This window comes from Trachypithecus francoisi, unplaced genomic scaffold (genome assembly GCF_009764315.1).
Source record: "Trachypithecus francoisi isolate TF-2019V2 unplaced genomic scaffold, Tfra_2.0 Lachesis_group6, whole genome shotgun sequence".
Taxonomy (NCBI): Eukaryota; Metazoa; Chordata; class Mammalia; order Primates; family Cercopithecidae; genus Trachypithecus; species Trachypithecus francoisi.
The window spans coordinates 107,788,640-107,860,728 of NW_022681471.1; positions in this window are offsets into that span (position 1 = coordinate 107,788,640).

The window sequence follows — 72,089 nt, forward strand, 5'->3', positions numbered from 1 at the left end:
ACTGATTTTATGAGAAATCTCATTATTCTTTGTTCATCTGTACATAATGGGTCTTTTTTCCCTTGCTGCTTTCAAAATTTTATCTCCATTTCATGTTTTGAAAAATTTGATTATGATGTAGCTTAGTGTTTCTATATTTCTTGTCCCTCTTGTCTCTTATTGAGATTCTTGGGTCTGTGGTTTATAGTTTTTCTTTTAAAACAAATTGGAGAAAATTTTGCCATTACTTTAAAAAATGTTTTTCCAACCCCTTCTCCTATGCTTTGGGAACTCTAATTAGACATATATCTGGCTACTTGCAGTTTTCTATAGCTCACTAATGCTTTGTTTACTTTTTTTTCAGTGTTTCTCCTCTCTGTGTTTAACTTTGGATAGTTTCTTTTGCTGTTTTCAGGATCACAAATCTTTTCTTTGGCAGTAAGTGCATAAATGCTGTTAATTCCATTCAGTGTATTTTTTATCTCAGAATTTTTTAAATCTCTATTTGTTCAATTTTGATCTTTAGAAAATATATTTCATTGCTCTCCTTTATAGGTTAATGCTTTCTCTCTTTTCTTAAATGTATGGAATATGGTTAATCTAACCATTTTAATGTCCTTGTCTACTAATTTCATCATCTGTGTCATTTCTGCTTTTGTTTCTATTAATTGATTTTTTTTCTCAGTATGAGCCAAGTTATTCCGATTCTTTGCATGTCTAGTAATTTTTTATGGGATGCCAGATGTTATGATTACCTTCTTGTGAACTGGATAGTTTTGTATTCTTAGAAATATTTTTAAGGTTTGTATTTTTCCTGGAACACAGGTAAATTGTTTCAAGAGAGTATCATTCTTCTAAGGTTTGTTTTTTACCTTTGTTAGAACCAGAACAATGTTGAGTCTGGGACTAATTTTTTCCCATTACTTAATTACTAGGGTATCTTGAGTCTTCTACCTAATGTGCTGCGAATAGTAAGTTTTTCCACCCCAGTGGTGGGCACATGAACTATTTCAGGCCCTGTGTGAGCTCTGGGGATTGTTTCACCTATTCGCTTCTTATATGGTTCTTTCCCTGGCCTTGGGTAGTTCCTCATATACATGTGCTCACCAGTTCTTAAAAGGAGACTGGAGGGATGTACTTTTTAGATCTCTGGAGATCTCTCTTTTCCAGTGCTTTTCTCTCTATTGCTCTACCCTGCAAATTCTAGCTATCTTGACCTCTTCTGATTTTTTATTCTGTCTCTTCAACTCCGGGAGAAAACAAGCTGTGTTTGAGTTCTCCCTCCCTGCACTGTGTCCATGAAGTTCTCTCCAGGCGGTGTGCTTGGACTACCTCATTTATTTCTCTTCTCCCAGAGATCACTTTGCTGTGCTTCCTGTTTTACAATGTCTGAAAGCTGTTGTTCCATATATTTTTGAGATGGGAGCGTTCCCTCACCCCCCGCAGGATTTGTGACAGGGGTGTGGCTTGTTTGCTTGGCAGCCTTATGGGAGGGAGGGCACGCAGATGGACAGGTGCAGGAGCCAGGGTGAGCGCTTTTGGGCTCTAGCCCAACGGTAGTGTCTAGGGGTGTGTTACAGTTAATGCTGTTTTAGCAGTTGCTGTTCCCAGATGGCTAAGTGTTAACCATCTCAGTGGAGAATCAGAATGATAGCCTTTTACACCCTGTCCTCTTGGTACCTGGGTCCTTGTCCAATGTCCAGGAAGAATCAGGTCACACAGACTTGGAGGATGGTGAATGAGGGGATTTTGTTGAGCTATGGAGGTGGCTCTCAGCAAAATGGATGGAGAGCTTGAAAGGGGATGGAGTGGGAAGACGATCTTCCCCTGGAGTTCAGCCATCCCGTGGCCGATCTCCTCTCTGACTATCCCCAGCCGACCTCCTCTCAATGTTCAGATGCTCCTTCTCTCTCCTCTGCCGTGCTGCTCTGCCACTCTTCTTGCTCTTCTGCTTGTGAAGCTTGGGGTTTATATGGGCACAGGATGGGGGATGCGACCAAAAGGCAAAATTTGGGTGTGAAAAGAGGAATGCTTGTCCTCATTTAAGGCCGTGGGTCCAGGCTTGAGGGTGGAGCCTTCACCAGGGACCCTGCCCTCCTGCCTCCTGTCTTTATCATTTTGTCCAATACTTTAGTTATTTAGAAGCATAAAGTGGCTTTGAGTACTCCATTTTAGCCATAAACAAAAGCTTCACTGTGATTATCATATTAAAAAAAAGTTTGAAAAATATCAACACGAAATATACTTAAAAAAAATCTATCCCATTTAAAAAATAATCAAGCATGACTTCTAGAAAAGAACAATAATATAATCAAACTTAAGGATGTCATGAATGAGTTTAACAGCAGACATGACTTAAGAGAAAATTAGTAAATTGTAGCTAATTCAGAATACATTATATAGATGCAAGATATCTTTGCAGTATAAATTTCCTAATATGAAAGAGAGGGTAAGGGGCATGCAAGGCTGTGTTTGAAGGTATAATGTATATGTAATCACAATGTCAAGAAGAGAAAAGGAAGAGAATGTGGCAGGAGCAATATTTGAAGATATAAAGACTGAAGAATTTTCAGAACCAAGTAAAGACATAATTCGACAGACTTGAGAAGATTGATGAATTCCTCATAGGATAAATACTAGAATCTGTAATTAGACACATCAGAGTGGAAATGCAGAACACTAAAGACAAAGGAAAAATATTAAGAGCAACATAGCAAAAGACCGTCAAAGACATGACAAAATGAATTCTGTAGAGAAAACACAGAAGAAAGAGATAGTGGAACGAGATTTTCAGTGTGTTAAAATAAAATAACTTTTAACCTAAAATTGTATCAAGGGAAAATAACTTTAAAGAATGTGGTCAAAATAAAGACATTTCAGACCTAAGCAATGAAACAAACAAACAAATATGGGACAGTTTACCAATAGTAGCTCCTAATTTCTTTGAAAAGCTTTAAGAAAGTTACTTCAGAGAGAAAGTATGTAATCTCAGACAGAAGGTCTGAGATACAAAAATAAGGACAAGGCCGGGCGCGGTGGCTCAAGCCTGTAATCCCAGCACTTTGGGAGGCCGAGACGGGTGGATCACGAGGTCAGGAGATCGAGACCATCCTGGCTAACACGGTGAAACCCCGTCTCTACTAAAAATTACAAAAAACTAGCCGGGCGAGGTGGCGGGCACCTGTAATCCCAGCTACTCGGGAGGCTGAGGCGGGAGAATGGCGTGAACCCGGGAGGCGGAGCTTGCAGTGAGCTGAGAGCCGGCCACTGCAGTCCAGCCTGGGCGACAGAGCAAGACTCCGTCTCAAAAAAAAAAACAAAACAAAACAAAACAAAAAAAAAAAAACAAAAATAAGGACAATTGTAAAAGTGGTAAATCTAAATGAACAGTGACTAAATACAAAGTTATAGTAATTATGTCTGTGTCTCATATTATTAAAAATTAGAATTAAAATATAGGTAAACAATAATGTATTTAGGAAGGGTGTTAATTTTAAGCTGAGTTATAGTATTTAAATTTTCCAGAAGGAATTTAGAAGTATCAAATTCATAGTTTGATAAATTTGGCATATTATTGTATTTCCCAGAGTAACAAAGAATAGAAACAACTCTGTAATTTTCAAGTGAGTGAATGAAAAAATAAGGAAAGATAAAGATGTTAATACACACCCCTCCAAAAAGAAGAAAGGAGAGAAACAAAAATTAAAATAGGTGGGAAAATTATAAAGTCCAAAAATATAGATGTATATTGAATCATATCTATCAAAATTTACATTAAGTTAGATATATTAACTACTCTGCTTAACAGGCAAAGGTCATCAGACTGAAAAACAACTAAATTCAATTATATGCTGTTTTTCATAAATTCATATAAAACATAAGGTTAAAGGAAATCTGAAAATAAAATAAGAAATAAACTAGCCTGCAAATACCTAATTCAAGAAAACCCATCTACATGTATTAATATTACATAAAATAGGCTGTTTTTAAAAAAGAAAAGACATTTTTCACTAATAGTATCATATCATTATAATAAACCATGTTTTCATGAGGAAGGTATAAAAATAAATTCATATGCACTAAATAATATAGATTCAAAACAAATAACACAAAAATCAATGGCAATAGAATAAGCAAATATATGATCATGGTGAAAAATTGCATATAAACACCAAGAATGTGGAAGATTTAGCTGTGATTAGCAAACTTTGCCTAATGTGTATATATGTATACAACTTGTACCCAGTATCTGCAGAGTACTCATTTTTATCAAACGCAAATAGAACATTTCTTAAAAATTCACTGCGTATTGTGTCAACTTTAAAAATAAGCTTCAAAGTTTTGATACTAGAATTTAGATAATATATTGAAGGAAAGAATATAAACAGTTTAAATAAAGGTGAGGTGAAACTAATGTATACTTAGACGAAAAGGTATTGTTTTAAATTTATGTATTATAAAAGAAGAATATTAATGAACTAAACATACATCCCAAGAAGTTAGAAATAGCATGGCAAAATAAACTCAAAGAAAGCATAAAAATAGAAAATGATGGAACAGGAAACACACATAGAACATGGTATCAATGAGTTAGAAATCAGTTCTTAAGTTGAGAAACCTCTGGGAAGTTTGACCAAGGAAACAAGATATAAGGCAAAAATAACCAATATCTACCTAATCAGATTATATCTATCCCTGAAGGTAGAGGCGAGATATTAAAAATAGGTAAGAAAATAACTACTTTTTAAAGATTAAAAAAATCTTTAAAGAATTTTAAAGATTTTAAAATCTTTAAAGAATTTTAAAAAGATATTTATTATTTATTATTTATTTTTGAGACAGACTCTCACTCTGTCGCCCACGCTGGAGTGCAGTGGTGCGATCTCAGCTCACTGCAAGCTCCACCTCCTGGGTTCAAGCCATTCTCCTGCCTCAGCCTCCCAAGTAGCTGGGATTACAGGCATCTGCCACCATGCCCAGCTAATTTTTGTATTTTTGGTAGAGACAGGGTTTCACCATGTTGGCCAGGATGGTCTTGATCTCTTGACCTCGTGATCCGCCCGCCTCGGCCTCCCCAAGTGCTGAGATTACAGGCGTGCACCACTGCACCCGGCCGAGAAAGAAATATTTTTGAGAGATCATTTTGATAACGAATATTTGGAAAATTCGCTTTTACTAGTGATTTTTTTGTTCCAAATAATGTCACCTATGAAAACTCTCACATATTCCTGCTTAAAAAATTTTCAGCAAAACTTTGGGTAATACTTAGTAGATAAAAATAATGTTATGGCTCATAAGTGAAAATATTTTGATTTCATGAGCACAGTCAGTGATCTCATGTAGGTTTCATTAATTTTGTGAAATAAAGTTTTCTACTCACTAGATGGCAGTGGCATCTCCTCCCACCCCACCCCTTGTTATACCAAAATATCTGGATGTCAAAAATCTCTCCAGATATTGCCAGATACCCGCTGGTGGACAAAATCAATCCTGGCTGAGAACCACTGAGCTACAGCAATGTTGATATCAGCCTTGCTTCTAACCACTAAAAAATTAGAAATAATATAAACATTCCCAAATAGGAGTATATTTTAAAAGTCTTACAAATTCATATGATGGAATACTATTCAATTTTTTAAAAATAAAATTATGAAATAATATTCAGTGATAAAGGAGACCTTTCCCATACATCATTAAGATAAATTGTTACATTACAAAACATTTTTTATCATGTTTATTTATGAACTGTAAAAAACAAAGGATAATGTTAACAGCGGTGGTTCTCTCCTTAGGTGATAAAGTTAAAACGTTTTTATGCTTTGTTTATCTATATTTTAAAACAGGGCAATATCAGTGCATTATTTTTATAAGAATACAAAATTATTTTGTTCTTGCCTTTAAAAAAAAAAATGAAAAGAAACTCCTGAAATATATGACCAGAGAAGAAGCTACTTTGAGACAAGATCTCAACTTGTAGATCCAATTATGTCATGTTGCCAAGATAGCTGCCCACATTGTCTAATCATAAATTAATGTTAATTGGAGATGATACTATAGAAGATATGGGATGAATTTTTAATGAACCACATCAGATCATGCAAGTTGCCTGTCTCCCTGCCTTCCTACATACATTCTATCCTTCCTTCATTCTTCCTTTTCTCTAAGAACAAAGTCTTTAATATGTCCCTGTTTCCTTTTAATTTTCTTCTCATTCTTTTCAAAGGGTATAAAGCACAAAAGAGTCTTATTCATTTAGGTTTTTTCCTCCCAACAGCCAGAAGTTAAAAGGTTAGATAGAACATTGGAAACCTTAAAAATGATCAGTGGGTTTATTTTGCCTTAATCCTGGAGTCTTGTGAAGATAATATACCAATACCTAGAACAAGACCACGGTCTAACTTGGGATGTGAAACACACGTGTAATATCGAAGGTAATGTCATATATGTCACGCTTGCTTCCTTGTTTGAAGTTTTATTTTTTCCCCTGCTTTTTGGTCAGTTTGTAAAAATTCATTCATATATTTCCTTTTCTAAAGTTTCCAGCCAGACCATAACAGCAGACTCTATTATTCAACCTTGATTTTATTTAGCAATGAATAAATAAAATGTGTACAATCGCTGCTAACTGCATTCTAAGAGCCCTGGTGGCTATGACTATTTAATCATCCTAATTTCTCAGGTGATCATCTCCTTAGCCTTTATTTGCCATAACTTCCTCAAAGTTTGCTTGAATAGCACCAGTTCCAGCAACCTCTCAAGATGACCATGGGCTATGTAATTACAAATTGAAAAATTGGGCCTGTTAGCATGAAGTAAAAAGCAACAGTTCTCTCACCTGTATCTCTAAAGGACACACAAATCTTTAAATATTGTGTGGAAGGCCCGCCGTATAAATGCAATATATGCTGCTGCTAAAATCATAGCTACCCCTAAAGACATTGAAATCAAACTGAACTAACATCTGATTTTCCATAAATCAAAATCTTAGATGCTGTGTTTAAAAGACCATTTGCCATTTCAAAGGGAGAATTTTAATGAAGGAAATAGAGTAATTAAAAAAATTACAGGCTTCATTTGGAAACATTCCCCTGATAACTTCCCTGTATATTTATTTGCATGACATATCTTTTCAGCCCAGAAGACGCTAACTTATTTTGGATAACTTGTAAATCTCTCTCCTTTGGAGCACTGACAAGATGCCTCTCTTTATATTTAGTAGAAGACTATAGATCTTGGGCTGAAGTAAGGTGGACTTAGCTTACCTTCATCAGCAACTTGCAAACTTTCTTCATTGCTGAAATATCACTAGTGTCCACAGTAATAAGCTTTCTCAGTCTTCTAATAGAAGACTTAACAAAGTAAAAAATGTGAAAACAAAAACCAAAACAATAAAACTTTTGCCCATGGTAGAATCAGGCTATGTGGTTTGTTATTAAAATTTATGGAAATAGACTCGACTCTGTTCTCTAACTGCCAACTTTTAAAAATATGGCATACCTCTAAATGCCTATTAAAAAGTTAAAAATGAATTGCTTAAATATTTTTCTACATTTCACCTTTACCTCTGAGAAACTGCCAGAAAAATCTGTAGAACTGTAGTTTCCTTGGTTGTTAATGAGCTTCGGAACTTGGACACTCTCCTTATTATAGTGCATTTTGATAGTGCCTTTAATGGTGATGACAAGTTAAAGAAGAGATGGGTAGGGAGGATAAGAAGGCCCCAACTTGACAGTGTTATTCAAGGCAGAGAAATCTAATGAGTGACAATAGGAAGGCACAGGGGCACATTCTTGCCCTAGTATAAAACCACTTCACAAACACATTTGAAGCGTGTCCAACTTAGCACTCCATTTTTCTCCTCTTTGAGTCATTTCATTTTCATTGTAAAACAGAGATGGGGAACTGAAGACAAAGGAAAATGAACAGCAGGAAATAGCATCAAAGGTTTCAGTATGTTTGTACATTGCTCTCTTTGAACCCCCTCCTAACAACTGGGTAGTTTGTTAAACTATGATCTCCAAAATTAATTGTGTACACAACACCTGGGGATCTTATTAAAATGCATGTTTTAATTCTGTAAGTCTGGATTGAGGCCTGAGATTCTGCATTCCTAATAAGCTCCCAAGTGCTACTGTTGCTGCTGCTGGCCTGGGGACAATCAGTCAAATAGCAAAGCTGTAAAATACTTTTAACACATGAGAGTCTGAATCCTATCTAATGTTAAACAATCCAAGTAAACTCATCTCCCTCAGGTTGAAAATATAAGAACAAAACTCATAGGCAGAATAAATGTCAAATCAAGGCACAGTTAACAGGTATACTCTCACCTTTTATTCACAACTAGTTTAGTCTGAATAAAAATTTCAGGAGCTAAAGAGCATTATCCCCATCAAGCAGGTGAGGAACTGAGGAATAGAAGTGTTAAGGAACCTGCCCAAACTACATGCCTGGAAAGCGATGGAGCAACATTTCTCACAGAGGTTTCATGTCTTTTCATCCAAGTACTTTGTATAGTATTTTATATGAGTAAAAGGGCTTTCATATGCATGAACACGTTTGATCTTCACAATATATGCCCTGTGAGAAAAGTACGGTAGAACTTATTATTCTTATTTTGTAGATGAGGAAAGTAAGGCTGGAAAGATGAAATGGCTCAGGCAAAGTCCTACAGTTAATTAGCAACAGAGCCAGAGCTGTCATTGAGCCCTTCCGACTCCCAGTCCTCTTCTCTCTTTTATTTTTATTCTCCTACTCAACAGTGATAAATTTGTAAACTAGAATGAAAACAACAACCAGTATTATGCTTCAGAAACTTCCAACAGGGAAAAATCAGCATTATTTACAAACTAAACCTATTAAAATAACTTTTAAACGTGAAACACTGGTGTTCAGCTTTTATTTCAGGTTCAGATTTCTCAAAACTTAAATTTTTAGTGATTCCAAACTCTACTGTGATATGCCAGGTCAAGGGGAGTCTCGAGGGAGCATGGATCATACTATGTTAATGTTAACAGTTTGGATAATTACCTTATTTTCATTCTCATACTTTAAATTATGAACTGTTTTTCTTAATTTTAAAGGTTTATCTTGGGTGGCTGGAAGTAAAACCCATTTCTGGTGAATCTGCTTCATTTCTCTTCATTCTTCTTCATTGCAAGAATAATATCCACCTTACTCTAAAGGTCATTTTAATTCCTGTATCTTCAATCCTTCTACTGACTCTCTTCCATCTATTTAAAAATAAGCTTCTTTCTGCTTTTCACCCACATGTTGCTACACATACTTCTCTGTTTTTTTTCCTTTTCCTACAGAGATAACATGTTTAAAGTCCTGTCTAGAGCCGGGTGTAGTGTCTCACCCCTGTAATCCCAGTTACTTGGGAGGCTGAGGTGGGAGGATTGCTTGAACCCGGAGATCAAAGATACAGCGAGCCGTGATCACACTACTACTCTCCAGTTTGAATAACAGAGTGAGATTCCGTCTCTAAAAATCTTTTTTTTTTAATTTCAAAAAGGCCTGTCCATATGCACTATCTCTCCTTCTCCATTGAAGCTACTATCCCTAAACTCATCAATTATCTACATATTGGTTAACGCCATCTTCATGGGCTCATGTGACTTCTCAACAGCATTGAATGTGTTTACTTTTCCTTTGTGAAATGCTCTTCTCCCCCAGCTCCTGAAGCTAAAGTCTTCACCAAGTTTACAACTGCCATGTTTGTGTTTTTCTCATCTTCCGTTGTAGATTCTTCTTCCTATATTCAGTTCTCATTAATTCAGCAGGTACTTATTGAGTCATACTCTGTTTTTTTGTATTATGCTGGGTGCTGGGTATAAAAATGTGATTGAAAGATATGTTGTATCTATCCTCCTGGATCTTTTATGCTAATAGGAAGCAGGCCGTATGAGTCAGGAAGTCAGGAAAGTTTTCCCCGAGGGAATGATAATGTAGATGAAATTTGAAGGGTGAATAATAACTGATGAGGTGAATGGAGAAGGAACGAACATTCTATGCACAAGGAATGCATACACAAAGGCCTTGGGTCATGAGAGATAAGATTGGGTACAAGATTAGGTTGGAGATAAAGAGGTTGGTAGAGACATGTTAATGATTTTGTTTTCTCCTATAGGATGTATTGAAATGTTTTATGTGATGGAGAGACATGATCATATCTGAATTTCTGAAATATCCAAAAGGATCACTTTGGCTATAATATAGTAAAGAATTTGAGATTATAATAGCAGATCAGGGCTGATCACTCAGAGTCAGTGGCACTGGCTCAGCCTATAGATGCTGATGTTTCGTGTAGGCTGATAGCAGCACAGATTGAGAGAACAAAGAATTGGATTATATATGACGAATGAAGAAGAGGAAGACTTCAAAGATGGCTCATGGATACATTTTTCTTGAGTTATTTGTGTGGGAATGGATTGGGAGACTCTAGACAGTTTAGGAGACTAATGGGAGTACAGGGAAATTGACACTTTCTATTATAATGAAAGGCAGAATGAGCAGTTGAGAATGCAGGTAAGTTTGTAGATCTGGAAGCAGGAAGGTGAATGTGTTCCCTTTTGGTAATTTCTATGTTTACTGCAAAAAAGAATGTAAATTTAAGTCCTGAAATTGAAGTAGAGCATGGTGAGATGGCAAGTTTAACAAGTTTAGTGAAAGAAATTGAAATGACAGCTGAAAATAAAATTAGGCAAACTTAGAAAAATTACTGACCAATGGGATTTTGATGCCAAAGATGAAAGTAAATTCTTCACCAATGAAAAGACTTCTTGCACTGTGCAGAAAACCATCACTCTTTCCATTCTTTTGAAAATTTTAGGTAGATTTTGGGAGAAATATTAGCGGTAAAGGGAAATACGATTTTTTTTTTCTTTCTCTGCTATACTGAGGTTGGCAGGAAGTGTAGCACACACATGCTAAACATTGAAAAAATTATGCTGATTCAGTCCTGTGGGACCACACAAAAGGAAGTTACAAAGTATTTGTTCAAAATGAATTTTCCTAGGAGGGCAGTTGAGCATTGATTGAAGTAAATAGATGAAATCTGGCAGAAATTTATAAAAACTTTCTTAATAATAAAGGATACAGTTTGGAGGTGAGGGTGAATTCTGGGAACACTTTTCACTACTGAGTTTAGTAGCAATCAAAATGTTTGGAGTCAAATCTTAGAAGTCACCTGGTGATGGTAACATCAGAAATACGACTGGTGTGACCACAAAAGTTATTGGGTGCAGGTGTGGGAATATTTGCTATAGAAAGTTAGAGGCTTTCATAACATCATCACACAGAGAGAAGAATCTATACAAGGTCGACATTCTTCACAACTCTGATTTTTTTTCTACTTCTCTCTGGCTGCCAAATCATTGAATGGATTGTATAAATATCCATCATATTCCCTTCTTCCAATGTACCTGTGTTCTAATTGCACCTAGAGCATTTAATGGCCTCGAAGGGTCAAAGAGGTGATGCAGGAAGAATCTTTCCACCAGGCCAGGAAGAGCCAACTGGAACTACACTATGAGTGATTAGTAAAAGTCAAACACTGAACTGATGGCAAGGAATTACCTACAAGAGAATATAAGAACAGATGAAATGGAAGAGCATAATTTTGAAAGCATTGATTACAACAAAAAGAAGTAAATATTAGGTAACCTATGATATATGTTCACAATACTTTAAGAAAATATGACCATAAGAAGTAAGAGATATGGTATAAAATATGGTAAGAAAGAAAGGAAGGAAAGAAAGTGGGAATTAAAAGAATGTTAGCTACAAAGCTTTATAAATGAATAAAAATTATTTAGTATATTAAAAGCCTATATTGGAAACAGTAATGAGGAATTACCCTGCAAAATCACTAAGATGGAGGAAAACTTGAGGGTTTTTTTTCCATTAGGTTGAGAGGAAGTATTAAGAGATAAAAATGATAAGAAATCATAAAGGTGGAGGCCAGATAGCAGAGATCCATCAGTGAAGATAATCATACATTTGAAGATCAGATCAAAAGAAATGGAATAGAAATAGTAAAAAAGGATGCAGTGAGAGAAAAAATTTCCTAGGAAATCAAATACTTGGAATTTAGATAAGTGTTTGGGATAAAATATATGATTTTCTTACCTTGAAAAAGAAATCAAAATAATATTGACTGCATTAAGTTTTGATTATGAATGTACTGATGTTTGGATTTAGATTATTATGTTTTGATTTAGAATGTACTGCAATGTGTGAACTGGAATCAAAGGAAACTTATTGGTTAGTGACACCTTATAACAAAATAGCTTTATCTCTATGTATAAACTTTGATTCCCTATGTAAGCTAGAATAGGGTCAATGGTGATTGTGATCTCATTTATCACAGCACACTTTATGAAAAAAATGAGATAATAAGACAAAAACTCTCCTTCTTCTGATTGTGAAATTCTTTGTACTACTGTAGGTCAGTTCATATATTTTTCACTGAGGCTTTGATTTAGGATTTCACACCCATGTCATTCTTATTAAATACAAGCAACTGAGAAATTGGCAGCAGCAAATAAAGCATGGCTTGAGATGCATAGCTAACATATTACACATCCCTTTTATGCTATCTGTATCTCAAAAAGCATCAGATGTTGAAAATATTCTACTCAGGGACAAGGTTAGAGAAGATAGGTAATTGGGGTCACTTTCTTCTTTGTTTTCTATCCCTAACAAAAATCAGTTACAGGAACTTGTATAAGTCATTTCTATGTCAAAGAAGCCATTTAGATAAGCTGATCCTTAAAACTTCTTTTAACTTTGACAACTTGGAAACCAAACAATGGATTTAACATCAGTGACTAAATATTAAGATGGACCCAGGGCTGGCAGTTAGATTTTCCATTTATTTTGTAAGTTTTTCTTGCTTATAGTAAAATTTTTTCCTAGTCTGGGATCCAAACATTTCATTTGTCCAACTCGTAACAAATTAAATTGATATTTGGACATTGGGAATAGCAGAATAATCTGACATGTAGCTCTTAAATATTGAAAGAGTGAGGCTGAAGGGGTAGCAAGTATATATATATATATATATATATATACTTACACATATATACTAAATATATATTATATATTTATAATTATAGATATATAATTATATATCTATATAGATATAAAATTATAAATATATATACACTAAATATATATATATATATATATTCAGTGGAGAAGTTCTGCAAATTCATAGATACTCTTTAAAAAAGCACTATAGAAATGCAATACACTCCTTCCACACTGAAAGAAAAGCACCCTTTTCCAGTAATGGCCTAACTTAAAATATACTTTTCATTGTTAAATGTAACTTTCAGGACTATCCACATATCAGAAAGAATCAACACTTTCTCAAGGTAAAATGCAATGTATAATAAACTTTCACATTAGTAAATATCTTTTCTCTCCTGCCCCTACTGAAATGTCAAGGATGATTTTGCTGAAGTTTTCACAATCCAGATGTCCTTGAAAACCATGTCTGTGTCTGATAGCAGAGAGCCAGCCAATGCAAAGTGAACAATGACTGAAGTTCATAACATTATTGAAAACATCCCAGTTTCGACAAGGTTTTCCTCAATCAAGTCATGTTTCTCCAGTAATTCTTTGATTCACGAGAGGAAATGGGATCCTCTTAGATGTTTAGGTCATGGGTAAGGATGTTCTGTTCCTCAAGCTTAAGCTAGCCTTCTGTTTAATTAGGCCAAGCCTCCCAGGTAATCTCTATTAGAAGCACATTGTGAACTTTCAAAATGGCATTGCAAGTTTTTGATGGCAAAAGTATCATGATAAGAAGTAGATATTATTTTAAAATATAGTTATTTTTATATAAAATAAAATGCAACATTATCTTTTAGAATAGGAAATTGGATAATTTTTAAGTATTAAAATGAGACAAAGAGAGGACTTCAAAAGATTTAGATAGTAAATGCCAAAAGTTGGTTAAAATATTTTAAATAATTTACTGCAATTTTCTTCCATATATCCACATATCAAAAATATGAATACATCTATACAATAGAACCAGTATGTTCACCTATGCTTTTACTTCTATTATACTTTCTACTGTTGTTCTCTGTGTATACGTCTTATGTGTGAGTGTGTGTGTGCATGTATATCTCTATAATCATTTCATGGGTATAGCATTCTATGACATTCTATTTTTTCCCCTTTAAAAAACATATTTCTCCCTTTGTGTCTGTATATTGGTCTCTTTTTTCTAGAGTTTCCCCTTCTCTTTCCCTACCTCCCATTCCTATCTTTCTTCCTTATTTGGCCATAATTTACATCAGAAGCTGGCAAACTATGGCCTATGGGCCAAATCTAGCCCACTTCCTGTTTACGTAAATAGGTTTTTATTGGAACACAACTATTCCCTATTTGCTTATCTATTGTCTATGTCTGCTTTTGCACCTCAAATACAAAATGAGTAGTTGTAAAAGACACTGTATAATATGGTTTATAAAGCCTGAAGTATTTACTACCTAGTCCTTTACACAAGTTTAATGACCCCTAATGTGAGTGATCAATACATTGAATATGTTTCAAATACTTTTGTTGTTCAATTCAGAAGCATTTCCCCAAGGCATGTTGAGTAGAACACTTGTTTCATGGGGACATTTCATGAAACAATTTCTCTGTGGGATAAGTTTGGGAAATTGTGCAACCTACAGTTCTGCCCACCTCCAAGTTTTAAAATAAACATTAGCATTTGAGGAGTTCCGATAAATTCTGTAAACTGAGTAAGCTCAGTGGTTGTGAAAGTGGTTAATCATATCCCCTCCTTCCACCTTTTAAGTACTAACATTGTTTCCTAAATGTGGTGTTTCAAAAAAATTCTTTAGAAAATACTAGAATAGTAATTTATTCTTTAATGAATGATTAGATTGCCTTATTTATTGTTCTGAAATAATTATCCTTCAAATTTTTTTTCTGTGGATCTGGAGACACCACTGAAAAAAGCCATCCTGTCCTTGTTTCAGATGCACAAATGGGGAAGGAATAAATAAGGAGGCGAGGAGCAACAGAAAGGATATTAAATGCCTTCCAAAATGGTGAAACTCCATGTATTGACTTCAATGTATCAGTGGGTGTGACCCAGATTCAGGAGTGAAGAGGCACTGTTACTTAATCTTTAGAAATAGTATCAGATACTTCCTCCAGGTGCATGTAAATATGCTCATGTAATGGTAAGATTAAATTTATTCCTTGTCACTGGGACTTGCTCTTAGAAAATGTAAAGTTCTGTGCTTGCAAAAGTGTTGGCAAAAGTGGTGGAAAAGCTGCAAAATAAACTGTAAAAAACGTTCAAGAAACAGATTCATTTTTTTCAAAGATGAGAAAATAGTGATTTACTGGGGGGCTTTCAGAACAGGAATTATTGGTGGGCACTGATGGATCACTACTGAGGCTAATAAAAGATAAATTTTCTTCACTTATTCTCTCTTAGACACTGGTATACAACCACAGAGATGACCTCATTCCCCCCCTTACTCCTTGATTAAGAGGCAGAAACACATGACATTAACATGAGATCATGCACTGTGTAGAAGCATGCACAGGTGCTTTGGAAGCTCTGATGAGAAGATACCTGACTACTGGATTATTGGGATTGCAATGAAGGGTTGTGGGCAGTAGGAAAGTTTCCAAAAAGAAGCTGCTTGCCAGTATTTTTCTAAAAGGAAGACCTGGTTCTGTATGTTGAAAAAGATTGCCTTAAGCTTATAAAAGTGATTTTTAAGTTCCTTGTAAGATGTAACTAAGAGTTGTGCTCATTGTTATGAGAAACTTATTCCACCAATGAAATTGCAAGCTGTAGGAGAGGTGGAATCTTTGTTGTTGTTGCCACTGCCACTTTCCTTACATTCTTCATTGTACCTAGCAGCCTAACGGTACCACTGTTGTTAGAATAAAATAAGAAGAGATCCTGCCTTGGTTCCAGTACTTTTGAGAGACTGCTTTGGTCTTCTACCAACTGGAGTGAGAGATCTACTTGGAACTCAGGGCCTTCCCAAATTATTCTGACCTCATTTGAGTGTCCAAGGCATTTATGTGCCTCTTTTTCAGTTTGAAAGTGATCATTGCTGGCATGTGCACCGCTGGTTCTGAGAATTTGCTAAGTGGTGGTTGTTGGCAGGGGAGTGGGTGGATGGAGTATAATGTTTGGACATGTGGGCTGAGTGTTCACATGCCTAATGTATGTAGCCCCTGGTGGAAAAGAAACAAGGTGAGGAGAAAAGAAGTGGGGCAGGCTTGAGACTAGCTCTTTCTTTACTGCTCAAGGTAGGAAGATGGACATACATTATTTCTCTGCCAGCTTGATTTATAGCTTTCTCTGAGTACCACAAATTTTAGGTGTGGCTTGGCCTAGCAGAATGCCTCATTAAAATAGGGAGTTAAAACAAAAATAAACATGTGACTTGACTTACATTTTGAAAACTATCATGTGCTAAAAGTTTTATAATTATAATATTCATAACATAGTTTGGATATTTGTCCCCCACCCCATCTTATGTTGAAATGTAATCCTCAGTGCTGGATGTAGGGCCTGGTGAGAGGTATTTGGGTCATGGAGGTGGATCCCTCATGGTTTGGTGCTGTCTTCACAATAGTGAGTTCTTGCAAAATCTGGTCTTTGAAAAGTGTGTGGCACTTCTGCCTGCATTCTCTCTCTGTCTTGCTCCTACTTTCGCCACGTGATGTGCCTGTTCCCTGTTTGCCTTCTGCCGTGATTGGAAGCTTCCTGAGGTCTCCCCAGAAGCAGATGCCGGTGCTGTGCTTCCTGTACAGCCGGTGAAACTAAACCATGAACCAATTAAACCTCTTTTCTTATAAATTACCCAGTCTCAGGTATTTCTTTATAGCAATGCAAGAATGGCCTAATACCATTTATTATATAATTTTATATATAACTAAATAATTTTTTAATGGATGCAAATGATACTTGTTAATATGTTTATTATATAATTCATTGATTATGCAAATATGTATTAATATGTAATAAATACATAGTATGTTCTAAATCTAAATAACTCGGTACAATAATTATCAGAATTGAGTTTTCACTGAAATCAGTGAGGGTTCTTTATTTAAAATGGTATCAAAAATACCTCAAGAATCTTGGCACATAGCTCAGTTGCCTAAATCATTACTAAGAGATTGTTACTTCTGTTGTATGGCACCTGGCATTCGTTGAACTATTCTCCCATTTATGTATTACATCTGTTGGCATTGAAACCACATGGTGACATCAGTTGCTTTTCTGACTCAGGAGTCAGATTTTGTTTTTCTCCTAGGGAGTGATAAAGGGTGTTTGAAGGCTCTTCCTAGCAAAATATATATCAATCTAAACATACCCCATGGTAGAATCCAAGTTCTCAAGTCCAGCCAATATTCCCCAAGTATGCACCCCATACCTGAGGTTCTTCTTATCAGATGTCAGTATAAGGATTTTCCCACATGTCTACCACAGCTGCAGGGCAATCACGATAATTTTGTTGGTAAGTTGAAATGTATGCATGTGATCACCTATAACCATAAGTGGATTATCTATAAGCTACTTATTTTTAAGACAGGAAAGAAATGTATTCTTTATATTTTAAAAAACTTTTGTCTTTTAATCAAGTGTTCAAATCTCTGACAGATGAAAAATAATTGTGGATCTTCATAGGAAATACAATGATATCATATTGACAGTGAAATAACAATTACATCAAAATTATTCTTAAACTCCCAAACAATAACTGTTCTACTTTCACCAGATGTAGTTAAGATTCAAAATGGCATTATCTGGAGAATGATTCATAGGAAGGAAAACTTTACAGTTACAAATATGAGTATTTAAAGGAAAAGTTAAAACGATTTTTCTGTAATTACCTATCGGAACTGAAACTACCTTAATTTTTTTTCTTTTTTATTGTGGTAAAATATACGTAGTATGAATTTACCATCTTAACCATTTTTACATGTACAGTTAAGTAACATTTAAGTATAATCACATTGTTGTGCAACCGTAACCACTATCCATCTCCAGAACCTTTTCAACTTCCCAAACTGAAACTCTGTACGCATGAACAATTGCCCATTTGCTTCCTCCTCCAATCCCTGACAACCACCTTTCTGCTTTCTACTTCTATGAATTTGACTACTCTAGGTGGCTGATATATGCGGGACATATGCTACTTTTGACAATGTCTTACCTTTGGTAAATTAACTCTTCTAGAGTGCATAAGCCTTTTCTCCTGAAGTTTTTTTTTTTTTTGAGACGGAGTCTTGCTCTGTCACCCGGGCTGGAGTGCAGTGGCCGGATCTCAGCTCACTGCAAGCTCCGCCTCCTGGGTTTATGCCATTCTCCTGCCTCAGCCTCCGGAGTAGCTGGGACTACAGGCGCCCGCCACCTCGCCCGGCTAGTTTTTTGTATTTTTAGTAGAGACGAGGTTTCACCGTGTTAGCCAGGATGGTCTCGATCTCCTGACCTCGTGATCCGCCCATCTCGGCCTCCCAAAGTGCTGGGATTACAGGCTTGAGCCACCGCGCCCGCCTCTCCTGAAGTTTTTATGACTGTTGCAACACCGTGCACACACAGACTTTCAAAGTTTCATAAGTTAGTTATCCAGACTCTGCCTCAAAGTGGAACTTTGGTACTTAAGCAAGCTTGCAAAAAGGAACATTTATAGAGAAAGCAATCTTCTTTTACGTTAATTTTCTGTGTGGTAATGTTACCCAGGTGGCTCAAAAGAGTTAATGCACCTCCCTAAGTGTCCAACTTACTACCAGTGAGTAACTGAGGAATTGGGGAGTCAAGAGCTCCGTATCAGTTAAGTCAGCACTTCTGCAGCAAATCATACATCCTTGCTTATGTAAGTCCTACAATGTCAATGAATCTGGTTAGAGGATTTACAGCTTAGAGGATAAACGGACTGACTTACAACTTAGATATGTGGTTTTTAAGCTTTCTGTTTAATAGGCTGAGTTATTTAGTCCTGAAAAAACAGCTGCATTAGATAACATGTGCACATCCTGTCTGGAATAGTGTGCAAATTATGGCTCTTGTCTTATTACTGTACATAACAGCTATAATCTCAACTGCTGTTTCTGTAGCATTAGCAGTACAAAAGAAAAGTAAAGAACACATCTCCTGGGTTGTTCAAAGTAGGGTAATTGTCCAGCCTTTCTACTAATTTCCATGGAAAGCTTGTTAAACATTTAAATAAGAATATCCCCACAAAGGAGCTCTGAAAATATAGAAAACTAATAAATAATAAAATAAATTAACTGATTTTTAAAAACTAATAAAAAAACAGTTCCTCATGGGAAAAGGAGGAGTGAGACCTAACTGAACATGGGACAAAGGTGGAAGTGATATATTTTGCAATATCTTTTAAAATAATTTTATTTTTGAACTTTGTAAGTATATTATACATCCAAAAACTAAATTCAAAAATTAAATAAGGAAAAGAAGTCAATCCTATAGAAAATTGAGCAAAAGTCTTAAATAGACAAAAAATATATTTAAATGGCTGATAAAGACATGAAAAGGTGCTCAACTTTGTCACTAAGGAAATAAAAATTAAAACCACAATAAGGTGTGACATCTCAACTATAATGGTTAAAGTGCAAAATAAAATAACGTGTTGGTGAGGGTGTAGAGCAACTGGAATTCCCATACATTGTGGGTGGGAATGTGAAATGGTTCAAGCATTTTAGAATACTGCTTGGCAGGGTCTCTAAAAGTGAGTATATGCATAGCTGGTGACCCAGCAATTTCCATTCTAGGTACATACCCAAAAGAAATGCTGCAGATGTGCACAAAAAACACGTACTAGAATGTTCACAGAATCTCATTTTTAATTGCTCCAAAGTAGAAACCACACGAGTGTCCATCTAGAGTTGAATAGATAAATAAATTGTAGAACATTCATACAACGGATACCTGACATTAATAAGAATGAACAATCTTTGGCCGGGCGTGGTGGCTCACGCCTGTAATCCCAGCACTTTGAAGGGCCGAGACGGGCAGATCACAAGGTCGGAAGATCGAGACCATCCTGGCTAACACGGTGAAACCCTGTCTCTACCAAAAATACAAAAAATTAGCCAGGCGTTGTGGCGGGCGCCCGTATCCCCAACTACTTGGGAGGTTGGGGCAGGAGAATGGCATGAACCCGGGAGGCGGAGGTTGCAGTGAGCCGAGATCGTGCCATTGCACTCCAGCCTGGGTGACAGAGCAAGACTCTGCCTCAAAAACAAAAAACAAAGAGCGAACAATCTTTAACTATATATAGTAAAAGGCATTGGATAAGTCACAAAGTAATGTACATATAGAGTATACATGTTTGATTCTATTTATGTAAAGTAAAGTGACGGAAAAACAAAACCTTGGCCTATACTGTCAGAAGTAAGTTTGGTGCTTCCCACCTTGGGGGGAATGATCCAGGTGGTGGTTCCGTGGCTTCATTAAGGTTATGAAGATACATTGTGTTTTGGTATGTACAATGTCCTGCACATGAATTACTCTTAAAAAATACAACAGCACCTTAGAACTTTGTGATCCAGGATCTAGGGGGTTACTTCAGATCCAGCAGAGTGAATGTTTCAATCCATGGTTTTCCAAAGCAGAAGAACATACAGTTACAGGATGTGACAAATATTACTTTCTGTTTGGAGCATCAGCTATAATTCAAGATCCAGCCAGAGCTCAATGAACTGTGAGCAAGATTTCACAGGATGGTGGCAGAGTTGCTTCCGGAAACCCATAAGCATAAATCCACAGGTTTATTACTCAATAAGTGCCTACGTCATCGCACACTGAAATGATCCCCGTTAGGCTGGTTTTGAAAAGCAAACTTTAAAACGGAAAAGGAGAGGTTTGAAACTCAGCTTGCCAGAATTGAGTCGTTGACCATTAAAAGGTCAGAATGTTGAAGATGACAGTGCTAGTAAAGTGAAAATGCCCACTGAGAAAGAAACTTAAGCCCAACCTTGATGAGACTTCCACTAGTACCAGGGCCACCTGAAGATGTCAGAATTATTGGCAGGGACACTGCAGTTCATGAACTAGATCCCTGAGAGCTTTTCTCACACCTTGGCATGCCCAGGGTGAAATAGTGGCCTGTCTGTTCCATATGTATTATGCTCAGCCATCCACACCAAAAGCAAAAGAGAGGCTGTCAGGTTCACCTGGAAGACAGAGCATATGTTGTACTCATTTTCGTTGTTTCCAACACTGTGTTTCCCAATGAATAAGCAGTTGGGGCAGAAATGTTGACAAAAATATGATTAAGTGGTCAGAGATTTGCCAAGATTGGCAAAACAATACCATACAGTGTCCAACATGGTAGTCACTAGTCATGTGTGCCTATTTAAATGTAAATTAAAGAAGAAATTTTTTCGATTCTCATTAACACTAGCCACATATCAGTTACCATATTGGATAGCTCAGATTATAAAATATTTTCATTCTGTAGAAATTCCTATTAGACAATACTGCCTTAGGCCGGGAGTCAAAAAACTAAGTCCCATGGGCTAAATTCATTCTACCACCTGTTTCTATAAATAAAGTTTTATTGCAACTCAACTCATTCATTTAGGTATTGTCTCTGGCTGTTTTTGCACTACAATGGCAGAGATGAGTACTAGCAACAGAGACTCACTGGTTGCAAAGCCTAATGTATTTAGAATCCGGCCCTTTACAGAAAATGTTTGCTGACTTCTGCTTCAGACTTTTTTTGATCATCTCAGTTTAGAAATTTTTCCATGGAGATTCCCAAAAACTTCATGGAGGCATTTAATTCCTTAATGCAAGAGACTACACAGACCATTCCTTCAGGCTCTAAAATAGTAACTAAAAATGTGAATTAAGAGGCTTGCGGTTCTTAGACTGACTCCCTGGGGGAAGGAATCCAGTTCCATCATTTAAGCATTTACTTGGTGCTTAAGATTATACTCGGTACTGGTAGAAGAAGGAATAACACAAAACTTGTACTGAATGGGCTTAAGTAGGAAGACAGAGCAAATTATTTGCCTGCTGTTTTCAGCCATATGTTAATCAGAATGCTTAGAGCCTGGCTCCTCTAAAAGCATATGCATTTATCAATTTTTTACCCAGAGATGGAGCCTTTCTGCATGCATGATGCTGAGGTGGACATGGTGCCTCTTCTCCCCAAGCTGAGGCATGTCTGAAAGTGATGGGAATCTTACTTTAGTTTCCCCAGAAAGCAGACACCAAGATAAGGATTTAAGTGCAAATAGTTGATTTGAGAGGTAATAGTTGATTTGAATCATCAGAACAGGAGTGGGAAAATGAGACAGGGAAGGGAAGGAAGCCACGTCGGATTGCATTAATGAGCCTATTATTGCTGTGCACAACTGTGGCTGAATCAAATTGGGAATCTCTGAGATACCGTAGAGAGCACATCTCTGAGTTTTTCCACTCTTGGGCAAGCAAGGGTGTTAACCCACCAACTTCTGCCTCCAATGGTAGAGTGCTGCTCCTAGAGACATGGATTTCACACCCCACCCACAGCCCCGTCACACTCCCACACACCAGCACCTCAAGCCTGCCCTGCACATGTGTTGAGCATGTTCCTTCTGTTAGAGAAAGCTTTCAGATAGAGAGTGCACATAAGGGCAGCAAGGGGGCCGGGCGCGGTGGCTCAAGCCTGTAATCCCAGCACTTTGGGAGGCCGAGACGGGCGGATCACGAGGTCAGGAGATCGAGACCATCCTGGCTAATACGGTGAAACCCTGTCTCTACTAAAAAATACAAAAAACTAGCCGGGCGAGATGGCGGGCGCCTGTAGTCCCAGCTACTCGGGAGGCTGAGACAGGAGAATGGCGTGAACCCGGGAGGCGGAGCTTGCAGTGAGCTGAGAGCGGCCACTGCACTCCAGCCTGGGCGGCAGAGCAAGACTCCGTCTCAAAAAAAAAAAAAAAGGGCAGCAAGGGAAGCCTCTGAGGTGTTCCATCTGTGTTGAAGTGAATCAGTGTCTCCCAGGAGGTGGCATGAGGCCACACTGACCCCTTCAGTCCCCGAAGGTCCTGTCAATTTCCTGTTAGGTAGTTGTCTGACCCTCTGACCGTGATAGCAGCAGAGGAAAAAGTGGCTCCAAACTCTCTGCTGACCTTATCTACTTTGTTCATCACTGTGTGTCAGCAGAATGCCAGGGATATAATAGGTGCTTAACATGTATTTGCTAAATCAATGAGTGATTGATCATTTTTGATGTTGACTTTCTCAAAATCACTGAATTTATTTGTTCAGAAAATATTTTTAAAGGGATATAAATACAGTAGATTAAATTTTACTCATAACTAGGGTATACAAGATATATCACATTACTTCACTTTTCAAGGTTTAAATTCAATTTGATTCTCAGCTCTCATCATGCTGACCTGTTCATGGTCCAAGCCTGCATATTCCCTTGAAGGGGTCCCGCAGACCCAGTAATTTTGCTGGGTATTTAATACTGCAATTTCTCACATCCAGCCTCTCTGAGTTGCAAAATTCTGCTTGTCTCCTCTGAGGTCTGGTTGAGGTATAAATATGTGATAGGCAGGTCTTATAGCTTATAGAACACAGAACCCCAAATCATTGATACAGTCCAGAGTAATACTATTTTCCCAAGGTCAGCCACTTGCCCTTCATCCCCTCTCTCCATCTGCACCCTTAGAAAACCCAAGCATATTTCCATCATGAATTTTGGCCAGAAAAGGGGATTGTCTTGAAAGAATACAAATGGCCCCAAGGCAAGGTCTGATTATGTTTTTGGAATGGAGAAAGAAAACATGCAAAAAGAACAACACATAGTAGTATCTCAACAAATCACCCTTGTGGTAGGTTGTGCTTTCAAGCAGCACACCCTGCAATGGAAGTTAGAGTACAAGGTATTTATTAAGGATTACCCTATGAAAGGAAGGAGGAAGAAGCATGATTGAGCGGAGGGAGAAACTGAACTGACATGCAGGTCCCACGAAGCTTCTGCCAATCTGGCAAGGAACTCTGTAAGGACTACTGTGTATCAGAGTTGAGGCAGAAATGGCTGAGCATTTACACCCCTGCCTGACTCAGTCACTGGGCACAGGCTGATCTGAGAAGAGAACGGTCTTCTGATAAGGCAGCTCTCAGCAGTTGAGGCTGACCTTGAAGGAGCTGCCAGATGGAGGATGTCTGCTGACCACACTGCTCACAGCTAGGGAGCAAGCCCTTCCTAAGAGGGAGATCTGGGTGGCATAGTTCCATGTCTACCACAGTCCTGCTGCAGAATGATGAACAGTTCTGTTCCCCAAATATATAACAAGTTAATAATATCTTGGGAGCACATAGTGCTTCATATTTTAAAGAAGATTTTTCACATAACAATATCCCAATTTGCATGTAAGGCAAGTGTTATCACCAGTTTACAGATAACGGTGAAAAATCCAGAAATGGTCACTGGCTTGTGATCAGGTGGCAGGAATGGGTCTTGAAGTTAGCACTAGTCCCATGGGCTAAATCCTGTTCACCACTGTTTTTTAGAAATAAAGTTTTATTAGAACTCAGTTCATTTATGTACTATCTCCAGCTGCTTTCTTGCTACAATGCCAGAATCGGGTAGTTGCAAAGGAGATTGTCTAATTCACAATGCCTAAAATGCTTGATAACTGGCCCTTTACAAGCCGCTGTTCCATCCTTTCTCATGTCCCATAAGTCTCTTAATTAGCTGTGAAAAATGAATAAGAAGAGATCTCAGACTCAAACGTCCATAGGCACCAGCAGGTAAGGAATATGAGTGAAGCCACCAGTGTAAGTAGACAAGCCTAAATTGTATAAATGGCTGGGACTGTGATCAACTGGAGCTCATTCCACCCAGATCTCCAGGTCTGATCATGCTAAGTTTTCCTCTTTTGCAAGACTTGCTACATTTTTAAAACAAACTGTGTTTTTAATATGAAATATAACAGACTTAAGAGTTGACTAGAAACTAAAAGCAACAACCTATAAGGGCCAAAAATAATGTATCTGCAAGGTGTTTTTTGTTTGTTTGTTTGTTTGTTTTGAGACGGCGTCTCACTCTGTCACCAGGCCGGAGTGTAGTGGCACGAACTCGGATCACTGCAACCTCCGCCTCCCAGGTTCAAGCAATTCTCCTGCCTCAGCCTCCCGCGTAGCTGGGACTACAGGTATGTGCCACCACACCCAGCTATTTTTTTGTGTATTTTTAGTAGAGACAGGGTTTCACCATGTTGGCCAGGATGGTCTCAATCTCTTGACCTCATGATCTGCCCACCTCAGCCTCTCAAAGTGCTGGGATTACAGACGTGAGCCACCACGCCCAGCCTTGCAAGGCACTTTTCTAACCTCTCTACTATGGAGGTTCTGAGGAGAAGGTGGACATAACCAGTTGTATAGTAAGAAAATTTGGAAAAAACAAAAAAAAAAACAAAAACAACAACAACAACAACAAAATAGCCCTGAGAGTTGGGATGCTCCCCACCGAACATAAAAAACACACAAGGAATATAAACAATACATATGCACACACAGAGTATATAAACAATGATCAAATAGGGCCACAGAGGCAAGGATGCTCTGCAAAAGGAAAGTGACTAAACCACCTCTTCTTCTGACTAATACGCTCTTCTTCCCTGTGATATCATCAATGTCACAGGATCCTTAGGGTATCGCTTCACCAATCAGAAACTTCTGTGTCTGGTGGTGCCTTCTGCCTCAGTATTGCTCACACTCGCTTCTGCCCACTCAGCCCAGCAGGCTATGCTCAGCTTGTGCTACTGGTTGTGTCCCACACCTGCCGAGTGTAAGCCAGGTGCGGAGTGGCAAGAGAGTGTGAGTGAATGAGTGCAGGATCCAGTCAATGCTCACAGCCAGGCATGCTGGCTGCTGAGGTAGGGTGGGCAGCTCCATGTGCCGGCACAGGCACTGCCTCTGTGTGAGGCTGTGGCTGGACCAGGTATACTGCATTCGGCTTCCACTATGGGCACCCATGTCTGGATGAGGGGAATGCAGTGGCATCCAGAAACTTGGAGACACCAGGAACTGCAGAACCCCAAAGAGGGTGTCACAGTCATGACTTGAGGAGCCCTCAGGTCTGGGGTCCCCTAAAAGCTGCAGCTCTTCTCTCCTTCTTGTCATCTGCAATGTGGCAAGTGGGAGGGCCTGTTTCAGCCCTGTTTGTGTTGCAGCTCTTTTACTTCCATCATTTGGCAGGTCCTGAGTTCTTGTCCTGCATCCAGGTAGAATGAGGAGCTGTTGTGGGAAATCAGGGACCCCGAACGGAGGGACTGGCTGAAGCCATGGCAGAAGAACATAAATTGTGAAGATTTCATGGACATTTATCAGTTCTCAAAAGTAATACTTTTATAATTTCTTATGCCTGTCTTTACTGCAATCTCTGAACATAAATTGTGACGATTTCACGGACGTTTATCACTTCCCAATTAATACTCTTATAATTTCTTATGCCTGTCTTTAATCTCTTAATCACGTTATCTTTGAAAGCTGAGGATGTATGTCACCTCAGGACCCTGTGATGATTGTGTTAACTGTACAAATTGTTTGTAAAACGTGTGTTTGAACAATATGAAATCTGATTGTAAAACATGATTGTTTGAACAATATGAAATCAGTGCACCCTGAAAAAGAACAGAATAACAGCAATTTTCAGGGAAAAAGGGAAGTTAACCATAAGGTCTGACTGCCTGTGGGGTTGGGCAGAATAGAGCCATATTTTTCTTCTCATAGAAAGCCTATAGATGGATGTGGAAGTAGGAGAAATATTGCTGAATTCTTTTCCCAGCATGGAGTAACCCTGGGGAAGGAATGCATTCCTGGGGGTAGGTCTGTGGATGGCCGCTCTGGGAGTGTCTGTCTTATGCGGTTGAGATAGGACTGAAATACAGCCTGGTCTCCTGCAGTGCCCTCAGGCTTACTAGGATTGGGAAATTCCAGCCTGGTAAATTCTAGTCAGACCAGTTCTATGCTCTTGAACCCTGTTTCCTGTTAAGATGCTGATCAAGACAATGCGTGCACAGTGGGACACAGACCCTCATCAGTAATTCCAATTTTTGCCTCTGCCTTGTGATCTTTTATTGCCCTTTGAAGCATGTGCTTTTTGTGACTTACTCCCTGTTCATACACCCCCTCCCCTTCTAAAATCCCTAATAAAAACTTGCTGGTTTTGTGGCTCAGAAGGGCATCATGGAACCTGTCAATAAGTGATGCCACCCCGGCAGCCCAGCTGTAAAATTCTTCTGTTTGTACTCTTTCTCTTTATTTTATTTTATTTTATTTTATTTTATTTTATTTTTTTTTTTGAGACGGAGTCTCGCTCTTCTGCCCAGGCTGGAGTGCTGTGGCCGGATCTCAGCTCACTGCAAGCTCCGCCTCCCGGGTTCACGCCATTCTCCTGCCTCAGCCTCCCGAGTAGCTGGGACTACAGGCGCCCGCCACCTCGCCCGGCTAATTTTTTTTGTATTTTTTAGTAGAGACGGGGTTTCACCGTGTTAGCCAGGATGGTCTTGATCTCCTGACCTCGTGATCCGCCCGTCTCGGCCTCCCAAAGTGCTGGGATTACAGGCTTGAGCCACCGCGCCCGGCCTCTTTCTCTTTATTTCTCAGACTGGCCGACACTTAGGGAAAATAGAAAAGAACCTACATTGAAATATTGGGGGCTGGTTCCCCCGGTAGGAGCACAGGCAATGGGAGGGTGAGCAAGGCAGAGAGGACCTTCATCAAGCAGCAAAGCAGTTCTCAGGAGACCTGAAGTGGGTAGCTTTTTTCTACAGGCAGGTTGTCCCAATGAGTGTCCAGCTCTCGGTGGAAAGGAGATCTGCAATGGGTAGCTCCCTTCTGCAGGCAGGTTGTCCCAACATCTGTGCAGCCCTCAGTGGAGAGGAGACTTGGGAGTGAGTAGCTCCTATCTGCAGGCAGGTCATCCCATCATCTGCCCAAGTTTGGCTGAATCCAGGGTTTTCATGGGCTTCAGAGGGGAGGAAGTGCATGCTGATTGGTCCATGGCCGGTCATGGGTGTGCCTGGAGAAAACATCATAATTTCTCACTCTGGTCCATGAAACTGGCAGCCTCGTCCCCAGGCTGCAGGCCATCGCTTGCTTGAAGGTGAGGTTTCACTGGAGACCCACACCTTTCCACCCAGAGGCCTGTCTGCCTCCTGCTGCCATCAACCTGCCATCCACGGCACTGCACCCACAGCACTGCACCCAAGATGTTCCTGCTGAGGGGCACCTGCAGGCCTGCACTGAGTTGCCCTCACGTTTGCCTTGGCCTCCCTCCTGTGCTCCTAGGTGCCTAAAGTCTGGAGGGAGCTGAGGTGGCAGAGGGTTGGCATGTCAGTGCTGCCCTGAGTGCACACACACCTGGCTAGGTCTTGACAGCGTCTGAGCTCAGCCTCACCTTTTCTCCTAAATCAGAGTGGGTGCCGGGAGTGGGGAGAGGCCATGCAGCAGGAGCAAGCAATTCTGAGCCTACAGGGCAGGACGGTTTCCTGGGTCCCCGAGAGCACAGGGATGCCCGGGTCCACGAGACTGGGCAGCTGCAGCTGCACCCAGGAGGGCAGGGCTTCTGCCCCTCCAACTTACAATGGGGCAGGGCTCCTGCCTGTTCCTGGCTCCTGCCAGCTCCATGGAGTGCAGAGCCCCAGCCACGCCTCCCCCAAAGCAGCAAGCATCACGGCAGTGACCACTCCAGATGGGCTGCCGCTGCCATCAATGACAATTCTAATATTGCTTTAATTCTCCTGCCCTTTGGATAAAATGTATCAAGATACCTAATTACCAAGTGGCCCTTGCTTCTTGACAGCATCCAATCCAGAAATGCCCCCCTACCTTTTTAAACCTTTCTTAAATCATTCAGCACAAACCCGAATACTGATGGTTCCTCTGATACATTGTTCTGAACAACAGCAAGTTAAATCCACATTGACTACAGTTGTGTCGCAGGTGGTCTGTGACTGGTGAGTTTTTACAAAAGATAAGGAAAGTCTTTAAGAAGTTAGTATCTGAGGTTGGCTTTGAAAAATGGGTTATTTAACCAGGGGGGATATATGGAGAGAATGAGTTGGAGCAGAGCATAAGCACAAAGAAGCCACAGATAACAGGATTTGTTAGGGGACAGTGAGCCCCACAGTTTGCCAAGAACTCAGGCTACATGTAGGGAAAGTAATAAAGTAGGAAAGGTATGTGGGTGAGGGTCATATTGCAAAAGGCTTTCTCTAGCAGGTAAAGGATATTGATAAGCCATGGGGGGCACCTGAAAGTTTTTGAAAGGAGAAGTAGAATGTTCAGAGCTATGCATTAGGCCATTAGTATTTCTTTGAATATCCCTGTGGGCAAATTCACAGTGAAGTACTTTCTGGAGATTGAAAAATCATTTGGCCCTCTGGGAAGCAACAGCAAGAGGGTGGACTTGACTTCACTAAAAAAACTTTCACCAAAATCCAGCTGCTACAAGTAATTGAATATTTCCTCTTTTGATTTGTGTTGTTTTGGTGAGCCCCAGAATAGCAGTTTAAAGTGTTTAATTGGTTTTCCTCTGTTCAATTTTATTAAGCTGTCCTGGGCTCTTGTGTCGGCAAACTTAGCACTTTTTTTTTTTTTTTTAAGCTGAGCTTGCTTTCTCTAGAAGGTTTTCCTCCAGTTTATTCAGCTTAACTTCTCATATCTAATGCTGAACACTCACCAGCTGCTGGGCATGCAGGAAAAAAGAAAAAAGGTCTCAGTAATGTTATCTGAGGTTATTTTTTTTTTTAATTTTGCCTCAGAATATGTGCAGCTCAAAGAAAAACAGTGTGAACAAGTTTTCTTCTGCTGTTGGACAATATGCCCGGTAATTAACTTGTTGTGAATGCCTGAGGATATCATTGTTTTTCACAGCATGAAATGATAGAAAAAAACCCACCAGGTAGGGTCTCCAGAGATCTAGCCAATGTCACTGCTCTGCCATTGACCAGCTATGTGACCATGCGTGTGATGATCATAATGATTGACATATCAGCATATATTCCCTCTCAATGATTACTCCAAATCAAATGTGTCCAACTCTTACTGCACACTAGAAATACCTTTGTCTCTTGCTAATGCTTCACCTACCTTTAATGATACCAGGGTGGAGAGCCTCTGGTTTAAATTGATCATTGTTATGACTGTTTAGTTAATCACCACATTGTTCGTGATTGGTCAATGAAGCTCAATAGCAAATTATAGCTAATTCTTATTGAGTGCTCACTGTATCAGTTAGCCTTAATTAATATTTGGTACATAACAAACCACCCCCAAAACTGAGTGACTTTATTTCACTATTCTGTGGGTTGACTGTGAGGCTCTACAGGTCTGGGCTGACTCGGCTAATCTGGACTGAACTTGCTCAGGTATCTGTGGTCAGCTGAAGGGATGACTGGTGACTGGTTGGTCCAGGATGGCTTCATTCATATGTCTGGTTGTTGGACACAGCAACAGAAGCAGTTGTCTTTCCTCTCCAGAAGGCTGCCCTGGGCTGCTTCATAAGACGGTGTTCAGAGTAGCAAGAAAAGGTAAGCCCCATAAGCAAGTGTTTTGCATATCTCTGCTTATGTCATGCCTACTATCCTTTCATTGGCTAAAGCAAGTTACATGGCTGAGCCCAAAGTCAGTGTGGAAGGGGCCAAGGATGTGAATACATGGAGACTTGAATAAATACTACAACAATCTACTATATACACTACATGCCAACTAATGCTCTAAGTTCTATACAAATAATAACTTATGTAATAACTCAATGAGGTAGAATAAAATGTACTTATTCCACCTTACAGTTGAGGGAAATTCGGCACAAAAAGGTTAAGTAACTTGCCCAAGAAAGGCTACACAGCTGCTAAATAGCAGCATCGTTACTCTAATCCAATCAGTCTGGTTCTAAATTTCATGCTCAGAATCACAACATACATAGCTGAAGGGTGTTAGGAAAACCTCCTCACTCTTACGTAGAAGACACAGGAAGAGACAGTCCTGCTCTTTCTCTGGACATTATTGTGTGTGGAAGTGAGACCTGGTGCTGAGGCAGTCGTCTTGTCAATACACAGTAGAGTCCAGGGCCAAGAGAACTGTCAACAGCCAGAGTTCTGATACCCTGTGATGAAGTCCACCCTGTTTCTGGTTGTGTGAGATAATAAAACTCCTTATTGTATACATCAGGGTGAGTCACAACTTTTGATTACTGATTGTGGTAGAGGGTCTACACAGCAGTAAAAAGATGAAATGTTGGGAAATGTTTAACTTTGCTTTTGTATTAGTTTTCTGTTGCTGCTGTAACAAATTACCACAAACTTACCAGTTTACAACAACACACATTTATCATCTTCCAGTTCTCTGGGCTAGATGTTCAACATGGATCTCACTGGGCTAAGATCAAGATGTAAGTAAGAACTTCACTCCTCTCTGGAGCCCTGAGGGGAAAATCTGTGTTCTTCCTTTTTCCACCTTCTAGAGACCATCAACATTCTTTGTCTTGGGGTTCCCTTCCTCCATCTTCAAAGTCAGCAAAGGCAGGTTGAGTCATTCTCACATCTGACTTTCTGATCCTTCTGTCATTGCATCTCTCTCTGACCACAGCCCATGAAAGTTCTCTGCTTTTAGGGACTCATTTGATCAGATTGGGTCCACCAGATACTGGAATAATCTCTATCTTAAGGTCTCTGACAAACCCTTGATCAGATACTTAAAGTCCCTTTTGCCACGTAAGGTAAGCTATCACAGTTTCTGAGAATTAGAGCATGGATATTTTGGGAGACCCATTATTCTGCCTACTACAGTTTTCTTGGAAATTGTATTTACTGAGCAATGCATATATATACTGACATTTTTTTTTTTTTTTTTTGAGGCGGAGTCTCGCTCTGTCGCCCGGACTGGAGTGCAGTGGCCGGATCTCAGCTCACTGCAAGCTCCGCCTCCCGGTTCACGCCATTCTCCTGCCTCAGCCTCCGAGTAGCTGGGACTACAGGCGCCCGCCACCTCGCCCGGCTAGTTTTTGTATTTTTAGTAGAGACGGGGTTCACTGTGTTAGCCAGGATGGTCTCGATCTCCTGACCTCGTGATCCGCCCGTCTCGGCCTCCCAAAGTGCTGGGATTACAGGCTTGAGCCACCGCGCCCGGCCTATACTGACATTTTTAATCTTAAAAATATATTTTAAAAGTTCTAATCATGAAGCTAACAGACATTAAATGCAGAAAATCTTGAATGTACTAGAAAGCACAAAGGAAATTGTAAAATTATCCATAACCTTCTATCCAGAACTAAGCACAATAGCACTTTGGCATATATCCTTTAGCCTCTGTTCATATATTTTTTGACAAATGGATGCATCTACACTATCTTCTCTTTACACTTAACACTAAATTATGAACATGTAAAAATTGTCTTAATTTTAATGGCTACATAGTGTTCCAGCATGTAGACAGAACTGACATGATTTACTTAAGGAATCCTTTATTGCTAGACGTTTTTAGTGCTGCTGAACTTTTGCCCTTATCAATAACAAACATTCTTGCACATACATTTGTACACAAATAGTTGAGCACATTCTTCAAGACTAGAATAAGTAGTGATAACATCTTGGTTTTAGAGTCTGAGTTTCTGGAAATGGAATTTTACCAGTTTTAAAGGTCCTTACTGTAGTGATTCTCAAAGTAGGGTACTAGAATCACCTGGAATTCTTCTGAAAATGTGGGTTCCTGAGCATGACCTATGTATACTTAGACTCTCTGTGATGAGAATTGAGGTTCTGCATTTTTAAACAACCTCCCCATGATTGTTATGTATACTCAGCAATATCTGATTCCACTTCCAACCTTTCCTTTTCCTGAAATCTATCGACACCTACATGCAATGACACTTATTTAAACGTCATATCCCCTACAATAACTTGCAAAGCAATCTGGGAAAAAATGTGTGTGGTATGAAGGATATGAGAGCCATTTTCTCTGTCCTGTTCTCAAAATTTGTCCAGTTTGTTGCTTAGAGGCTAATTTTTCATAGCTTGCTACCCTCAATCAGAGAGCTTTGCTTTCTTACTTAAGAATCTCTAACAAATGAAAAAGCACATGTTAAAATCAGGTTTTTCTATACACAGATAGTTCATTCTGAAGGATGATTAGAAGGGAGATGAACTTTATTGTGTATTTGTTATATACTATATCCTTCCTAAGTACATTATGTGTGTGTTTTTTTTTTTTAATTTTCACAATGACCCAAAAGAAGTAGCTATTCTTCCCAATCTGCAGATGAAGAGATAAACACATAAGGGGTTAAGTAATGTTCCCAAGGTCTCACAATTCATAAACAGTGGAATACTGAAGTGAAATTAATGGCACCAGATAGGAACAAGTTTAAAGCATGGAGTCTGTACCACATCTTGTGTTTCTATTCAGGCGTTAAACTTGTTCCTATCTGGTGCCATTAATTTCACTTCAGTATAATCAATATTAAAATAGTAAGAGCTACTGCTTTATGGCATGCACTCTCAGTGCTAATCATTATGTCCACTAACATTTTATTTGATCCTCACAGAAAGGCCTGGAGGTATTGTTTTTATAGTATCATTTAGGAAACCAAACTCAAAGGAGTTAACTACTTTTTCTGAGGTGGCACAGCTAGTGAATGGGAAAGCTAGAATTCAGCACACATCTCTCTTACGCTAAACCCCAAGATATTAACCACTGTTTTATTCTAATATTAGATAATAAATCATTAAACTAAAACATCTTTGGGACACATGGTGTGTTAGGCAATCATCAGTAAATATTCTTGTTCCATTTAATAGCATAGAAAGAATTAGCAAAAATGGCAGACAGGATTGGTCACAGAAGGGAAAAAAAAACTACAGGGGAGGATGTGAGTTGAACTTTGCATGGAAATATTCCTGATACTGACCCCCAAGCAGACGGTCCTTACTCTGAAGATGCTGCTGAACTCTGGTTCCTCGGTTCAGAATAACAAGCGCTTTAAAACTGTACTCTGAAGCCAGTTTCCATCCTCACACTGAGGTTTCTAACATCTCAGTCCAATCCCTGGAAATCCAGCTCTCTCAGGAAAACATGCCCTGTGAATTAGCCCTGAATGTGTCATGGAGAGTCTTATGTGAATAATCAAAGCCCTTCAAGTGGAGGTACAGCCAGAGATGAAGAAGCCACATCCTTGAAATCTGCCATTTATCATGGGAAAAATGGTTCCCAGCCACAGTTAAAAGGCCTTTACTGTCCTTCTCAAAGCAAATGAAAATTCAAAAATCAGTCAGGATATTTAAAAAGTACTTTATATGCTATATACAAAATGGAGTATTAGGAGACTCTACTGATTCATGTTTTTTGTGCTAAATCATCTAAAGTAAAGGTAAAACAAGAGCTCGCTGTGAGGAAAATTGAAGAAATGTGTTGTAAAAAAAAGAGCACTTAAAAAAAGTTATTATTATGTTAGAATGGAATGGAATGGAGATAAGGGGCTACAGCGTGCCATAAATTAGTAATTATCACAATGAAAATGTTTGGAGTCGCCATTTTTTTGTTTGTTTGTTTGTTTTTTTGGTAATAATAGTGCTATTTATTTTAATAAATTTTATCTCATTATTGGATGGAATTTTCTTTTTTTTATTATACTTCAAGTTCTAGGGTACATGTGCACAACGTGCAGGTTTGTTACATATGTATACATGTGCCATGTTGGTGTCCTGCACCCATTAACTCGTCATTTACATTAGGTATATGTCCTAATGCTATCCCTCCCCACCCTGGAGTCCCCACGTTAGTAAAGACTAAGAACTCAGATTTCAGAGCAGAAGCAGAACTCTGGGGCCACCTAGAGGTACTTCTTTTTTTTTTTTTTTTTTTTTTTTTTTTTTTTTTATTATACTTTAAGTTCTAGGGTACATGTGCATGATGTTTATATCATGTATAACTCCCCAATGCAATCCCTCCCTCCTCCCCCCTCCCCATGATAGGCCCCAGTGTGTGATGTTCCCCTTCCCGAGTCCAAGTGATCTCATTGTTCAGTTCCCACCTATGAGTGAGAACATGCGGTGTTTGGTTTTCTCTTCTTGTGATAGTTTGCTAAGAATGATGGTTTCCAGCTGCATCCATGTCCCTACAAAGGACGCAAACTCATCCATAGAGGTACTTCTTAAAAAATCACATGGCTTTCAGTTGAGTGTTTTGTTTATTGTACTTCACAGCTTTTGGAGCAATATGTAACGAGTTGGATGAAGCTACTTAAATCAAAGGTTGCGTAGAAACCCCGGTTCTCCTATAGGTAAAACTTTCCTTACTATTAAAGTAGTATAGTTTGGAGTGTTGAAAGGGTTTTCACAAAAGTTTTAAGGAAAAGGTTAGTGGCTACTTGTGGTTTTACGGTCTTAGACTAGACTAACTCTGAGAGACCAAAAGCTTCCAAGTAAGTAAAAATGGGATTCTATGATCTTGAACAAAACTGAAACATTCAGAAATGTCTCTGGAAATAACTCTTCCTGTTTTGTCAAGAGGTAGAATATTCTACAGATTGGTGTTAAGCCAAAATTTTCCAACATGGATGTTGTATTGAGTAAGGAAATTAGGCCTGAATGATTTCACTGACCATTTGCTACTACAAAACAAAGTTCATGAGAATTACTGGAAAGAATAGCATTCTTTTGATGAAAATTTGGTGATTTGAGGTCTGCTTTTGAAATTTTAATAATCCATCCAAAGTAAAATATACATTCTTATCATCCTTGAGGTAGATACTATTATTGATGGGAGAGTAATTTGATGGGAAGAAAATTGGCTTCTAGGGACAGTTTTACAATTATGTATCTTTAGAGTTGTTACTTGGTGTGTCAGTTCACCTGAGTTGGAACTGCATTTCCAATATTTCCTCTCCCTTGTGGCTAGGGTTGGCCGCAAGAGAAACTTACATTAGATTTATCAGGTGTAAGTGAGCAGCCTTTATGACCTAATGGCCAGCGCAGGGCTTCAAGCACTGCTGTTGCTCACGCATATCGTTGCCTATCTGCTGGCTCACTTTGTTGGTTCCAGCATCCACCAGGCCTTAACTTGCTCAGCTTCCACCAGGTCTTGCTCTTCAGCTTCTCCAAGACTTGAGCCAAGCATGTGTGTAATTCTATGGCAAAGGATACTGTCTGCCTTTTCAGGTTATTTATATTATTACAGTTGGAGTTAGTGGGAGACAGTTTGCCCTGGTGGGTTCCAGTTGTTTGCGAAAGTTCTAGTTTGTACTCTCCCACTCTTTCATCTCAGGTCCAGCTTTGCTTCCTGACTGCTGGTTCTCCTGACCCACAGTGACTCTGGACTCACCACCAGAAGTGAAAGCAATAGCTTTGCATAGACTTGTTCACCAGCTCCATCAATTGCCCAAGGTCTAATACATAGAAGAAATCCATTATTTCATGTTCTGCTTCTTTGATCAAACCCTAACTGATAAATTTGATGTTATAGGGCTTCAATTCTAGAAACTCTTGAATCTACAAAATGGAACAAAGATACCAAAAGACATCTTAGTTTCCTTCCTCTATTAATTACCAAAATTTTATCTCTTGTTAAGAGTTCCTATAATCGTTTTGACAAAAGTAAAAATATTTCAAAACACTATTAATATATGTTGTATTCATAATCATTATTATTATACACTGAAAATAATTATTCATTAAATAAATGATTACTTTTCTTCTTATCATGATAATAGCTAACATTTATTGAGTACTTACCATATGGCAGGCACTGTACTTTATTTACATGGGTTAATATCACTTAATCCTAACAATAACCATGCAAGGGAGATAATGCTCCATTTCATAGATGAGAAGCAAGGCTTAGAAGGAAGAAGTCAGACATTCAGGAAATGATAGAGCTTAGATTTAAATTCAAGAAACATGAAGCAGAGCCCATGCTCTCATGCTATTTACAGAGAGTAACATTCCTGAAATTATAGTTCCTGTCTTTGAGAAGCTTACTTTGTAATAGGAAACACAGGAAAGTAAATTCTTATGATTCAATAATATAATTCTATCATATTTGAGTACACATCAAGACATACAAATCAGACATTGAGGCTTAGAGGAGTTAATGTTGGAGTTGAGCTATGAATGACAAAGTTGGATTTACTTAGGAAAAAGTATTCTAGGTAGATAAACTGCATGGGAAAAGGCATAGATATAAGAAGTAGCTTGTCACATACAGGGATATTCTGAAATAATGGCCAGAGACAAACATGTGAGGGTGAAGGGAGATCAGGGGAGAGGCAAGGCCAAAGAGGGAAGAAGGGGCCCCATTTTTGTGTGCTGATCTAAGAATTTTAAATGTTGTCATAATTCTATGTGGCGTCATTAAATAATTTTTCTGAGTCAAGGTGGCATAGATTTGCATTTTAGAAGCCTCAAGACTGTGGCAGCAGCATAGGGGATGTTTTGGAGTTGGAGGAGACTGGATACAGGGAGAAGAGCAAACTTGGGTAAGGCATGAGGAAATGGGGATGTGGACTGTTTCAAATCGAGGTAGTATTGACCTGGGAATTGTGTCTTGTCCCTTCTTGACATCTTGACTTTGGTCCAGGCCAGTCTGCAACTGATGGCTGAACCTTCCTTGCCGTTCTGAAACCCATAACTGGAAGTTGGTAAGCATCCCTTGAGATACCTCAAAAAACTTTGCTGTTGTCAAAATTGGTATGAGAGTGTTATGGTTTGAATGTGTCCCCTCCAAAATTTAGGTGTTGAAACTTAATGGCCAATGTGATAGTAGTAAGAATTGGGGCCTTAGGAGATGATTAGTCCATGAGGGCTCTTCCCTTTATGAGTGGGTTAAAGGTCTTACGAAAAGAGGTTTCAACCAGCATTCAGCCCTCACTTGCTCTTCCACCTTCCACTTTGTACCATGTAAATGTCAGAGGTGTGTGAACCAGAGCAACTCCGTCTTAAATAGTAGCTGGGTAAAATGAGGCTGAAACCTACTGGGCTGTATTCCCAGATGGATAAGGCATTCTAAGTTACAGGATGAGATATGAGGTCAGCACAAAATGCAGGTCATAAAGACCTTGCTGATAAAACAGGCTGCAGTGAAGGGGCCGGCCAAAACCCACCAAAACCAAAATGGCGATAAGAGCGACCTCTGGTCGTCCTCACTGCTACACTCCCACAAGCGCCATGACAGTTTACAAATGCCATGGCAACATCAGGAAGTTTCCTTATATAGTCTAAAAATGAGAGACATGAATAGTCCACCCCCTGTTTAGCATATCATCAAGAAATAACCATAAAAATGGACAACCTGTCTAATTGGGGCTACTCTGTCTATGGAGTAGCCATTCTTTTATTCCTTTACTTTCTTAATAAACTTGCTTTCACTTTGCACTGCACACTTGCTCTGAATTCTTTCTTGCATGAGATCCAAGAACCCTCTCTTGGGGTCTGGATCAGGACCCCTTTCCTGTAACATAAGGACAGCATTCCTCCCCTCCAGAGAACACAGCAACAAGCAGCCATCTTGGAAGCAGAGACAGCAGCCTTCACCAGACAACCAAACCTGCCAGTGCCTTCATCTTGGACTTCCTAACGGTAAGAAATAAAACTCTGTTCTTTATCAATTACTCAGTGTCAGGTATTTTGTTATAGCAGCACAAATGAACTAAGACAGAAAGACAATAGCCTTGAACTTGGAGAACTGTTCGGTGCACTGGCAAGTGAGCATGAGCATGTTAATTTCAAGCTTTCTTATAGGACGTTAAGTATCTTAACTATCAGAGAATTGGTCCTTAGAATGAGAAGGCCAAGTGGTGTGGCAGAATAGTATTGTGCGCAGGCAGACATGGCTCTGATTCCTGAATCCACCATTCACTAGAGGGTAACACTGGTACAAGATGTTTAACCTCAATGCACCTCAACTTTCTGATCTGTGGAGAGCTTAATAAATCATACCTAAGTAATTACTGAAAGGATTAAATGAGCTGCCACATATAAAATATTGAGCTTGGTACCTCACACATAATAGGTGATCAATAAATGTTAGACTCTTTTCACCTTTCCCTCTTTGTTTCCTCACGTCTACGACCCTATCTGTATGTGGTAAATGGTACTATATGTGAATATCATGCAAACACATGCTGGAAGAAACCTAACCTTAATAGGTATCAAATGTGTAATAATGGTGGTATGTATTTCACATTTGTTGTTCCGATTTTTAGAAGAATTTGTGGCCGTTCTGATTTTCATGACAAGTAAGAATATAAATCCCATATCACCTGAATAAAATCCCACATGATTAGGATTAGTCACATAAATACTCAAACAGAAGCCAGAGAATCAGGATGCTGGGTTTTAAATAGGAATGATGTTTGAACTTGAAGGTTAAAATTTCAGGATAATATGCTGAAACATTCAGTCTATATTTCAATGATAGGAATAATATTTAATCTTCTTTTCTTTTATATATTCTTATAATTTTAAAATTAGGCACTGGTTTTTCCAGGTTAGATTAAAAATATTCAGCTCACTCTGTCCTTGATGTAACAAATCTGAAATCCTTCTGGCCATGTTGGTGGTCTCCAAGCTCCTCAGGACTAAAATTGACAGCTGAACTCTGCTCAAGGGAGCAATGGGGAGATTAATGCTACTTTGCATTTTTCCCAATCACAGCATTTCTATTAGACTCATAATAATTGACCCTTACGTGTGGATTCTCCACTTGGGAATCACTACAGAATTAGTACCTCATAAAATGACACCTGCTCAATTGTCCCTTCACAACAAGTGCAATAAAAATTGCCCAAATTCATAAATGTTATAAAAAACGCTGCCATAATGATGATAATGCAGCTTCTTAGGTCTGTGATATTTTATCTGTTTCTCTGTGAGGATTTGCTTTTCATCTTTCTTTCTTTTCCTTAACTGAAAATGTTTCAAAAGTTTGATGTAAAGCCATAAAACGAAGCCATTTGGTGCTAAGTCAGTCTTCTTTCTTAGCCCACTATACAGCGACGAGGCATTTTAATTAGTGCAAATCTCTTTTGTCCATGATTAATTTTAATGAGTGTTTCTGGCGGTGCTGTTCTATATGGCTTTAAACTTGCATATATTTATCCTAAGTTTTGCTTTCATCCCTAACTGCTCTTTGGTTGACTTTCAAATGAGAACAGGAGTGTCTTGGGGCCATTTTGCTAAGTTACTCAATGAGTTTGGGTTGCTGAGGAAAAGCACTGTGGCAGAGGGAGTTGTTTATGCTCAAAATATAATTAATCACACAGCAAGTCCCAGATAACAGTGGTATCATTGGTTTATCTTTTTCAGATTGGTGTTTTCACTTCACTCCATAATTTTTCTTCTAATTATAGCAAGATGGAGACAGGTAAAAAAAAATGTGCACCAAAAGACACAGACAAAAATGTTCATAGCAACCCTGTTAGTAATAGCCCTAAACTGAAAAGCACCCAATTGCTTATCAACAATAGAGTAGATAAATATATGATGGTATATTCATACAACGGAATACTATAAAGCAGTGAGAACAAGCAATTTGTAACTACTCACATGTGCAAAGGCAAATATCTCAAACAAAATGAGTAAATGAAGCTCGACACAGAAGAATACACATTGAATATGTATGTTTTTATTGCTACAAAGTTCAAATACAGAGAAACTAGTAAATGGTGTTAGATGTCAGGATAATGGTTATACCAGGAAGAGGGGTTGTGACTACAAGAGGTACAAGTGAGGTTTCTAGGTAAGTTTGTATCTTGATATGAGTGTTGGTTACATAAATATGTTCACTTTATGAAAATTCACTGAGGCATACACTTATGATCTGTGCATTTCTCTAAGTTTATATAATATAAACAAATATATTTTCAACAAAACTTTTAAAGTTGGCAGTGCAAGAGCTGTTTATTCATTGGTTCTGTTGTTTCTTGTTCATGCTGTATATGAAAAAACATGAGGAATTTCCAGCTGTGAATAATGACTGATAAATATGGAAGCAGTTTTGGCTTACATTTAGGTACCAGAAAGCGCCATCAGCAAGAGTATTAAAGTGAGTTTATTCATACAAATGAAAATACCATTGGCGCAATAAGCTAACAATTATATTTGAATTGCCAAGTCTATACGACCCAAATTAGGTGCCTCCTATTGCTCTATGGCACAAATAACCATGTTAGGAAGAAATTAACTGTTGTCAGTTGGGCAGGGGCCTTTGAAAATATTCCTTCAAAGAGTGGTCTGCCATCTGGATAGGAGGTTTACAGCCTCAGCGCTGTGTGAATGTCTATTGAAAGGACACATAAATAGGAGACAATGAGGAAGAATAAATATGAGCATTCTTTACTTACCTAGCCAGAGTGCGAACCTCTCCAGCAAGTCTGGACACTGGAACCTACCTCAGCCCCTCAGGTAAAAGTCCTAATGAAGATAAGTCCTGAACATAATGCTCACAGCTAGGAGAGGAGTAATGTTTGCTGCCCAAAGGATATTCAGTTCTATATAAACTAGGATAATAATCAGCCCATTTTTAGATAACTCGTTAGAAGATTTTTCTCTATATGGATTTTAAAATAAAACACTCTAAACAGTGCCTCTTGATTTAAGAATTGAATTGGAATTGTGTAATTCACTTGAAAGGCAGATTTGTGCCTGTAACTCTGAGGAGAAAAAAAAAAAAAAGAAATTATGATCTTGATCTTACCAAACAAGGTGTCTGTTAATTATTTATGCACATTTTTTCCTTACAGAATCTGGTGGTGAAGTGAGGCTCTGAATAAAACACAGTGCTCTGAAAGTAAGGCTCTTAATCGGCATCCACACTTTTTACTTGTAGTGAACTGGCATTGCCTTCATTCTTCCTGATGCAGGAAAGGTCTTTGCAATATCTGACATTGCTTAAGTTTATCACAGCCCCTTGTTGATGCTATTGGAACAGATTCCGAAGTGGTCATTCCCTGGATGATATTTCTCAGTAAATTTCTTCAGTTGCCTCTGTAATTTGAGCTTCCAGATAGCTGAACATGTGGAGATTCGTGGAGGGTGGTGCACCTGGAGAGGGCATGGAAGCTCCGCACCCCTTCCCATGTGCCTTACCCGATGCATCCCTTCGTATGTACTTTTTGTACTATCTTTTACAATAATTAAAGCAAGTATTTCTCCGAGTTCTGTGAGCTGCTCCAATTTATAGCTGGTAAGTTAGAAGCACAGGTAAAATAACCTGGGGCTTGCAGTTGGCATCAGAAGTTGGGGGAGGGGGTCATCTTGTGGGACTGAGCCCTTAACCTGTGGAATCTGATGCTATCTCAAGTGTAGATTGTGTCAGAATTGAATTGAATTAGAGTACACCGGCTGGCGTCCACTGCAGAATTAATTGCTGGCTTGATGTGTGGGGGAAAACCCCCACACATGAACCAGATGTGTTGTGACAGTATAATAGGAAAAACGGAGTTTGTTTATTCCTCTATATTCACAGAATGTCTGTCTGCTTCACTAGACTGTGTGAGATCCTTATAGGCAGGGACTAAGTTTAATTCATGTGGTATGTCCATATCCTAGCATGCTGATAAATAAGGAATAGATATTTAATACAAAAATAGTGAATGAATATGTGGTTTTCATGCATTAGTTTATGGCAAATCTCTTCATTTACCCAAAGTAAATGGAGAGAATCATCCAAAGGAATTCTAATTCCTAAAGTGTTTCTTTGGATCATACTAAAATGTAGGTATAGATGACTGAAATAACTAAGTGGATTTTTTTTTTAGAAGATTGGCCACTAAACTCTGCCACTTTTCTCATTGTTCAAGAATGGTACTCTATGCCAAATGAGTATGAACCATCCATTTGGGAATAGGGTATCATCATCTTGTAATAGTAAGATCCCAATAAGAAATAAGAACATATGCAAGATGTTATTTGGTCCATTGCTTCTTTCATTTTCTTCATTTAAGCTGGGCTTTTCTAGGCACCATAGACTTGATCACTGGCAGATTTCTACTAATGACTGAGTTCTGCATTAAGCAAGTTCCAGAAAACAAAAAATTTACCCAAACAGAAAGACATCTCTAAGAATAACTTGAAAATAGAAGAACCACCAGAAACACTTTTTGTTAATTTTCCTTCAAATAACAAACTTACGAAAATGGTACTTTCTTGTAAACCAATAATTTTTTAAACTATTGCAATGGAACCATATATTTCTATACCTAACTTCATTGATTAAAAGGTTGTATTTAAGATAAATGTGGTATTTATGTTTCCATGAAATTCTGCAGTTTAACGTGAGTCATTTTTGTTTCTTTGGTCTCTTGTAGTCAAATATATGAATAATATAAGACATAGTTAACCACTTCGATTGCCTTTTGAAGGTCTTCTCTTCCTGTCTGCATTGTTGGTTTATTTCAGATTTCGTGTTTGGCTTTCCAAAGCAACTGAACAGATAAGAAGATATCAAGTGATGAATTCATATTACTTGGAGAAAAAGATATAGAGAAAGAATCCAGCAGTGAATGTTACAAACACTTTTTTTAAAAAAGGAAGATGAATTGGGAAGAAAAGAGGAATCAAGATTTAGAGGGAATGCAATAGGTTTGAATCCAAGAAGCATAAATTAGGTAATGTTTTTCAAACTGACAGAACAATGTTTTTTAAACTTTGGGGGCTGGTGGATCCTCTTGAGAATCTGATAAAACTGGAGACACTCATGATACAAAGTTAGGAAAAGCAGTACACACACACATAATCTCACATTCCCAATGACACCTACTCACGTACCTGTGATTAAGAAACACTGCTCCACTATCTCAATTTTACTGAAAGAATTGAGGAATTGGATGCGGTCTGAAGAAATTAACGGTCCCAATATTGCACCTAGTGAAGTGATTGTGCCCCTCTTGAGTGGTGAAAAGAGATGGGCAAGGAAGGGCAAACAGTGTCTATAATCCTTCCACCCACATTTTCTGTCATCCTGTAGACTTTTTAAAGGAATAGTAACTTCTGAGGTGTCAAACTTCTTGAAAGTACATGATTTCAGTTATATCATCTGTAACACTTCTGCTTGTAGGAAAACAGAGATCTTGCTGTATACGCCTAGTGTTCATGAGTGAACAACCTTGAGTAAGGAGACCAATCACATCATCACTCCCTTCAAAACATTAGTCTTTCAAAGGGAAGCATGCCTGCTTCGGGGTACTGTGTTAGTCTGTCTTGCATTGCTATAAAGGAACACCTAAGGCTAGGTAATTTATAAAGGAAGAGATTTTTTAATGGTCGCATTGTATTCCAAGATGTATATGTACCACATTTTCTGTATCCAGTCTACTATTTATGGGTATTTAGGTTGATTCCATGACTTTGCTATTGTGACTAGTGCTGCAGTGAACATATGCATGCATGTGTCTTTATGATAGAACGATTTATACTCCTTTGGGTATATACCAAGTAACAAGATTGCTGGGTCAAATGGTATTTCTGATTTTAGGTCTTTGAGGAATTGCCATGAAATAATCTGTACAAAAAAAAACCCCATGACACAGGTTTACATGTATAACAAACCTGCACATGTACCCCTGAACCTAAAATAAAAGTTAAATTAAAAATAAAGAAAAAAGGCTTTATTTGGCTCATAGTTCTGCATAGCAACACCATCTGCTTGGCTTCTGGTGAGCTCTCAGGAAGCTTTTACTTAGGATGGAAGGTGAAAGGGGAGCAGGAGTGTCACATGGCAAGAGAGGGAGCAAGAGTGATGAAGCAAAAGAAAGCGGGGAGGTCCCAGACTCCTTTTAACAATCGTATTTCTTGGTAACTCACTACCATGGGGAGAGCACCAAGCCATTCATGAGGGATTCCCCTTCATGACCTAAACATCTTCCACCACACTCCACCTCCGATATTGGGGATCACATACCAACATGAGATTTGGAGGGGCCAAACATTCGAACTATATCAGGCACTTTCTCTGGCTGCTAACATTCTTCAAAAAACCAACCGTGGTTGATGGGTGAATCATGTAGTGTACTTCAGAAAAGCTAGTCTATGAGGATCATGGAAACCAGTACCAATACATTAGAATTCCATTTACTTCATCAAACATCAGCAATTTTGTCTCATCTCTTAGCTTAACTCAATAGGATTGTCCTTCATTTTCTAAATGGGATTGTATCATTGCTTTGGAGGAGTGTTGTCATGAAGTTAGCTAAGAAGAATTTTACAGTTGGTGTTTTGTCTCCAGATAAACAGGTCCACCTTCTGAAATGTCATATCTAATTGCTTTAGATTTTTTTCCTTCATTTCTCTTGCTGCTTCACAAACATTTTTGTAGTTCTAAGAAAAATTGATTATAATAGGCCTCTAATGTTTTTTGTTTTTGCTTTCACTAGGGAAAAGTTGATTAAAGATTTCAAGAAGCAGGTTCAACATTGATCTTGAAACTTTAATATAGTTATTTGTATTGATCAAAAAAGTAAATGCAAAGCATTTCCAGGAACCACGAAATACTATTTCCACAGGAATTTTTTTTGCAGAGACATGGAGGTCTAAGTATATAGCATATATGCATGATAATAATTACTAGGGATGCTTAATTTTAGGGTATAATGCTTTCATTATAACAGTCAACCATTCAGTCATCATCCTTTAACTTCAATGTATTAATTAGATTGAGTAATGGATGATATGTAATGAGGAACAGTTTGACTACAGTTAGTGAGCAACCCAGAATAAAATTACTACTGTATAACTAGATAGAAATCTGGCAAATAAAAGTAGTCATGTTTGATTCTTTTCTTTAAAAATTATCCAGTCTTTAGGGCAATTTGCAGTTAATGTTCAGTTAGAGAATTCAAGGATTATATCAGTCTCCAGCACACTCTGGTCAGTTTAAGCGACAAAAAGAACTGCACGGCACAATGTTTATATCTTTTGGGCTCTGATCTGTAAATTGATGATGCAGGAAGTCATTTCATCTTATTTCCTTTGCAATGGACTGCCAGATCACAATTTCAAGAAATATTTTTCTTGCTAGTGGAAAAAATAGAAGGGCTTTTTGCTCTGACTGTAGTTTGGTTTTGTTCCGTTATAAGCTGCATTCTGCTGCTGTTCACTTGCTATTAGTGTATGATGGGTACTATTACATAGTTGCTATGTGTGTGCACATTTTCGGCAAGGAAAAATTCATAGATAGCAATCTGACAATGAAGCTTTATTAGAATTGTTAGAACAAGCATTCTGAGTAGTCTGGTACCCTTTTTCTGTTTGGGAATGTCTGCAGGATGGGAGATGAAGAAAGAACAAATGTGTTCTGAAAGGTATTAGTATAAGCCTCATTATGTCATGTATTGTATTAAAAATATATATGATACAGATTATACAAAGACTTTATCTGCAAGATATATGGGGTACAGGCGTAAAACGTATTACAAAGGAATGTTTATTTAGTGTCGTGACTGCTCAGCACTTTCATAAATGCCATTCGACTCAATCCTCATGTTAACTCTAAGAGATAAATATTAACCTAATTTGTAAATGTTTTGTGACAATAAAATAAAATAGAGGTAAGTTACTATGACCTAATTCTATATCTCTTTGAATTTTCTCAAACTGAGCACACCTGGGAAACTAGCAGCCAAACCAAGAAATAGAATTTGAACAGCACCGCAGAAGTTGTCCCTCTGCTTCCTTTCCTTCACAAACTTTCCCCCTTCAAGGGAACCAATACCCTTACTTCTAATAGTACATATTAGTTTTTTGTTTGTTTGTTTGTTTGTTTGCTTTGAGATGGAGTTTAGCTTTTGTTGCCCAGGCTGGACTGCAATGGCGCAATCTCGGCTCACCGCAACCTCTACCTCCCAGGTTCAAGTGATTCTCCTGCCTTAGCCTCCCAGGTAGCTGGGATTACAGGCATGCGCCACCACACCTGGCTAATTTTGTATTTTTAGTTAGAGACGGGGTTTCTCCATGTTGATCAGGCTGGTCTCAAACTCCTGACCTCAGGTGATCTGCCCGCCTCGGCCTCCCAAAGTGGTGGGATTACAGGCATGAGCCACCGCGCCCAGCCAGTACATACTAGTTTTACTAGCATTAACATTTTACATTAATAGAATCATACAATATGACTCTTCTGTGTCAGTCTTCTTTCATTCAACCCCAGGTCTGTAAGAATCATGCATAGTGCTGAATGTAGTTACAGTTTCTTCTTAGCTCCATACAGTTTTCTCTATGTGAATATACCATACTATATTTATGCATTCTACTATTGATGGGCACTTAGGAACTCTCCAGTTTGGGACTATTATGCATATTGCTACTATTAAGTTTCCTGTGCATTCCTTTTGGTGAAAATATATGCAGACATTTCTTTTTATTCTATTTTTTTATTTTTCCATAAGTTATTGGCATACAGGTGGTATTTGGTTACATGAGTAAGTTCTTTAGTGGCAATTTGTGAGATTTTGGTGCACCCATCACCCAAGCGGTATACGCTACACCGTATTTGTAGTCTTGTATCCCTCATCCTCCTCTCCCTCTTCCCCCCAATTCCCCAAAGTCCATTGTATCATTCTTATGCCTTTGTGTCCTCATAGCTTAGCTTCTACATATCAGTGAGAACATACAATGTTCGATTTTCCATTCCTGAGCTACTTCACTTAGAATAGTAGTCTCCACTCTCCTCCAGGTCACTGCAAATGCTGTTAATTCATTCCTTTTCATGGCTGCATAGTATTCCATCATATAAATATACCACAGTTTCTTTATCCACTCGTTGACTGATGGGCATTTGGGTTGGTTCCACGATTGTGTGGGTGTGAATTGTGCTGCTATAGACATGCATGTGCAAGTATCTTTTTCGAATAATGACTTCTTTTCTTCTGGGTAGATACCCAGTAGTGGGATTGCTGAATCAAATGGTAGTTGTAGTTTTAGTTCTTTAAGGAATCTCCACACTGTTTTCCATATGGCTGTACTAGTTTACATTCCTACCAGCAGTGTAGAAGTGATCCCTGTTCACCGCAAACATGCCAACATCTATCGATTTTTTATTTTTTTATTGTGGCCATTCTTGCAGGAGTAAGGTGGTGTCGCATTGTAGTTTTGATTTGCACTTCCCTGGTCATTAGTGATGTTGAGCATTTTTTTCATATGTTTGTTGGCCATTTGTATATCTTCTTTTAAGAATTGTCTATTCATGTCCTTAGCCCACTTTTGATGGGATTGTTTTTTTCTTACTGATTTGAGTTCGTTGTAGATTCTAGATATTAGTCTTTTGTCAGATGTACAGATTGTGAAGATTTTCTCCCACTCTGTGAGTTGTATGTTTACTCTGCTGACTGTTCCTTTTGCTGTGCAAAAGCTCTTTAGTTTAATTAGGTCCCAGCTATTTATCTTTGTTTTTATTGCATTGCTTTTGGTTATATGCATGTCTAAGAGTGGAAATCTTAGGTCATGGAATATGCATTATTAACCCAATGTTTACTTATGAGGAAACTGGGGCTTAAAGAAATTAAGCAACTGACCCAAGCTCTCACAACTAGTAAGTGACAGAGACAGTTTCAATTTAAGTCCAATTAGAAAATCCACTGCTCTACATATTTTACACTCTAACAATAGAAGAAATATAACAGGCATTAAACATTTTTTGATTGTAATGTATTACTCCCTACAAGGTATTTTCTAAAGCCTACTCCAGTTTTTGCCTTTTGTTTTTAAATGTAGCAAGTAATGAATCAATATGACAATTAATCAATAAAAGTGACACAGAAAAACGGTTGGGTAGTGTTTAATTTTTAGAACAAATACTTTATATAACCTCATTTACACTAAAAATAAGAAATTGTTATACAAAGGTATAGCTCTTGTAACATGCTTCAAGCTCTGTTTTATGGCAATGTATTTATGTATATCTACATGTATTTCTGAGGTAATATATCCCAATTGCAACAGTCAGCTTTCAAGTCATGTATACTTATAGTAACCTAATTAACTGTTTCCTTGTTATCTGCTTCTGTAAAACTATCTTATTGGTTGACTAATTAAATTAAAGCAATGAAAAGTGACCAATGAATCCATTCATTTAACAGTTAAACAGATTTTAATCAAAATATTTATTTTGGCCGGGTATGGTGGCTCACAGCTGTAATCCCAGCACTTTGGGAGGCTGAGGCAGGCAGATCACTTGAGGTCAGGAGTTCGAGACCAGCCTGGGCAACATGGTGAAACCCTGTGGTGGCGCATACTTGTAGTCCCAGTTACTTGGGAGGCTAAGGCAAGAGAATTGCTTGAAACTGGGAGGTGGAGGCTGCGGTGAGCCAAGATCACGCCACTGTACTCCAGCCTGGGTGACAGAGCGAGATCCTGTCTCAAAAAAAAAAAAAAAAATTGTACCTACTATGTGCCAGGCACTGTACTAGATGCAAACATGCCATGAACTAATTCTATCTTATTCTATCAATCAACAACTTATTCTATCAATCAACAACTTCAATTGAGTGAGTAATTTGCGAGGGACACTATACTAATGCAATGGATGATGTAATGGGAAAAAAATGTGTACCTGCCCTAAACACATTGAAAATGGAATATACAAACATATATACATAGTGTGCGTGTGTGTGTGTGTGTGTGTATAAAGGATATGAGCAATACAAGCTCAGTGGAGTGAGTGTGAAATAGGGAGCCAAAGAGACTCAAATGAGATTGCATTGATCAAAAGGAGGGCAAGAAGAAAGGAGCATTTCTCGATGAATCATTAGAACAAGCACCCTGAGTAGTCTGGCATATGCCCAACTTAGACCTGGAAAGAGGGTCATAGGCAAGAGCTGGTGCCCTGCAAACCCTGGTGTTCTGTGATTTCCCTAGTCTGCAGCAATTTTCCTTGCTCTTATTTCCTGTAGCACTTGAATTCCATGCAACATAATTTAGTGCACTTCTGCATTGCTTGCTAATTATGTTGAGAATCTTGATTCTTTAAGTAGATCATTATGTCCTTGAGGGCAGGAAACTTTCCATAGCATATTTTGGTATTTTTCAATATCTCACATTGTGCTGGACTCGTCTATTTGAGGATCCAGAACTGCAATTTGGTCTTTAAGAAGCAGCATTTTTCCTTAGAAATGGACCTGCTTGTGTCTGAGGCCAGCACATTAGAGAAACTGTGATGTAAATAGTGGGCATACATAAAAGGTTTTCATCTCAGCCATCCCAAGGCTAGGTTATAGCTAGTGATCAGAGTTAAAGTGGCTTTTGGGGACCATTCTACAATGAAGAGCAATGAGTCTCACTTAGATACAATAAGCTATCTCGGGTGCTTAAAAATAATAGATTGGGTTTCCCACTAAAAGGAAGCCGAGATATAGTATGTAAATAAAGGAAATTTTTTTTGATAGGGTTACAAATTGGACATGCAGCCCACCAAAGAGGGAATAAGTAATAATGAGGAGAAAGGAAGCCAGAAAAATCCATTGCCAATGATATGCAAAATGAGACTACTATGACTCCGTGGAGGCTTGGATCTGCATATTTTGTGTGTACAAGGATGTATTGGTGCAACCAAGGGCCATGTAAATATTTGTAATGAACATTTTTCTAACTAACATAAATTTCAGTTAATAAGTATCATGATGAGTGTATAATTTTCTCACAAGCTTCAGGTCATCAATTTAGTTCATCCCATTCTAACCCAGTAAGCATAAGGTGGATACCTTCTATGAAGTAAGAGATGTGCTAAGCAGTGGAGATTCACATAGGAGATCCCTGCTCTCCAGGATGTTTCTGTCTCTTGCAAGAGGTAGGTGTATACATCATTTTTTTTTAAAGGGTTAAGCAATTCAGTAAAAGAGTATTGAAAACTTACTTTTAACTCCATCTCCCCCATGTACACTTAGATCTTGAGTAAATCATTTAGGTTTTCTAAGATTCAGTTCTCTAACTGAAAGAATACTTCTCCTCTTTTTATTGCAGGGGATAATTATGAAAAATCACACAAACTAATATATTTAAACATTTTACAAATTTAAAGCAGCATAAAATGTACATTTTTAAAAACAGCTTATTTTTTTCTTCTGCCTTCAGACTTTTTCAGCTAGACATACATCTGTTAAAAATATTCTATTTATGGAGGATGCATTTTATTTATGGTTTATGGGGAATCAATTTCCCATAGTGAGAAAGAAGTATTAATTGACACAAATAAGTATGGAATTGATCACAAATAGCCAATCCTTTTATTAGTAAGTCATCATTCTATAACTCTAATGAGATTTTAAAACCTTATATTGAGAAAAGTTTTTTCTTTCTGTATTGCTTTTTTGTCAGTCATACACATCATTTCACACTTTTAAATTATCAAGACTAAATCTGGCTTCATCATTTCAATGAAGTAGAAAGTCAAGTGACCCTGATTTTTCTGTTTCTGCCAAGTGTCTCTATAAGGTGAATGTGCAAAACATCAGCAGTTCTGACTCTATTTAACATATTATCCTGTTGACAATGACATTCTATACAATAATTTTATACTTTCTTGTGGTTTGGTTGAAAATGAAAATAAGGTTTTTGCCTTTTTGTAGGCAAAAAGTTCTTTCAATTCATTAGCTTGATAGAAATTATCACCTAAATGATAGTGTATAAGTTATCTTTTTCACTTAATATTTTTCAAGATTGTTATTTTTATATCTAAAATGTATCAAGAATGTGGACATTTCTCATGTAGGTAGAAAAGTTCAAGTATGAGGAACAGAAAATTATTTGCCTGAAAGACAGCAGTGGGGAAAGAACATATTCTTTGCAAAAACAATTTGTCATGATTTTTAGTGCCTCAAATTGTCTACATTGGGTCACTGATGCATTGCTGTGTTGGTAGTTTATTTTCTGCCTCTTCATTGAAAGATGTAGACAAGTCTCTATCACCATAATGACTACCATTTATTGACAAACATATGTGCAAAGCCCTCTGCTAGATAAACTGCTTTTAATCAGCTCTGACAAAGTTATAGAGCTGTTATTCTGAAACAGTCTGTCTTTCAAAAGATGAAACATACAAATAAGCATCAATGAATTCGAAGAATTAGCTTCCTTTATTTGGAGTAAGCAAAGGGCTCTGTCTGCCAAACAATGCCAAAGAAAAAAACAATTTAACAGGAAAGGTCAATCCTTTCAGAATCTACTTTGACTTACATAAAAACTACTCATCGTACATCAGAGCCAATCCAGCCTAGCTTTGACATATTTATTTCCCTTGAATAATCCCTTACCCTTCCAAAAGATTACAATGCTGTTTGTTCTGTTTTCCTAAGTATCAGTCAGGTTGAAGGAGGGTTGGATTACAGTCAATGCTTCTTAGTAATTAACAAACTCCTGCTGCAAAAGCAGACAATCATCATGTAGGAGAGAAGACGGTAGTCAAAGTTACAGAAAGGAAATGAAAATATGTATTTCCTAATATTCCTTCAGGAAGAACCGCTGATTTTTCTTCATGAATAACAGTCACACCTCGGGAACATTTCAGGTTTGGTTCCTGACCACCACAATAAAGTTAATATCATAATAAAGTGAATCACATAAATTTTTTCATTTTCCAGTGCATATAAAAGTTATCTTTACCCTATACTGTAGGCTATTAAGTTTGCAATATCATTGTGTCTAAGAAAATAATGTACATACCTTAATTTAAAAATATTCTATTGCTAAAAAATGCAAACAATCATCTGAGCCTTCAGCGAGTCCTCATCTTTTTGCCTTGAGGTTGGTGGCTGCTGACTGATCATGGTGGTGGTTGGTGCAGGCTGAGGTAGCTGTGGCAATTCCTCAAAGCAAGACAACAATAAAGTTTGCAGCATCGATTAACTCTTCTTTTCAAGAAGATTTTTCTGTAGCATGAAACACTGTTTCCTAGCATTTTACCCACAGTAGAACTTTCAATATTGGAGTCGGTCTTCTCAAATCCTGCTGCTGCTTTATCTACTATGTTGATGGGATAGTCTAAGCTCGTTGTTGTCATTTCAATAATGTATAGCATCTTCACCAGGAATAGATTCCATCTCAAGAAATCATCTTCTCTGCTCATCCATAAGAAGTAACTTTTCATCCTTTCAAGTTTTATAATGAGAGTTCAAAAATTCAGTGGCATCTTCAGGCTCTACTTCTATTTCTAGTTCTCTTACTATTTCTACCACATCTACCTCAAAGTCTTGAATCTCTCAAATTCATCCATGAGAGTTGGGATCAACTTCTTCCAACTTCCTGTTAGCTTTACGATTCTGACCTCCTCCCATGAATCATAATTGTTCTTAATGACATGTAGAGTGGTGAATACATTCCATATGGTTTTTAATTTACTTTGCCCAAATCCATCAGACAAATCACTATGTATGGCAGCTATAGCATTGTGAAATGTATTTCTTAAACAGTAAAACTTGAAAATTGCAATTACTTTTTGATCCATAGGCTGAAGAATGAATGTTGTGTTGGCAGGCATGAAAACAATATTAATCTCCTTGTACATCTCCATCAGAGTTCTTGAGTTATCAGGTGCATTGCTAATCAACAGCAATATTTTCAAAGGAATCTTTTGTTCTGAGTAGTAGGTCTCAAACATGGGCTTAAAATATTCTGTAAACTATGCTGTAAACAGATGCGCTGTTATCCAGGTTTTGTTGTTGCATACACAGAGCACAGGCAGAGTAGAATTAGCATAATTCTTAAGGACCATCAGATTTTTAGAATGATCTTTGGCTTCAACCTGAAGTCACCAGCTGCTAATGCCCGTAACGAGAAAGTTAGCCTGTCCTTTGAAGCTTTGAAGTCAGACATTGACTTCTCCTCTCTAGTTATGAAAGTCCTAGATGGCATCTTCTTCCAATAGAAGGCAGTTTCATCTACATTGCAAACCTGTTGTTTAGTGTAGCCACCTTCATTAATTATCTTAGCTAGATCTTCTAGTTAACTTACTGCAGCTTCTTCATCAGAACTTGCTATTTCACCTTGCACTATTATGTTATGGAGATGGCTTCTTTCCTTAAACCTCATGAGCCAACCTGTGCTAGCTTCAAACTCATCTTCAGCTTTGTCACCTCTTTCAGCCTTCATAGAATTGAATCCACAGAAGCTCTGAATTAGGCTTTGGTTTAAGGGAATGTTGTGAATGGTTTGATTGTCTATCCAGACCACTCAAACTTTCTCCATGCCAGCAATAAGACTCTTTCGCTTTCTTATTATTTATGTGTTCAATAGAGGAGCATTTTAAATTTCCTTCAAGAATGTTTTCTTTGCAATCACAACTTGGCTAACTGTTTGGCATAAGAGGCCTAGCTTCCGGTGCATCTCAGCTTTTGACATGACTTCCTCACTAAGCTTAAAGCATTTCTAGCATTTTTCAGTGAAAGACATACAACTCTTCATTTCACTTGAACACTTAGAAGCCATTGTAGGATGATTAACTGGCCTAATTTTAATATTATTGTGTCTTAAATAATAATGAGTCCTGGGGAGAGAGATGGGGAAATGACCAGTTGGTGAAGCAGTCAGAATGCGCAACATTTATTAAGTTTGTCATCTTATGTCGGCATAGTTCATGGTGCCCCAAAACAATTCCAATAGTACCATAAAAGAGCGTTGATCACAGATCACCATAACATAAAATAATAATGAAAAGTTTGAAATATTACAAGAGTTACCAAAATGTGACACAGAGACAGGAAGTGGGCACATGCTTTTGGAAAAATAGTGCTGATCGACTTGCTTGACTCAGGGTTGCCACGAATCCTTAATTTGTAAAAAATGCAGTATCTGCAATGCACAATAAATTTAAGTGCAATATAATAAGGTATGCCTGTGTACCTAAAATTGTGATTTATAGACAAACAGAAGAACTTTGTCATCACTTCATCACTTCCCATTATTCAGGCAGTATTAACAACAAGAAAGGCATGCACATGTTCTGTCTCCACTGTTGGTTCACCCAAGAAAGACTTTTTCCAGATCTGTAATATTTTCCACAACTTTAAATAGACACACATATACCCCAGCCCATCACAAGATATGCCTCACCGTCTCTTCCTCGCTCTCTTCCAAAATGTTTCTATAGAGGAATTCAAGTACAAAGTTGTAATAGGCCTCACGGAAAAACATGAAACAGGCAGAAATGTCACAATAGGCAGAATTACAGGTGAGAAAAGGAGAAAAGTTCATGCAAATTTTCCCTGGATGATGGTGCATTTATGGACTAATTATAGGGAAATGAGCTTCGAATTTTTTAAATCATTCCTTTGGAATGTCTCTCTCTCTCTCTCTCTGTCTCTCTCGTTCTCTGTCTCTCTCTCTCTGTCTCTCACGCTGTCTCTCTCTGTCTCTCTCTGTCTCTCTCTTTCTCATTTTAAACCATTGTCTGCTGAGTGGGACTATCTTTCTAGACAGTAAGTGGGTCTGACAAAAGTGATGTTCATTTACAACAATTGTGTACGAACTGTTAATAGAAGTATTTCGGTTTCAATAAATCTGTTTCTTGGGGAGGGCTTCATTCTTCACATGAATATACTTGGAATTAAAATAATGCACCAATTTTTCTTGCCATATACATTTGGGATGTAGGCAGACCTCTTATTTGTGGGATGGTAGAAATTTAATTTGCAACAAATTTCTTTACCATAGCAGGAAACCTCTATTCACTCTCTGTTTAATGAAGTACAAGTTATCATGATAATGTGCATCTATACATCATGGATCACTCTCACTAGATATAAATATGGGGGTAGATTCCCATTCTGGTGATGGGGAAGTAGCTCCTCTGGAACCAATTTTTCCACAGAAAATAGCTTCAAATGCCAGACAAAATAGAAGAAACGACTTGGAGTCACTGGAGAGTAACTACAATCAGACAGAGAGTAAAGGAAAATCTACATTTCGAAGTAGGAAATGGAATGGGGTGAGTTTCTCCTTTTAAAGTTTTTTGCTGATTACAAGCTTCACCCAGTCCGTGTAAGGTGGCTAAAACTGGGATGGAAAACATGAAGAGGGAGATGAGAGGTTAAATGACCACAGCAGCTGGAAAGTAAGGGGAAAATATTGGAAAGAAGACATATAACAGTGGGAATTCCCAATTCTCTAAATCTCACTGAGCTCTGAACTATGCATTGAAAAGACCATGCAACAAATGGCTGAGTCACACACACTGCAAATTCTAGCTGCAGTGCTGAATCAAAATACAATTTTCTAGTTCAGAAACCAAAGAAATGTTGGGAAAATCTAGGCTTTTTTTTTTCTGTCACACCAAATGGCAACTTCAATGAGCAGTAACACCACAATTAGCTGCTGAATTGACTATAGAAGGTTAAATGTCTCTGAGCAAGCACCCCACCCCAAGGTCTTTGTGGGCACATTTTATAAAGAGAGTGCTAACATGTTGAAAACTAGCGTGGTGGTAAGGATAAGACCTAGATTTACCTATTTAATTTTAGTAGTCTGTACTGTCAGAGAAGACAGAAATTTATGCACCTGCATGGGAAATCAACACATGAAACCCCCTGTAGTGATAAGTATGACTTCAGTACATCTTTTTGCTTTTTATTCAGGAAGGCCTTTGAAAGCCACTGCAGTACAAAGGTCAGTTATCCAAGCTTCACCCAGTGTGGTTAGAGATTGTCCTGCACTAGATCTCACACTACCTCAGACAGTTATCATCTCTCTGATTTAGTAAAACTTCATAGTTTTATGGATTATTCAAAATCAAGGGCTGGATAGTAAATATTTTAGGATTTGTGGGCCACATACTCTCTCTGATGTATATTCTTGTTGGTTTTTATATTTTTTGCACCTCTTTAAAAATGTAAAAAACATTCTTAGCTCAAGGGCTTAGCCACTGACTGGATTTGGCCCTCAAGCCATAGTTTGCCACCTCCCTTATTAAATCATTTAAAAAGTGGATGTGTGGATGAGAAACGTACATAGAGTTATGTTTATAATTTAGCACACACATATGCTTTCATACACATATTGGGTACATGAAAATGTTCTGTCCTGTCTTTCCCATTAGAAAATAAATTCCTCCTGTGCAGATATTTCACTACTACTTTTTACAATTCTCCAAAACAGCAAGAAATGAATTCTACACAGTGGATCTAATAAATACGGGCTGACAGACTATTTTGAAGAAAATAGTCTGTGTTAAAGAACCATGGCCAGGGAAAATCTCAGTGATTATTTTTCCAATAGAAAAAAATGACAATTTTTTTCTACTTAACATCTAGGAATATATGATGTTTAAAATGCAAACAAGTTGATGTGTAACTGGCAACGCTATTATCATGATCAACAATGATATTATTTTAATGTCTTACATCATAAATCAGTGTTTCCAAAAAGCTTTCTAGATATTATCTCAAATTAGTATTGACATCAGTAATACTGTGCATTTCCACAGATGATAATATTTTCACATTAAAAGAAAAGCAACAAACAGATTTCAGAAACTCCAGATTTCCTGATGCCCCCAATCAGCTAGAGTAATAGCGCAAAATCTAGATGCACGAAATCTACTATTAACCACAATAGAGAATTAACAAAACAAAAAAATGAAATATATGTTTCTTTTTTCTTTTTTTTTTTTTTTTTTGAGGCGGAGTCTCGCTCTGTCGCCCGGACTGGAGTGCAGTGGCCAGATCTCAGCTCACTGCAAGCTCCGCCTCCTGGGTTTCCGCCATTCTCCTGCCTCAGCCTCCCGAGTAGCTGGGACTACAGGCGCCCGCCACCTCGCCCGGCTAGTTTTTGTATTTTTAGTAGAGACGGGGTTTCACCGTATTAGCCAGGATGGTCTCGATCTCCTGACCTCGTGATCCGCCCGTCTCGGCCTCCCAAAGTGCTGGGATTACAGGCTTGAGCCACCGCGCCCGGCCTATGTTTCTTTTTTCTGTATTAAAATGTCTAACACTCTGATTTGGTTTCAGAAATGGACTGAAGATTTCAGAGGAGGATATGTATACAGGAATAGGAGTCTCACTGTTAACCTTCTGTTTTATGAATCTTTTTTTTGGTCATATCTTGACTTCAGAATCTGGTTGGGCTTTTCTGCTTCTGGGCTTTATTATTTATTTATCATCACTGCATTGAAGGGCCATGTATTCTCATCATACATTTTTTAAAACTACGGCTGAGGCATTTTCACTTTCAGTACTATAATAAACATTTTATTATTGAACTCCAGGATGTTCTCCTTTCCTTAAAGATACCTAAAGTTATGTATCACTAAGGATAAAAATATATTCTTCCTGGTTCCGAAAGTTTTTATTTACTATAGTTCAAAATGCCAGCATTATGAGATAAGGTATCATACAAGATGTTGATGACAAAAGTCAATATGCACCTATTTCTGTCAGTTTGTGTTCCACAAGCTATTATTCACAGTGAGGACATGTAGTTATCATACACTTTCTTTCAAACAACCACCTTATTCCACTTATGACTTCAAAAGCAATTTTCAAGGTTGATAGATGAAAGGGATGAGACACAGTGAAATGGCAACTCTGTCTCATTGTCATTGCCTCTTTATGTTAGTTCTTGGTCTTGTTCTGGTGCCTGATTCATCAGTGCATTTTTCTACTCAGTTCTATACTCAACAAGTTCATCTGTCTCTTTGTCCTTCCTTCTCTTCCCAAAGTTTTACAGAAATCATGTTTGTAGTATATATTCATTGCTCCTTTAATCCACAACTAGAAGTTTTAAGCTACTAAAATTACTTCTTTTGTTGTTTGTTTGTTTGTTTGAGACGGAGTCTTGCACTGTGGCCCAGGCTGGACTGCAGTGTCATAATCTCTGCTCACTGCAACCTCGGCCTTTTGGGTTCAAGTGATTCTCCTGTCTCAGTCTCCCGAGTAGCTGGAATTACAAGGCACCTGCCATCACCCCCGGCTAATTTTTGTATTTTTAGTAGAGACGGGGTTTCACCATGTTGGCCAGGCTGGTCTCAAACTCCTGACCTTAGGTGATCTGCCCGCCTCGGCCTCCCAAAATGCTGGATTACAGGCGTGAGCCACCACACCCTGCCTATTTCTAAAATTACTTCTAAACACCAGTTCCATGATTTCAAGGCCTTTCATGATGTGATATTTCTTTCTAGCTAATATATATATAATATATATATATAAATTATATATTATATATATATATATATATATATTTTTGACACAGAGTCTCGCTCTGTCGACCAGGCTGGAGTGCAGTGGCGCTATCTCGGCTCACTGCAAGCTCCACCACCTCCGGGTTCACGCCATTCTCCTGCCTCAGCCTCCCGAGAAGCTGGGACTACAGGCACCGGCCACCATGCCTGGCTAATTTTTTTTTTGTATTTTTCGTAGAGACGGGGTTTCACCGTGTTTGCCAGGATGGTCTCGATCTCCTGACCTCGTGATCCGCCCGCCTCGGACTCCCAAAGTGCTGGGATTACAGGCGTGAGCCACCGCGCCCGGCCTCTAGCTAATATATTTCTATGCCTAAATTTGGTAAATATTACACAGCTCCTAGGGAAAGTTCATTTCCAGAGCGTGAGTGTCACTATCAACTGTGATAATGAATATACACGGAGTTCAGAATCTACTAGGAGATTAATAACAAAAAACAAACAAAAGTCTTTTCCCCTGGAGACACTCATTTAGTACATACCAAGCATACCTCAGATAAACATCCAGGAGATCATTATTTTTCTCCTGTCTCTTTCTTTCTAAAAGTGGCACAGATTCATCCCAGGAGCTGTATCTTCAGATTCTTCAGATAAGAAACGTTTTTCTCCACATAATGGGCAACTATCATAGCTTCTTTTTAATTTGTTATTATGCAAAGTCTCTCTTTATTTTCTCTAACCAGTAAAGGATGAAAAGCATCTTGCCACATTTATCCTAAAATAATGTTTCCACCTTGTTGGCATGGTCTCTTCACGGATACCCAAAGACTCCAAGTGTATTCTGCATTCACCAACTTGACTCATTTGTTTTTCTCTACCAGAATCCCTCTTCTCCTGCATTTACTTCAGTTTTTCAAAATCCCACACTCGCTATGGAATCTTCTGTTCAAGTTATCTATCATTTCAGAACAATCCACTCACAACTTAGTCGCATCAGACAACAAACATTTTTATCATGCTCAATGTCTTATGAGTCAGGAGTTTGGGCAAGCCCCACCAAGGGATAGATCGTTTCTGTTTCACAATGACTGGAGTCTTAGCTGGGTGGTTCAAATGGCTAGAGATGCCTGGGATGGCTCAGTGGCGGTCTTATGTCTTAGGTCTCAGCTCTGGCTGCTGGCTTTGTTTCTTTTTCTTCTCCACATCACATCTGCCGGAACCGGAATGTCTAAGATGGTTTCTTCATTCACATGTCTGGTGTCTGCACTGGGATGGCTGGAACATTGAGGCTAGCATCTCTCCATGTAGCCTCTCTATGTGGCTAGTTTGGACTCCCTAACATGGAGTCTTAGGACACTCAGACTTCCTTCATGGTGGCTAGCTTCCCCCAGAGCATTAAGAGGGTGAAAAGGCAAGCATATCATAGTAGAATAGTATATTTCTAATACATATAACTGATAAAGGGTCTTATCCTGAATATATTTTGAAAACCACTACAAACGCCTAAGAAAAAGAGTGACAACTCAATAGAAAAATAAGTAAGAGAATTGAATGGCTATTTCACAAAACAGCATTACATAATGGGCAATAAACTTGTGAAAGGCCTTCAGCCTCACTAATCATCAGGAGAATAAAATTGAAATGCGATTTGATAACACCAGCCACACACCAGAATGGCTAAAATAAGACTGATCATACCAAGTGAAGTTGCATGCTTGCAGAAATGGGCATTCTTGTATTCTGCTAGGGGTTAGTTGACCACCAGCACTGTGGAAAATAGTTTGGCATTACCTAGTAAATTAGAAGAGGCACGTTCCCTATGACCCAATAATTCAATTCCTTGAAAATAAATTAACCACAGGTCCACACCCCAACATGGATAAATCTCACAGGCATACTGCTAAGCACAAAAGAATATATATATATATATATATATAAAATAAATATATGATTCGATTTAAATAAAATTGAAAAAATCTCCACAATTATACTATAGTGTTTAAGAATTCATGAGTGGATTGAAACATTATAATGAAATGTAAGGACATAATTACCGTACAACTCAAAATAATGGTTACCTCTGAGGGAAAGAAGGATAGACAGAGAGAGAAGATAATGTTGATTCCTGGGGTCCAATCATATTCCATTTCTTGGACTGGGTGGTCGTTATGTGGATGTTTGTTTTATGGTAAATAATTGAGTGGTGCATTTATTTTGTGCATTTTTCAGTATGTTTGTTGTATTTCATAACTAAAAAGATTTAAAATAGAATTAAATGAATTATACTGCTCTTTTTCCTGTTTTTCTTACATTGTCTTTGACGGAATGGATGTGGTACTTACTGTTTTGTAATTTTATCGTCTTATGAGTTCATTTTTCCTGCCCAGTTAATTACAAGAGTTTCCTGTAAGTGAGGAGGGAACAGATAGCATTCTAATTTAGTTGGTGTTCACTGTGCAGTCACCCTCAGTTGCCATAAAGCTAGGCTGCATCCTGATTCATGATTTTCATGATTCTCCAGGTAGCCTCCACTCCCTCGCTTCTCTGAACTAACTGAATCTGGCAAGCAGCAGGGCCTAGGGAGCAGGTTGGAAGGAGGCTTCATCTGTCGCCTGGCTCTCCCTTATTTTGCATTCTATTTTATGTGGAAAAGTAGCTTTTGCCCCTCAGCATGTGTTCCTTACCTTCAGTAAGTGTATATATTTTTTGTCTGTGATTTCAGAGACCTTCAGTATATTCAGCCATGTACATACCAGAACATACATCTTACACACAAAAAATAGACCTGTGGTAGGCTTTGTCTTAGCTGTTCTCAGCTGAGGTGTTTGTAATCCTTTTCACAATCCTTTCCCAGCCACTGAAAATTTAACTGCTTTCTTTGGTTAATTCTTTTTCACAGAGATAAATATTTAACTTAATAAATTTCCAAATAAAATATTATGCGATATACCTAACATCAACTAGTGGTGGACATACAGCAACCAACCAACCAGACAAATTTCCCCCTTTTTATTTTTCAGATTTCTGGTTCAAAAGAAACTAAACTGAGACACAGAATAATTATACTTAAAACATTTGACTTTTTTTCTTTTCAAAGAAAAATACGTTATTTAAATCCTGATAATAGTAAAATATCATAGTACAAAAAAGGAAAAAAGCTAAATATTAACATCTTGCTCTGCTTGGAGATTCTCTAGTTGCACATTATTGCCCATTTAGTCTAATCTGTTCCTAGGTGTACCCTAAAATAGAAAGAACTTTCAATGCAAATGTCGGACTGGTGGACCATACCATCCCTTCGATTAAGAGACTCCAGTGTATAATGAGAAGAAGCTATTAGAGATGACTATTTCCACATCACAATATTTTTCAGAACCAATGTTCTGTGAAAGAACAAACACCTACATGCTGGTATGAGTCGTAGTTTCTTAACAACGAAGCTATGATGCTTCCACGAATGGCTTCAGCAAATGGTTTCCTTTGAACTTGTCTGTTTTAACTTCAACCAGTTCTACCATGCTAGGTAAATGAGATGTGGTTTTGTCCCTCCTGTTATATGAAGTTGGCTCAGATATGAGACTACAGACTTAAAAGTATGGGCTCTGAAGTTAGAGTAACTTGGCCTAAATCTCAAGTCAGCCATTTGCTAGCTGTGTGATACATTGTAAGTTACTTTACCTCTGAACCTGTTTCCTCAACTATAAACCGGAGGAAAAAAATACCTATTGTATGGATTGTTGAAAGTTTTTAAAGTAACAATACATGTATGCATATCTTTTAGTGTGATGTCTCACACATAGTATATTCTCAACAATTATTAACTATTGCTATGTTTCCTGGTATGGTTATTATTATAAAATATTGAATTACTGTAATAGGCCAATATAGCATAGTGAGACTAAAAAGATATAGCAACTGAAGCCAACGTGGGTTGCTAGGCTAGAAGAAGGTCAACCACTATGAAGAGTCTGAAATTGTACCGTATTTAATGCAAGTTACCAACGTAGTTTGCCACCGTTTTGTGGACATTTGAAGAAGTGAGGCTCCGGAATCAGAGACAAAGGACTTGATTATTCACAGAACAGCATGCAGCATGAGCATCTTGTTTGTACTGAGTCCAGATGAATACTGCACATGCAGTGGGTTTGTGTCATAACCAAAGAACTTCGTGCTTAACAAATCTCAGTCTTTTAAAGAAGGTTGCTAGCAAACCTACTCACCCTTCATTCTGGAGGAAGACATTATCGTTATTACTTTTTTTTTTTTTTTGAGATGGAGTCTCGCTCTGTCGCCCAGGCTGGAGTACAGTGGCCAGATCTCAGCTCACTGCAAGCTCCGCCTTCCGGGTTCACGCCATTCTCCTGCCTCAGCCTCCCGAGTAGCTGGACTACAGGCGCCCGCCACCTCGCCCGGCTAGTTTTTTGTATTTTTTAGTAGAGACAGGGTTTCACCGTGTTAGCCAGGATGGTCTCTATCTCCTGACCTCGTGATCCGCCCGTCTCGGCCTCCCAAAGTGCTGGGATTACAGGCTTGAGCCACCGCACCCAGCCCGTTATTACTCTTAATAGCAAATAAATATTCCTTATTTCCCAGGAGACACCATCTCTATTGTCCAAGACTGTGTGCTATACAAACATCTTTGAAACGAGAGCACAGAATAAAAGGTGTCAATGCCTTTTATTGTGCATTTCATTTCATCTGGAAGATGTACAAAAATGTGAGAGAAACATAAATTACCTCCCCAAAAATAGAGAAACACAGGGTTTGGGGGGAAATGGGTTAAGAGGAGAGGATTAAAAGAATAGTGCAAAACAAGATTTCTTTTCTCATTTTAACTTTATATTGATGTATAATATACACACAGGAAAGTGCAAGTATCATAATTATGTAGTTCAATCAACTTATAAAACTGAGCCCATCCCTGTAAAGAGTTTCCAGGTTAACAAACAGCTCCCAGTCACTAATCACCCGCCAAGGGTAATGACCATTGATGGGTGACCCATAACAACGGATTAGTTTTGTCTGTTTTTCAACTTTAAATGAAACCATAAAATATGTACTTTTGTGGCTGGTTTTCTTTGTGACTGATTTTTTTTTTACTCAAAATTGTTTATGAGATTTATCCATGCTAACACATGTATTTTTTTGATTGTTCATTTTAATTGCTGTGTAATATTCCCTTATATGACAACATTACAAGTTACTCATCCTGCTGTTGATAGGCAATTGGATGTTTTAGCTTTGAATTGCTACTAAAATTGCTTCTATAAAGTTTCTAATACATGTGTTTTGGTGAATATATATTTACATTTCTGTTGTGTATTGCTATGGTCTGAATGTTTGTATCCCCCTAAAATTCACATGTTGACAACCTAACTCTCAAGGTGACAGTTTGGGAGGTGGGGCATTTGAGCGATGATTAATTCCATTCTACAACAGGCCTGAGATAGATCACTTGCCCCTTCTACCATGTGATTTCACAGTAAGAAGGTGCCATCTATGAACCAGAACATGGGCCCTCACCAGATACCAAATCTGATATCCCCTTGATCTTGAAATTCACAACCTCCAGACCTGTGAGAAATAAAGTTCTGTGGTTTATAAGCTACCCATTTTATTGTGCTTTATTATAGCAGCCCAAATGGACTGAGACAAATGTATATCTACAAGTAGAAATGCTGGGTTTGAAAACCAGTTTTGGAAGGGCTAAAATATGCTCATGCCAAATTCCACTGTAAATAATAATTTTTCCTGGTTCTTTATTATTAGCCTCCAGAGAGTATACCTGCAGCAGCTTTAAACAACATGCCACTCTACGGTCACAATTAAAATAATGGAGTTTTTAGAGCCAGCTAAATTAGACATTCTCATCAGCCTACACATGAAGTTTTAATTAAAGCACATTCGCATTAAGACGACATCATTTCAGTGCTGCTATTCACTTTTGCTGCAAAACAAGCTAGGAGGCAAAGATAGACTTGAGGTATTTGCAACATACATACCCAAAAGTAGAATAGACAAAACAGAAATGAAAGCTAATACAGAAAGAAAATACCTGTGACAGAAAGTCCCAGTCATATTAGAAGAAAAACTTAAGAAGAAATTGGTATGAATATAATCCATGTATTTGGAAAACTCAATTGGCTATGTAAGCAAATAAATGGTGAGAGAAGAGTCAGTTTACTCGTTACATTCACTGAGCCAAAGGAGAATATCAAGTAAAAGTATTAATCCACAGAAGCAATTCCCCAAAATAAGATTCCATCTGCCAGAATATAGAAAAATCAGGAAGTGTAAGAGGTGTAGCCAAACCTAGCACTGCACAGAGATATGAAAGGCAAATGAGAAAACCGTAAAAGGTAGAAACCAGGCCAGGTCTCTAAGGAGATCTTTTCAAAAAAACCGAAACCACACACATTACTTTATAGGACAAATTCAAGAAACTAGACTCTGAGGCATAAAAGTAATGCCACTTGCAAAAGGTACTGAAAAATTCTAAGAAGACATTCTGTAGTTACACTAGTTATGAGGAGAATCAGGTCTCCTTTCCCCCAAAAAAGATAATAAAAGGAAGCTGATAAATGATCATTTAATATCTACAGCAAATGGAAATGATCATTTTATATCCAGAGCAAATGAATCGTGTTTTTGGAATTGACTAGGGAATCCAATAAAACTATCTGTTTAGCTTTTTTTTTTTTTAAGTTTTAATCTTTTTTTGCTGCCTTACCACATTTTTTTCTTTCTCTTTTGAAAATACTTAGACGTGATTCACGATAAGAAATACATATAATTGGCCGGGCGCGGTGGCTCAAGCCTATAATCCCAGCACTTTGGGAGGTCGAGACGGGCGGATCACGAGGTCAGGAGATCGAGACCATCCTGGCTAACATGGTGGAACCCCGTCTCTACTAAAAAATACAAAAAACTAGCCGGGCAAGGTGGCGGGCGCCTGTAGTCCCAGCTATTCAGGAGGCTGAGGCAGGAGAATGACGTGAACCCGGGAGGCGGAGCTTGCAGTGAGCTGAGATCCGGCCACTGCACTCCAGCCTGGGCGACAGAGCGAGACTCCGTCTCAAAAAAAAAAAAAAACAAAAACATATAATCAAGTGAGTGTCCATCAATGGTAGACTGGATAAAGGAAATGTGCTACATATACACCATGGAATACCACCCAGCTATAAAAAAGAACAAAATTGGGTCAGGCATGGTGACTCACGCCTGTAATCCCAGCACTTTGGGAGGCCAAGGTGGGATGATCACCTGAGGTCAAGAGTTCGAGACCAGCCTGGCCAACATGGTGAAACCCAGTCTCTAATAAGAATACAAAAATTAGCCAGGCATGGTGGCGCATGCCTGTAATCCCAGCTACTCGGGAAGCTGAGGCAGGAGAATTGCTTGAACCTGAGAGGTGGAGGTTGCGGTGAGCTGAGATTGCACCACTGCACTCCAGCCTGGGCGACTTAGCAAGACTCCATCTCAGGGCGGGGAGCAGGGGAAGAACAAAATTATGTCTTTTGCAGCAACATGGATGCAGCTGGAGGCCATTATCCTAAGCAAATTAATGCAGGAACAGAAAATCAAATACTGCATGTTCCCACTTATAAGTGGGAGCTAAACATTGAGTATACATGGGCATAAAGATAGGAACGATAGACACTGGGGAATACTAAAAGGAGGGTGGAAGGGGGCAAGGGTTGAAAAACTACCTTTCCGGTGCTATGCTCACTACCTTGGTGACAGAATCATTCATACATCAAACCTCAGCAACACAAAATTTACCCATGTAACAAATCTGTACACAAACTTCCTAAAACTATAATAAAAGTTGGAAAAATAAAAAAAATACTTAGGGAAGAAAATTTCAAAGAATCATGAAAAATAATAATTTCAGCAGAATGAATTTTAGTTTGTTATAAGAAGGCCCTTCCTTGATGGGGAAAGTTCATTTTAGCCTATACATGGGCTGGTATGGAAGAGGGCAGAGGCATGGCACATGACCGTTCTCTTGGCATCATATGAAAAATTGTTGCATTGGGGAGTGGGGAGTTCTTCAGCGTAGAGTCAGTGAGAACTCAAATAATCATAGACTTTTAAAAAAACACTTTAATATTTGCCACTGCTTTAGAGCAAATCTGTATTACTTTTGGCAATATAGCAGTGTCAGCATCACGTGAGAATTAGAGAGCGATGCAAATTACTGGTTGGAGTCCAGCAGTCATAATTTTAACAAGATCTTGAAGTGATTTTGATTCATACTGTTTGAGAATCGATGTTCTAAAGCATTCAAAAAATTCTGAGGAATAAAAGTAAAAATGAAAGCCTCCATTCAGCAATAGCCTTTTTTCTGGAGATAATCTTGTTACATGATTTGGAATAATACTTCATAAGGCTTTTCTAGGCTTTACAAACATACACATTTAAAATAGGTTTAAATATAAATATATTATAGCTAGATATATTAGCAGATCTTTTCTGCTATTGGTATCTCTAGTTGGTCCCACCCTTCCTTCAATTCTGCTAGATATATTATCTCCTAAATGGTAAAATTCTTTAAGAAAAGAATCAGTTTTGTCCTTTGAGTTTTGGAAGCCTAATTCTAGAACGAAATAGAAAAGATGATAACTCAGAGAAAAGCTTTGACTCAAGTCTAAATGAGACTCTTTAGACTGAGGGAAGAGCAGATCCAGAGGGAAAGTAATGAGAGCTTACAGGCTGGTGAGTCCTGAGAAGAGATTCTGAGCCCCATTCTCCTGCCCCTGCTCTGACTCAAGCTCCTGACTCAGATAGAGTAGTGCATAGAAGTCCCTGTAGGTTAGGAGAGCTGAGAGCTAGACAGCCTGCAAGAACAGAAGAGCTGTGTCCATTTTGTGCCTATCCACTATGTTTGAGACAGTCTCACAGGACTTTCCACATCACTTTGTGGTGTCATTGTGATGGAATAGGCACATTTCCGAGTTTGAGACAGAAGTTCATTGTTCCAGACCCTAAAGTAGTATAGGTTCTCAGAATGTTTCCCATGTTTATGAAAGTGGCAGAGACATTGTACAGAGAGTAAGTAGATGCAAGGAGACATTGCAGTCAAACATGAGGCAGGATAAACAGACCTAGGTGGCCTGGAGCATATAAATAAGCACAGGAAAGTGTGTAGTGAGGTGGATATCATATATTACAATGATGTTCTATGCACCTTGATATGGAGGCTCGCCATTGAAATAATATCAATTATTTATTTATTTGTTTGAGAAGGAGTCTCACTCTGTCACCCAAGCTGGAGTGCAATGGCACCATCTCAGCTTACTGTAACCTCCGCCTCCCGGGTTGAAGCGATTCTCCCTGCCGCAGCCTCCCAAGTAGCTGTCACAAATACCTGCCACCAAGCCCGGCTAATTTTTGCATTTTTAGTAGAGACAGGGTATCGCCATGTTGGCCAGGCTGATCTCGAACTCCTGACCTCTGGGGATCTGCCCACCTCAGGCCCTCAAAGTACTGGGATTATAGGCTTGAGCCACCACACCCAGCCTAATATCAATTGTTAAACAAAAAAAATTATTCCGTCCTTAGTTTGGTGACTGAAATTACCAGTCATGCCATATAAAAGTAAGCATAAAGGGTTTAAGAAATACAAATGGAACAATAAAAAGTATACTATAGTAATAAGAGTAACTAACAATATTTAGAGAGTTTTTACTACATGGCAGACACTTGCTAAGCAACTATTATGTGGTGATTTTTTTCCACCTTAATGCTCACCACCTATGAAGGAGGTCTTACACTTTAATCACCATTTCATGAATGATGAAGTTGGTTTGAAAGGCTGAGCAACTTGTAAAAGCTTACTCAGTTAGTGAGTGGTGGACCACACGCTTCCCATATTGTTCTGCTGCTTGCTTTGGTCAATTAGAATTTTTTTCATAGAAGTCTTTCCACATTACTACACATAAGTATATAGTCAATACTGCAATAGGCTCACAAGTAAAACTGAAAAATTCCAATCCCTACTAAAGCTATAGTCAAAGAATTTTTGAAAACACTGAGATGGGGAAAACATGATAAAGGCAACACAATTTTGGAAGCTAGTATGAAAGGAAAATAAATCTTGGGACCCCAAAATCACTAAGCCAAGAGAGAAGTCAGCTGGGAACTATATTCAGGCATATCTGCTTCCCATTTTATTCCTAAATAAGATAGCTACAAAGATAAGAAGCCACATACCTCCCTCACTCCCTCACAATTTGCCCACAAGAAATTCCTTGTGAGTAAAGGACAGACAGAGTTCAAAGTCATCCCTCTGAGGCTCACCTGAGACAAAGGCATATCTGATTGCTTCCTTTGCCCTATTGTTTGTGGTAAATGCAGATTTACTGAGCCAGACTAAATTGTGTATTCAATAGAACAGTTGATCAAGGAATCAAAAGAATGCCACCTTTTGTCTCTTATCTACTTCTAACCTGGAAATCCCCCACTTCAAGTTGTCCCACCCTACCAGATTGAACCAGTGTACATCTTACACATATTGATTGATGTGTCATGTCTCCCTAAAATGTATAAAAGCAAACTGTATGCCCAACCACCTTGGACACATGTCGTCAGGATTTCCTGAGGCTGTGTCATGAGCATGTCCTAAACTTTGGCAAAATAAACTTTCTAAATTGACTGAGGCCTGTCTCAGACATTTTGGGTTAACACTAGAAAGCAGAATGTTAAGTGTAATCTGATTTAGTAAATCATGGAAAACCAAATTCTAAGACAGCAGTGGGCATGCTAAGAACTAATGCTATGTACATTGCAGGCTCTCCAAATAGCTCCAAACTGATAGTCCCAGGAACCGCTGATCTGGGGCTGAAGGAAATGATAACTAAAGAAGAATGGATAAAAGTTGTTTGAGATGCAGTTAGAGTCCAAAGTATTCTTTCCCACCCCATAAAATTCGGAAGTTATATTTTACAGAGAGAGTAAAAAAAATGGCCCCTGGATAAGGGGAATATCATATATTGCTGAGAAAATGGGAAGATTAAGAAATCGTATCCATTTATTTATTCAACAAACATTTACTGAATGCTTTTGACATTTCAGTTACCATTTAGGTAACAATCTTGTGGAGACTATTAGTAGGAAGAAACAGAAATAAATAAATGATATACACAATATATAAGTCAATACATCGTGTGTGTTCCATGGTGATAAGTGCTATAGAGAAAAAAATACGAAGTAGGATAAAGAGGATTAGGGCATGCTGGAGAAGGTGATAGGTGGTCAAGGTTAGTTGCATTGAGAAGGTGCAAATTTGAGCAAATTTGCATTTGAGCAAAACTTGAAGGAATTAAGGGAGTTAGCCATGTAGACATTTGTGGGAAAAGCATTCCAGGCACAGGAAAGAGAGTCAGTGCAAAGGTCTTAACAGGTAGCGTGCCTGATGATCTCAAGGGCCAGCAGAGGCCAGTGGAGCTGGAACAGGATGGCTAAGGAGGGTATAGGAAGAAATAAGACCACAGAGGAAATAGGAGGCTAGACTGTAGGGGAGATAAAACCTTCTCTCAATCCTCTGAAGTTTCAATAATTGAGTCTATGAAATAAAATGATGGTAGGCAGATTATAAGAGAAAAAACATTTTAATTACATCACATGCATATGCACGGAAGTCCCGCAAAATATGATAGTTGAAGAAGGGCCAGATGATTCAAGTTCTTATAACATCGGAATAGGGGCTTGGGGCTTCTGGAAGGACGTGACAACAAGCTGTGGGAGGGTGAGGGAAGGAAATGTATGGTGAGCAAAGTTTGTCTTGTTACGAAAATGAAGTTTATCTCAGGTAATAAAAGTTGTCTCAAGGAGGAACTGTGAGAAGAATAAGTGCTAGCCTATGGCAAAGTCTGAATGAGATGTCTTCTTTCCTGTGAGTTGATCTTTCCTGTGAGTTGATCTTCCCTGTTTGTTGAGATTCCAGAAAGGGAACAAATGAATTTTTTTCAGATAAGGGAAGCCCAGAAAAGGCTTCTCCCTACACCTGCTCTTCCTCAAGTTCTCTCAGTTCTCTCAGCATACAAAAGTTGCATATTTTAGGGCGATGTTTCCTGGACTTCTTCAAGACCATATGACTTGATGGCAAATCCACCTTCCTAGTATTTCAGGCCCTAAACATTGAAGTCACCTTTGACTTCTTTCTTTCTCATACCCAGAGTCCAAAATTCCAGGAAATCTTTGGGATTTCCTAAAATCAAAATATATTCAGAGTCCAGCCAATTCTCACCATCCCTGTTGCTAACATTGTGATAACATCTCTCACTTGGATTGTTGAATTCTTGGAAGAATCCTCTAGTGGGCATTGTTGCCTCTACTCTTGCCCACTATAGTCCATTCTCACTTACAGTGCAATCAGAGAGATTCTTCAAAAACCAAAATCAGATCATGTCACTGCTCTGTTCAAAATATTGCAATGGCTATGTTATTCAAAACACTGCAAGGGAATCAGTGTAAAAACCAAAGTACTGCATGATCTGCCCACTTGTCAACACTGCAAGGGAATCAGTGTAAAAACCAAAGTACTGCATGATCTGCCCACTTGTCTTAGTCCATTTTCTCTTGCTATAACAAAGTACCAAAGACAGGGTAATTTTTGAGAAAAGAAGTTTATTAGGCTCATGTTTCTGGATGCTGGGAAGTTCAGGAGCATGACACTGCATCTGGTGAGGGTCATCCTATGGCAAAAGGGCAAAAGGTGAAAGCAAGCACATGAGACAGAGAGGGAAGTGCGCCAAGATTATCCTTTTTATCAGAAACCCACTCCTGGATAAATAACCTATTCTCATCACAATAGTATTCATGTATTCTTAAGGGCAGAGGCCTCACAGACCTATCATTTTTTAAAGGCCCCATCTTCCAAGACTGAATTTCAACACATGAACTTTTAGAGGACATATTCAAGCCATAGGACCATCCCACTGCACACTTTCCTTGTTTTTGAACCTGCTTTCCTATCATTCACCTAATTGCTTACTCT